This window comes from Bubalus bubalis, chromosome 11, assembly GCF_019923935.1.
Source record: "Bubalus bubalis isolate 160015118507 breed Murrah chromosome 11, NDDB_SH_1, whole genome shotgun sequence".
NCBI classification, from domain to species: Eukaryota; Metazoa; Chordata; class Mammalia; order Artiodactyla; family Bovidae; genus Bubalus; species Bubalus bubalis.
In genome coordinates, this window is record NC_059167.1 from 43,685,749 (window position 1) to 43,757,837 (window position 72,089).

At 37.5% G+C, this 72,089-nt stretch overlaps 1 protein-coding gene across 2 annotated transcripts; it reads right to left on the bottom strand.

Annotated features, from left to right (window-relative positions):
• Positions 1-3,740: 3,740 nt before the first annotated feature.
• On the bottom strand, positions 3,741-55,341 carry SPPL2A (signal peptide peptidase like 2A). 2 transcript variants are annotated; one of them, XM_006077781.3, is made up of 16 exons: positions 55,094-55,341; positions 35,884-35,999; positions 35,312-35,494; positions 34,289-34,378; positions 33,700-33,833; positions 30,814-30,965; positions 26,657-26,753; positions 26,120-26,221; positions 24,159-24,240; positions 23,554-23,628; positions 19,718-19,774; positions 19,469-19,522; positions 18,929-19,031; positions 15,263-15,337; positions 13,667-13,827; positions 3,741-4,049 (listed from the first exon to the last, which is right to left on the bottom strand). In XM_006077781.3, the coding sequence occupies exons 2-16, from the start codon at positions 35,932-35,934 to the stop codon at positions 3,975-3,977; spliced, it is 1,491 nt and encodes a 496-aa protein (XP_006077843.1). In that variant the 5' UTR covers positions 35,935-35,999; positions 55,094-55,341; the 3' UTR covers positions 3,741-3,974. The 2 variants fall into 2 exon arrangements, with proteins under 2 accessions (XP_006077843.1, XP_006077842.1); XM_006077780.3 differs by lacking the exon at positions 19,469-19,522 and having other exon boundaries at positions 35,884-36,003.
• Positions 55,342-72,089: the final 16,748 nt, after the last annotated feature.

Below are 72,089 nucleotides of genomic sequence, written 5' to 3' on the forward strand. Positions count from 1 at the left end.
ATTATGTATCAATATAAATTTCTAGTAAATGATATTTGTGGAATCTAGGTTATGGATAATTTGTCAGAGTTAAAATAACTACACATTTTTGTGATTATTATTATTTTTATCTTATGTGAACATGATCTAGTAGCTTTCAGTTCATTTTCAATTATTTTTCAAATGAAAACAAACTCAAATTTTATTTTAAAATAGAATTTATTGAATACATAGTGAATTCAATACATTAAAAAAACCTTTTCTTGTCAGTATTGGCACATAATGAAGAGATTTAAAGCACTGCCAAATTAACACTTTGAAAATTTTTAAATCATGTTCCATAAAAAAATAAAGCCTAGTAGTGTTATAAAAGTACTAATTTACACTAACATATCAAAGGGTTAAAAGAAAAGAATTCCACACTCAAAACTTCATTTAAGAAGTAAAAATTCAATCATGTATTTTAAAATAGGTTCTCATGTGATAAAAAGACAACAGAAAGTATAAAAGGGGCAAAATCCACCTAATTTATACTGACTTGTCTCACTGGGAAATCCTATAGGCTGACCAGGTAAATTTTAGATATTTAAAAAAAAAATCCATATTCTGAAGGAAAAGCAGTTGTTTATGATACATTTTATGCCTAATCAAAGAAATATATGATGATATTAAATATTCTACATTTTTTCTTTTAGTTGTCCCTTAATTGCCAACAATGTAGGACTATTCTAAAAAACCTAGTTTAAAATTTTTTCCCCCAATGAACATTTTCTTAGATATAAAAGTTGTCCTTAATTATGGAAACATTAAACAAGGAAATTTATAATCTTTACTGTAATATGGCCACTATAATACTCATATGATCAAATCATAAGTACTACATAATTTCTTTCAAATTCCAAAATGTTCAGTGATTTGATTCAGATCTCCTGAATTTACAGAGTATCTTTCTTGCAGGAAGCATAAAATGATTTTTGTTCAAGATTTTGATTTTATTTTCATTACCCTCCCCTATCCCCTTTAGAGTTACCTCTGAGGTAAATAGAGCACTGAAAACATCAACAAATTTTTAAACTACAAAACTGGTTATCTGGCATCATTTTGAATAGATTCAGCATTTCCCCTTGTTAATGGGAAAATACAAAGCCTTCAAACTAGTATAATCCACTAGTTTGAAAAGCAATTTCTATTTTTGAAGTCTCATTAACTGAAATTAGGTTTAAATTTTAGAGACAAATATTAAATAAATTAGTTCAAATATGAAAATAAATTTTGCTTATACCTCAGGTAGAAATTGGGCTTTCCAGGTGGTGCTAGTGGTAAAGAACCTGCCTGCTGATGCAGGATACACAAGAAATGCAGGTTTGATCCCTGGGTCGGGAAGATCCCCTGGAGGAGAGCATGGCAACCCACTCCAGTATTCTTGCCTGGAGAATCTCATGGATAGAGCCTGGTGGGCTATGGCCCATAGGGTCACAAAGAGTCGGACATGACTGAAGTGACTCAGCACGTATGCACAGAAGGCAGAAATTAAGAGAGCAAAAGAAAACTGCAAAGCTCATTTGTATTTACTACAAATGTACCATTTCATCAAAATCTCTATGAACATACAACTAAAATCAGTGAATGCCAACAGAAGGGCTAAAACTCTTCCTTCAAAAGAAAAATAAATTGCTGAGTCTACTAATAAGATACTGCTAATCTAAAAAAATTCTACAAGCTAAAAGAAAACAATGCAGCAGATTATCAAAGTCCTCTCCCACAAAACTCATATTTACCTTTGCGGAACTGAAGTAAAAATCATCTACTTTTACAGTTTAAGAAAGAAATGATAGTCTTCTAAGGGCAAATTTTCATCTTTCCTATCTTCTGTTCATATTTTGATTCCCCAAATAAAATATTTCTGTACTTTACTGTAATTTTTATAAATATTTTCAGTTCAGTTGCTAGAAAGGATTAAGTAATACAAAGTTGATACTGAAGACAGAGAAACTCAAGAAATTTCACTTTTTGTTTTTTCTATTTAATCAGTAAGATTTAAATACCAAACTAGAACAAGATTTTACCTTCTTACTAGTGGTTGGATAAAGTAGAATTTGTATCAAAGAACTAAAATTCCAGATTTCTAGGTATAAAATTTTCTGTAACATTCTTCACAAAATGTGGTCGAAGTTTTTGAATATCCTAAAGCTGGAATAAGAGTGCAGATAACTTTACTTAAAAAAGCTGTATTTTGGCAAACATTTTATTGATATTATAAATGAAAATATAGTTGGGAGCTTTCACCTGGCACTTAATCTGTTCTTCTCTCTATCCGAGTCTGCCAAATAAATTAGATTCTTTGGAAAAAATTCAAACTTGATATTATGGAGGCAAAATCAACATGAACTCTTATTTGCCAGATACTTATTTGTCATTTGCCATAAACCAAGTGACCCATAAGTCTATTAAGTAGAAAGAAGGGCTCTCAAGGGAGCTTCTATATCTGTAAATTACTCAGTAACTTAACAATCTGGGAAGATATCAATGAATCAAAAGCATCTAATTCCTTCAAATGCTAAATTTAGATCAAATATCAAAGGTTTGAAACATTTTTGAAAGGTGTTAGCTTTATCTTTTAATCAGTAAAACTGGCCTTAGAATGAAAAACCGTAGATGTGTTCACATATCTTATACATTATTTACAGAAATACAAAATCTTGCTGTCTTTGCAATCACATTTCACTTGGAGATTTCTTAAGAGAAAAGAAAAGAAAATAGACAGTGTGACCTATGACTCACAGGACAATGTTCAAGTTCACATATGAGATTGAACAAAGAATGGGAAAAATTTTTCAAGTTGGAAGGAACCAGAGCGATTACTTGGCCTAACATACTCATTTTGCAGATGAGAAAACTGAGATACAATTGCATTGAGCTAATAAAATTTACTCAAACTTTGTAATTAAATTGAGACTAACACCAAGTATCCTGTTTTCTGTCTCCAATTCTTTCCTCTGAAGCACAGTCTGTATATTAGTAAACCATGCTTCATCCAAATTTTAAAAAGCTAACAGTGGTCGCCTATGGGGAAAGGAGTAGGAATTAGGGGAGGGAAGGTAGAGGAAGGGATTATTAGAGATGTTAATACTCAAACAATAAGTCATATGTATTAATATATAATTTGCTAAGAAAAATAATTTTTACAAAATATTAAGTCTTAATCTTAACATTAGTAGATCCAAACTTCAGAGATCAGAAATACCACAGTGGAATTATAGGTTAGTTTAGAAATTTAAGCTACATCTTCAAGGAAACAGAAGACCACTGAAAAATGTGGATTTCAATTTTTGTTTCCTTTCAAATGACTAGTTTTATATGTTTCTCTATAAATGGAAAAATATTCTAATATAACACATATGCAATCTGAAGTAATTTAGGTTCTCAAGTTTAAAAAAGGATTGGGATTTTTTAAAACTTATGCTACAAAAATACACTTTTATCTATATTCCCAAATCATATATTTCTAACCTCTGCAGTGATAAAAGGTCCAAAATTCCACTGCTGAACTGCCTTCTTGAATGATCTTAAACAGTTAGTTCTATAGAGCATAAAGTTTGCATAATTCTTTACAGTAAACTCTGCTCAGAAACTCACTTTGACAAATACTTTTATCTATCATTAGAGTTGAAAGAAACAGACTTCAGTAAGACAAGTGCAGGGGTAGGTGAAGAGTTTTTTTTTTCTTATAAAAATATACTATATATAATACATCCTGAAAATTACACAGACCATATGCTTTTATTTAATGTGAAGGCACAACTTTAACATAGTTAAAAGCAATTGTATTTTAATTATTTATCATGTAATTAATTGTCAGTACCAGCTCTTATAGATACATATTTGCAAGCATATCATTGAAGTTTCTTTCAGATTGTCAATTCAAAAGTCAATTTAAAAAGTCAAATTCTATTTGTAGAAAATCAACCGACACATTATTGCACATCCACATGATATTATTGTTGGACAATCTGTTCACCAGCAGTCCCAGGGTTTTCTTCATTTGTTGCATAGTCCAGATGGTCCATCATCTAGGCATAAATAAAAGATGTTAGGAAATGTAAATTTTCAACTTGCCCCCAGTCACTAATTTGGCAAAAGGATTCCGAATTTTTTTAAAAAAAAGACACAGAGTGTTCCATTGAACCAAGCACTCTATTTGGAGCAATGTACTGTTTCCACAGGCACATTCCTCAGGACATGCTCAGGGTGACAACTCCTTCAGAAAGCCTCATCATTGGACTCAGGGCCAATGTGATAAGTGCTTTCTCTGGATCTTCCACTACTTCCATCTCCCAATATGAATATCGCCCTGTGTGGCAGTGGAGACTCCACCACAAGATATTCCTGATGCTTTGGAAACTATTTCAAGCAGTGTCCACTCCTGGAGGTGGAAAACTAAAACTGGTGCCACAAATCACTATGCTGGTTCAGGGACAGTGTAACTTGGTTGATGCTTTGAATATTGACCTTAGGATAATTTAAAAATGACATATGACATTTTTAAAAGACTGTATGAAAAAAATTTCTACTAAGAATAAAGAAATTAAAAGTATTTAAAGGTCAAATGATATCTAAAAACATAATCAAGAATAAAACATTTGCTATAGACTATTTTCAGAGAAGGCAATGGCACCCTACTCCAGTACTCTTGCCTGGAAAATCCCATGGACCGAGCAGCCCGGTAGGCTGCAGTCCATGTGGTGGCTAAGACTCAGACACAACTGAGCGACTTCATTTTCACTTTTCACTTTCACGCATTGGAGAAGGAAATGGCAACCCACTCCAGTGTTCTTGCCTGGGGAATCCCAGGGACGGCGGAGCCTGGTGGGCTGCCGTCTATGGGGTCGCACAGAGTCGGACATGACTGAAGTGACTTAGCAGCATAGACTATTTTAGCAGAATTACCAGTTAAAACTTTTCTCAAATGATCACTTCAATTCTTCTCATATTCTCATAAAAATATTATCATATTTGGGAATAAAGGAAGAAACTGCTTAAATATTTTCAGTGTTTTTACCCTGTTCTTCACATAAAACTACCTAAAAATAGAAAAAAAAAATACTTCATGTCTTTCTGAAGACTGTCAAAGATTTTTAAATTAGTGATTAAATTTAAATACTGGATTTAGAAAAGGCAGAGGAACCGGAGATCAAATTGCCAACATTTGCTGGATCATTGAAAAAGCAAGTGAGTTCCAGAAAAACATCTGCTTTATTGACTATGCCAAAGCCTTTGATTGTGTGGATCACAATAAACTGTGGAAAATTCTGAAAGAGATGGGAATACCAGACCACCTGACCTGCCTCCTGAGAAATCTGTATGCAAGTCAAGAAGCAACAGTTAGAACTGGACATGGAATAAAAGACTGGTTCCAAATCAGGAAAGGAGTATGTCAAGGCTATATACTGTCACCCTGCTTACTTAACCTATATGCAGAGTACATCATGGGAAATGCCAGGCTGGATGAAGCACAAGCTGGAATCAAGATTGCCAGGAGAAATATCAATAACCTCAGATATGCAGATGACACTACCCCTTATGGCAGAAAGCAAAGAAGAACTAAAGAGTCTCTTGATGAAACTGAAAGAGGAGAGTGAAAAAGTTGGCTTAAAACTCAACATTCAGAAAATAAAGATCATGGCATCTGGTCCCAACACTTTATGGCAAATAGATGGGGAAACAATGGAAACAGTGACAGACTTTATTTACTTGGGCTCCAAATCACTGCAGATGGTGACTGCAGCCATATAATTAAAAGACGCTTGCTCCTTGGAAGAAAAGCTATGACCAACCTAGACAGCATATTAAAAAGCAGAGACATTACTTTGTCAACAAAGGTCCATCTAGTCAAGGCTATGTTTTCCAGTAGTCATGTATGGATGTGAGAGTTGGACTATAAAGAAACCTGAGTGCCGAAGAATTGATGTTTTTGAACTGTGGTGGTGGAGAAGACTCTTGAGGGTCCCTTGGACTGCAAGGAGATCCAACCAGTCAATCCTAAAGGAAATCAGCCCTGAATATTCACTGAAAGGACTGATGCTGAAACTGAAACTCCAATACTCTGGCCACCTGATACAAAGAACTCACTCATTGGAAAAGACCCTGATGCTGGGAAAGATTGAAGGCGGGAGGAGAAAGGGGACAACAACGGATGAGATGTTTGGATGGCATCACCGATTCAACGGACATGAGTTTGAGTAAGCTCCGGGAGTTGGTGATGGACAGGGAAGCCTGGCGTGCTGCAGTCCATGGGGTTGCAAAGAGTCGGACACGACTGAGCGACTGAACTGAACTGATGTACTTTTTCCCTTCTCCTTCATCAAGGAGTAGAAGACAAGGAAAATAACTATTCCTATTTTTAAAAACTGAGTCTAAAAGCTTTACTGTTTTTTGGAAGAGGGAGCAGAGAAAAGAATAATTCCAAATGGGGTCTCTGGAACTTGCCAAAGAAGAATACAAACATGAGCTGAAGCTTTCAGTTGATAACTGTCTCAAGTGATGGAGTCAACTTATAAAACCCCAACCTGCTTATATTCTATGAGTCATTTCAAGCCCCTAAACAATCAGTTTTGTGGTCCTCTATTTGCCAAAGATATCCCTAAGATTATTACTATAATCTTGCATATTCATAGCACTTCTGGAGTAAGGGATCAAATCCCAAATCAAGATAGGTAATAGAAAAGATAAAGTTGTTGAAGAGCTGATTTTAGTTACAATTTATATGACAGGGAAAGGAGAAGCATATAAGATATATTTAGGCCCCTTTTTTTCTAGTAGTTTATTTATTTATTTTTTTATTATTTCTAGTAGTTTAGACACTCTGGGTGTAAGAGGCTGGAGCTGTGGGGACACAGAACTGAAGAATGGATGGTGGGGAAACACTCTTTCTTCTCCAAGACCTGCTGATCCTGATAACTGTCACCTAATGAAATAATAGTCTACACACTCTAAGTTATAATATGCTTCTTCTTTCCTAATTCTTTGGTACCTCATTGGCACTGTAATCTAATTCCTAAATAAAGAGATATATTAAAAAAAAACTTGTAAAACCAACTTATTGAGAAGTAGTATCTCTACTCTGCATTTATTTTTCATCAGACTTTTCAATAAAAACAGTATAGAAACAGAGAAGTGCAAACTTGAAACAGGTTTTTAAAAACACAACAAAAATTAATATAGGTAATAAAATTAGCTGGCAAAATTCATGTAAATTGTTTTGTCATAATAAATAATTATTTTTTCATAGTAAATAAGCAAGCTCAAGTTAGAAAGATGTCCTCTGAAATTGGGTCAGCTAACCCAGCATTTACTGATAGCTCTGAACCAATCTCCTGAAACAGTCTAATCAAAGTGCTCATGTTGCTGCAGTAACTGGAGAGCGGCTGATACTACAGCAGAGCTGTTCTAAGTATCTCTGTATTTTGACTTGTCAGTTACAGCTTGTGACTTCTAAAAATAATTAGAAGCACTAGTGACATTTAGCAGAGACTAACCCACTGTTTACTGAATATTAACAAACTGAAAACTTACTTCCCACCCATTGGAGGTTGCTGCATAAATCTAACTCCACTGATTTAGGATTAGAAGCAAAAAAAATTCTCCCCTAAAAATTTTCTATTAATTGTTCTGTGTGCCAGAATAATTATGCCATGGCTTCAAGTTTCTCTCTAGAGAAAGAATACCTTAACTTTCTCTACACTCACTAGAAAATAAATGAAACTGAATACTGTCGCTCTTGAAGCAATCCAGAAAAAAAGTTCATAAAAAATACAGGGTAAGTAGCTTTTAGCTATAGGAAAGAATATAAAATTAAGATTTCCAAAGTAGTATTATATTAGTGAAATCCTATAGGAAAACATTATTTCTCTTGATCAGAGAAACTCATGGAAGGGCTGAAATACTTTAAGTAAAATACTAAAGTATTTCTATGAAGTCTCTAAGTTTCAGCAATGAAAGAGGTATAATTTGTCCTTTGAAAACAACATAAAAAGGTCATCAGGGCTACCCATGAATTAAAAATTTCCAGTGCAAAGTCCTGCTTTCTGCTACTCTTATACTCAACTCTAATATCAAGGATTAGAATGAACCAAACGATAGCAGCATAAACAAATGTGCCATCACCTGAGATTCTGATTTTAATTTATATTACTTGCTTTACATTTGATTCTTTCAAACAGCAGCCAAAACTTTTGGCACTTGCAAAATGGTTATATATAAAGAATATAGAGATATAGAAGTCTAGTATTTAAAAAGTGCCATACTTTTATAATAGTGATTCCCTGGTGGCTCAGACGGTAAAGCGTCTGCCCGCAATGCAGGAGACCTGGGTTCAATCCCTGGGTTGGGAAGATCCCCTGGAGAAGGAAATGGCAACCTACTCCAGTACTCTTGCCTAGAAAATTCCATGGATGGAGGAGCCTGGTGGGCTACAGTCCATGGGGGTCACGAAGAGTCAGACACAACTTCAATAACTAAAATAATAAATAAAATATACTTTTATAATACCTTATAACAATTCTGGTAATTTTTTGAAGGCTGTTAAAATACAATCCAGAAATTTATACACACACACAAAAGTGATTAAAAAGGTCAGTGGATTAAGGACTGAACATTCTAATTGCTTTGCATGAATAATATCAATAAACATAGACTGAGAACTTACAGTATATAAAACAGTGTTATCAGCACTGTGGATTCCTAACACCTAGGAGCTAATTAGTGAGGGTGTGTGTGCTCAGTCATGTCTTACTCTTGTGACCCTATGGACTGTAGCCCACTAGGCTCCTCTGTCCATGGGATTTTCCAGGCAAGAATACTGGAATGGGTTGCCATTTCCTACTCCAGAAATCTTCCCAACCCAGGGATTGAACTCACGTCTCATGTCGTAGTTAGCAGGCGGTTTCTTTACCACTAGTGCTACCTGGGGAGGCGTTCCTTCATTAGTATCTACACTACAAAGCAGATGTTAATAAGTATTTAACATCAAAGTCTAAAGAAAGTATGGGGAAAGGTGAACCTAATTTCAAATGGAGAACTCTTGGGTATATGCTTAGAGATGGCAGATTTTGAGCTGGGAGTTATATAAGAGATATTCTGGAAACAGACAATGGAGGCAGGGGAGAAGAGTCAACTGTTAGCCAAAGAGATGAACCAGTAACTGCCTGAGAGTTGTCTTCAGGTCTGACCCTCAGGTCTCTCCTACACTAAGTTCAGACATAGCCTCCCTTTATTTTACCAGACTTATTGAGGTTCCCTGTTCTACTTCCAAAGCCTCTGCCAGCCTTATCTGATTTCAACATCCACTTGCCTTTCAAAGCCTTGGGCTAATTTGTCTCTTTAGATTAGATTCTCCTACCTGCCTGTAGATCCAACCTCACTTGATGAATGAGGAAATCTTTAGAGATTAACTTGCCAGAACTGATGCCAAAGTCTATAATAATACTGTCTCCCACAAATAACAACATTCAAGCTAAATTAACTTGAACCTTAAAGGTTAGACGAAAGGAATGAGAGATTTTCTTTTTCACATTAACAGAAGGCATTACATTCTATAACTTTTATGAATGCTGTGTGTGTGTGGTGTCTGACTCTTTGTGACTTTGTAGACAGTTGCCCACTAGGTTCCTCTGTCCATGGAATTTTCCAGGCAAGAATACTGGAGTGGGCAGCCATTCTCTTCTTCACATGATCTTCCCGACCCAGGGATAGAACCCAGGTCTCCTGCAATGCAGGCAGATTCTTTACCATCTGAGCCATGAGGGAAGCCCTAGTTGTAGGGAAAAATAGACTGTCTCCTGGCAGCAGTTTATAATATTCTGCAACTAGCTCGCCTAAAAGTTCAGCAAATGTCCATTCTTAATATTTTAAAATTTAGTGCACCATGGGAAAATGACCATTTTAACAAAATCTTTTCTCTGAGGCTTGTGATAGCCTTTCACAAGTTAGTTAAGAAAGCAGATTTAACAAAGATCCAAAGTTTTAATATTCAAAACAGGAAAATGGAAATCAGTTAATGAAGTGAAAGATGATCACCAAAGCAACAAGTTAAACCAAAACAAAAAAACTCAATTCATAAAATAATAATAGCAAATACATTTATAGTGCTAATGATGTGCCAGATACTGTGCTAAGCAGTTTGCATTTGTTACAACCCTGTGAGGTAGGCTGAATCCTATCCCATTGGAGGAAACTGAGGCACTGAGAAGTTAAGTAACTTGCCTAAGGCAATGGCACCCCACTCTAGTACTCTTGCCTGGAAAATCCCATGGACGGAAGAGCCTGGTAGGCTGCAGTCTATGGGGTCGCTCAGAGTTGGACACGACTGAGCGACTTCACTTTCATGCATTGGAGAAGGAAATGGCAACCTACTCCAGTGTTCTTGCCTGGAGAATCCCAGGGATGGGGGAGCCTGGTGGGCTGCCATCTCAGGGGTCGCACAGAGTCGGACACGACTGAAGCAACTTAGCAGTTAATGTCACATTACTAATAATTAACAAAACTTCAAACTTAGGTGGTCTGACACCAGACTCCATGCTGTTACTATGTACTATTTGTATTCTGAGTGTCTTACCTAATGAAATTATGATGTGTGTCAGTGTGTGTGTGTGTTAGTCACTCTGTCGTGTCCAACTCTTTGCAACCTTGTAGACTGTAGCCCACCAGGCTCCTCTGTCCATGGGATTCTCCAGGCAAGAATACTAGAGTGGAATGCTATTTCCTTCTCCAATGAAATTATGATACCACCCTACAAGTGAGAAGTGTATAACCAAAACTGTCCTAACTTTTCAGACTCTTTAAAATGGATTTTCCTACAATCAATTATCCTAGTTAGCTTCTACGTCTTACAGGGAAGGCCTTGGAGTCCACCCTTCCAGGGTGTTTACTATGGCTTTGGGTCTAGCTCCAATGATCTTAAACTTTATAGTAGCTGCTGTGAAGGAGAATCATCATTTCAAAGTCACAATTTTTAAGAGTAAAATTCAGATGGTCCAGGGCAGAGCACTTATTCATAGGGAATATAAATGCAGCCTTTGGTTGAAGTCCAGTCTTACCTAGCATCTCCTTTCTCCTCAGTAAATAGCATAGAAAGAGAAAGGAGGAAAGGTGTTTATAATAAACCACTGCACCCTTAAAGCCGTACTAAAGGAGAAAGAAAACTTTACAAGTAAAAATGAAATACTGGTAGTGAAACTACCAGCAAACATACTTAATTCCATAAGATAGTACCATGTGCTCTCACTAGCTGTCCCAAATTTAAATTCTAACTTAAAAAAAGACTTAATGCCAACCCTAAACAAAGTTTCCCTGTGTTGCTCATCCTCCTTCTCCTGATTTACCTCATGATCAGTTAATAAGATAAGTGCTCCTAAAAGTAGAAATCTCTTGGTCACAGTTCTGTCCTAAGTCTTTTCTTCTCCCTCTACATTCTCACTCACTCACAGAGTATGCTAGTAACACTCCCAAATTTCTGTCTCTAGTTAGGCCTATCTCCTGCATATCAGGAGATGTTTATTCAACTGCTGATTTCTTTTCCTGGTAGTCCCCTAGGTATTTTGAAATTTCCAACACTGAATTCATCATCTTATCTCAAATCTGTTGCCCTTCTTAATCTCAGTGAATGGTATCACTATCCACCCACTCAGTTACACAAGCCAAAAACCTTGGATTCTACTTTCTTCTCTTCTCCCTAACTGAATCTATCACTAGGTCGCATTTATTATGCTTCTAAATTTCTCTTGACTGTGTTCACTTCTCTCAGTCTCAGTACCATGCTAATTCTGGCTACTACAGCTTTTCATTGTAATAGCTGCCTCAAGTTTTGCCTTCTTTCAATCCATTTTCTAGATCTCTTAAAACTCTTAAATGGTCTCCAATGTTCTTAGGAGAGAGTCCAAGCTCTTTAATGTGGCTTATAAGTCCATGCAGCCTCTTTCCCTTGCTTGCTTCTCCAGTCTTCATTTCCTGCACTCCCCTATTCTTATTCAATAGGAATGGCCACTCTGTCATGTGGTTCCTAAATCTCTCAAAGCTCTTCCCTCTGAGCCTTTTATGTCATGGTTCTTTCAACATGGAACACAAGGCTCAGTCTTAAAAGTTTCAACATAAACTTAACATTCTTTTAAGAAGTCTTCCTTGCCCACATCACCTTTGACTGTCTCAAAACCATAAGCACTGGTGTGCCACTTCTAGTCTTCAAGGCACCCAGCCATAACTAATATATTCATCATACTTTATTGTTAGTGACTCTATCTGTATCCTCCAAGAGACTCTAACTTTCAAGAGGCCATGAGAGTAGGCTTGTTTCTAACTTGTTCATCTTTTATCATCAGCACCTAAAATAGTATCTGGCTCATAGAACTGCTCAATAAACATTTGCTAAATGAAGAAACAGATAACTATTTTTAAAAAAATGACGACAAAGAGCACCTCTTAGGATATGACTTTCAAAACTAGTATTCGAGTTTGCGCTGTAGGACATACTTTGAAAAAAATCTATAAAACATTCCATGTGAGTGTCATCTTCATGAAAGTTACAAGCTACCTTATTAGTTGAGTCAAGGACCTTGTGGCCATAAACTAATTCTATGTGTATAAATACAAGTTGAGAAACTGGAATTGGGAGGTAGGAAGGGCAGGTATTCTATCCTAATCTCAAAGAAATTACAAGACTTACCGCAAAGAATTCTAGGTTGGTGCTTTTTTCAATTATGTTAATAGTAGTCTAACTTAATGTGCAAATCACCTCTTGTTAAATAAAGATGACACTAGAACCAGCCACAAGATGGATATGAACTTTGAACTGTTTATCTACTAATGGAATTACAGCTATCTACCCAAAGTATCTTTAGTTTTGTTCATGCGATCACTGAAACAAAAGCATGAGAGTGGATAGTGGAACACAGTTTGCTGTAATAGGGCAAAGCAGAGTTAACTGCCTCATGAAGGAATCAATGCCATGACCCTGACCTCAACAGGTTAGAGTTTCCCAACTCTCTTTAATTTCAATGCAAACAAACAAACTTTACAGGAATACCGGTAACATTTAGGAAAAGAACAAAGGGCTTTAACTTCAATGAAGAAACAACTCAAACATGATAGATTCTACTATCTGGATATTCTCTGCTGTAGGAATTTTACAGAAAAGGCAGTCTTGATCCATTTAAACCTGAAATGAGTGCCCATTTCCATTTGGTTAGGCCCATTTAGATGTTGGAGAGAGTACACTTTTTATCTGCAAAACCTGAGGACTCTTACTATAAATAGCTAAGTGGTGTCAGCATCAAAATTTAGTACTTAAACATGGCTCTTATCTTCCATGAAGTCTACTTTTGTGTGGATTCTGAAAACTCATGTTGAAATGCTGTTTTGATTTTCCCTGACGCCCTCCCATGCTTCTTGGTACTTTTATCTTGAGTCACCAGAATTTTGGCATCAGATTGTAGTGAGGATGAGAAGTGATGATGCAGCAGGTGACAAGTAAGGGGGTAGTGGTGGAAAGAAACTTAGGACTCTCTGATAAATTCAAGGCAACTTTTAGGCATGTAAAAGCTTTGAGAATAAATATATAAAGCTTTGATATATACAAGCAGTTCCCAACCAAAGTTAGGCAATGTTATAACTTGGTAACCAAGATATAAGCACATACCTGATAGCTGCTACCTTTCCAGAACTTTTTCATTTCCTTACGTCTCCAGGCAACAAGTGAGGCAGTAATAAGTGTGCAAGGTACTAAATAGAGGAGAGCAGGTTGACCCTTTTTCATCAGCACCAGAACAACAAATGTAAGAATCATGCCAATGGCATAGGCTGCAAGAATATCAAGTATCAGTCATTTTTATGCTATCAAAGGTGGATTTTAATTCCCTCACTGAAGTACTGGTTTTCAAATATTTCTCAGAATGTTTTTGCCCTATGACTTCTTTTCATAATTTCATTATTTTCCTAGAGATTAGTCAGGAGAGACATTCTACAGAGCTTTTGAAAAATGTGGAAACTGTTTAGTATTTCCACTATAATTAATCATTAATAACATAATTAATTCTTAATCATTGATAAAGATAATGATTCAAGAAAAAGTCTCAGTTATCTGCCACTATTAAGGATATTAAGTTGTTCCACATTTTAGATAACTAAAATCTGTGCCTACAGGTACCAAAGGTTGTTTTAAAAAATCTTTCTAATATTGATTATATACTTCCTGGTCATCATCAACAATTGCATATCAAACTTCATTTGATCTTTTATTAATGACTCTGCATCTCAATATGAACACTGGATCTCAGAAAACTGGAACTAGTAGGGCTTTTATGGACAATGCAGTCCACCTTCTCGTTTTACAGATGATGCAATGGAGGACCAATGAAATGAGTTGCCCAAAGTTACAATGGAGGAATAGTGAAGTAAAGTGAGGCAATGGAGGACCAGTGAAGTGAAGTGAGTTGTCCTAATTTACCGTCTTTTCTGTCTTTTCACTGAATGTTTCTTTATTCTATCACACTGACTAGTGCTGCACGCTAACATGTTAATGCCTTTAGGGAGTATCATACTTAATGGGCTCAGACTGCTTTTATTATTTCTTTATAATTTCCACCCTTTCTTCATCCTTTCACTCATTTAGCTATTCTTTCTTGCTGTCAGAGGAACTACTTCTAGAAAAATCCTTTTCTAACTGCTGATGTATACTTAATTTATAAGATTTAATTCCACTGTGGAATTAAAAACCTTTCTAGAACAGTATCTAAATGGCTCTGGTGCAGGCCATTTACCTAAGAATAAAGAATTTTGGTGTACTGATTTTGAGATATATATTTGATATGTTCAGAAGTAGAAAAGTATTTTCTGGCTTATTGCTTGTTCTTGTCTGTTTTCAAGAAAAGAAGTAAGACAAGTAACAACTACCTCTGCTGTCCCAGGTATTATTGTGCCCATAAGTTTATTTATATTAATATGTAAATATTATACAGTATTTTTTAAAAGCCCAGTATTATACTAGTATCAACTACCTACGTGCCATATGCTCTAGTAAGCTTTTTATGTGTAGAATCTTCTTTCATATATAATTTCCTTTTCAATCCTCAAAAACCTTGTGATACAGGTAGTAAACTATAATTATCTCTTTTGGATGGAAAAAGCATCTTATTAATTAATAGTGAAGAATTAGAATCCAGGACTCCTTACTTTTAAGACCTTTTCCTACGGATGATACAACTCAATATAACAAAAAGAAAAAACAAAAATTTACCAATTGTGGAGGAAACATAGTATATAGAAGAGCCAATCTCAACATCAAATCTTCTACAGTATGCAATCAACAGACCTAAAAAAAATTTCACATTACATTCTTAAAATAACAATAGCAATACAAATTCAGTTGTTAACTATGGTAAAAGTACATGTTGCATTGTATTTAACATTCATTTTTGCATCATTAGAACATTAAAGTACCTCAAATTCCAGATAAAATTTTATATGCTGATTTCTTTAAACTTAATACCACATATTAAACATTTTCCTTTAAGCCATTAAAAACATAATTTTTATTAGCTAGCACATTGTTTTCACCAATTCTATGCTATCTGCTTTTAATAGCACATGGTGTGGGACTGGTAAAAAGAAGGGTAAGTTTAAAGATATTCAAGAACTTTAAGGTTACTTAATAGAAAGCTTTCCCTACTTTATCAATTACGTGAAAGGAGACTCACTGGCCTAAGACAGCTGCTACACTGGACTTTGCCATCCAGCTCACATGGCAACAATATTTGCTTCTCTATCTGGCTTTACTATGTCAATGGCAGGGCTTTTTCAGAAGAGCCAGTACTCTTTACCTAGGCACAGCCCTGTAGTACACAAGGAGACAGTAAGAAAAGTGAAGCAGGACACACTACCACCTGACTGAGAAACATTATCAATTACTTCTATATTAGAATGCAAAAGTAGGAAGTCAAGAAACACCTGGAGTAACAGGCAAATTTGGCCTTGGAGTACGGAATGAAGCAGGGCAAAGGCTAATAGAGTTTTGCCAAGAGAATGCACTGGTCATAGCAAACACCCTCTTCCAACAACACAAGAGAAGACTCTACACATGGACATCACCAGATGGTCGACACCGAAATCAGACTGATTATATTCTTTGCAGGCAAATATGGAGACGCTCTATACAGTCAGCAAAAACAAGACCGGGAGCTGACAATGGCTCAGATCATGAACTCCTTATTGCCCAATTCAGACTGAAATTGAAGAAAGTGGAGAAAACCACTAGACCATTCAGGCATGACCTAAATCAAATCTCTTATGACTATACAGTGGAAGTGAGAAATAGATTTAAGGGACTAGATCTGATAAACAGAGTGCCTGATGAACTATGGACGGAGGTTCGTGACATTGTTCAGTAGACAGGGATTAAGAGCATCCCCAAGAAAAAGAAATGCAAAAAGGCAAAATGGTTGTCTGAGGAGGCCTTACAAGTAGCTGTGAAAAGAAGGGAAGCGAAAAGCAAAGGAGAAAAGGAAAGATATACCCATTTGAATGCAGAGTTCCAAAGGATAGCAAGGAGAGATAAGAAAGTCTTCCTCAGCAATCACTGCAAAGAGATAGAAGAAAACAACAGAATGGGAAAGACAAGAGATCTCTTCAAGAAAATTAGAGATATCAAGGGAACATTTCATGCAAAGATGGGCTCGATAAAGGACAGAAATGGTATGGACCTAACAGAAGCAGAAGATATTAAGAAGAATACACAGAAGAACTGTACAAAAAAGATCTTCACAACCCAGATAATCACGATGGTGGGATCGCTGACCTAGAGCCAGACATTCTGGAATGTGAAGTCAAGTGGGCCTTAGGAAGCATCACTACGAACAAAGCTAGTGGAGGTGATGGAATTCCAGTTGAGCTATTTCAAATCCTGAAAGATGATGCTGTGAAAATGCTGCCCTCAATATGCCAGCAAATTTGGAAAACTCAGCAGTGGCCACAGGACTGGAAAAGGTCAGTTTTCATTCCAATCCCAAAGAAAGGCAATGCCAAAGAATGCTCAAACTACCAAACAACTGCACTCATCTCACACACTAGTAAAGTAATGCTCAAAATTCTCCAAGCCAGGCTTCAGCAATACGTGAACCATGAACTTCCAGATGTTCAAGCTGGTTTTAGAAAAGGCAGAGGAACCAGAGACCAAATTGCCACCATCCGCTGGATCACTGAAAAAGCAAGAGAGTTCTAGAAAAACATCTATTTCTGCTTTATTGCCAAATTATATGCCAAAGCCTATGATTGTGTGGATCACAATAAACTGTGGAAAATCCTGAAAGAGATGGGAATACCAGACCACCTGACCTGCCTCTTGAAAAACCTGTATGGAGGTCAGGAAGCAACAGTTAGAACTGGACATGGAACAACAGACTGGTTCCATATAGGAAAAGGAGTATGTCAAGGCTGTATATTGTCACCCTGCTTATTTAACTTATATGCAGAGTACATCATGAGAAACGCTGGGCTGGAAGAAGCACAAGCTGGAATCAAGATAGCCGGGAGAAGTATCAATAACCTCAGATATGCAGATGACACCACCCTTATGGCAGAAAGTGAAGAACTAAAGAGCTTCTTGAGGAAAGTGAAAGAGGAAAGTGAAAAAGTTGGCTTAAAGCTCAACATTCAGAAAACAAAGATCATGGCATCCGGTTTCATCACTTCATGGCAAATAGACGGGGATACAGTGGACATAGTGGCTGATTTTATTTTTCTGGGCTCAAAAATCACTGCAGATGGTGAGTGCAGCCATGAAATTTTTAATTTGCTCCTTGGAAGGAAGTTACGACCAAACTAGACAGCATATTAAAAAGCAGAGACATTACTTTGCCAATAAAGGCCCATCTAGTCAAGACTATGGTTTTTCCAGTGGTCATGTATGGATGTGAGAGTTGGACTGTAAGAAGGCTGAGCACTGAAGAATCAATGCTTTTAAACTGTGGTGTAGGAGAAGACTCTTGAGAGTCCCTTGGACTGCAAGGAGATCCAACCAGCCCATCCTAAAGGAGATCAGTCTTGGGTGTTCATTGGAGGGACTGATGATGAAGCTGAAACTCCAATACTTTGGCTACCTGATGAGAAGAGTTGACTCATTTGAAAAGACCCTGATGCTGGGAAGGATTTAAGGCAGGAGGAGAATGGGACAACAGAGGATGAGTTGGTTGGATGGCATCACCGACTCGATGGACATGGGTCTGGGTGGACTCTAGGAGTTTGTGATGGACAGGGAAGCCTGTTGTGCTGCGGTTCATGGGGTTGCAAAGAGTTGGACACGACTGAGCGATGAACTGAACTGAATACTATATTATTCCTGGGCTGGGATTAAGTTTATTCTATAGGTAGCCCAGTGAGGAAAATAGGCCAAACTGCAGTAACTGTCAGAACAGACATTCAAGTAGAAGGCAATCAATTCCACCACACACTTTGTTATTTTGGTATTATAGTGCCCTACTAGCTGTTGTTCTATGGTGTTTTCCTCTTTATCACGACCTTGCTTAGTTCAAATAACTTAGTTTAAACAAATAACTATTGTTTTAAAACGTAAGTAACAGAAATTATAATATATTTAGCATTATTAAACTCAACTTTTAAAGGGGATTTATTATATACTTTCTTGGGGAAGAGGTCAAATTGAGCCTAGTTACTTCTTCTAAGGCATTTTTTGAGCCATGGGAGATATACTTTGGTTGTTACTATTTGGGCTTTATCTTCTACCCATCAAAACACTTTTTCTCCATTCCTGTCACTGAATGTCACTCTAGCATTAGCCAGAAATACTTAAGGAGCAGGTAACTTTTAACATCTGATACATGATACTGCACATCTGACAATTTAAATCATCAGTCTATTTTCACTCAAATTGTTACAAACAATTGCTTACCTGGTACAATGATGTCTCCAAAACCCAGTATTGAAACTGGCATGAGACAGACACTCATTACTGAGAAATAGGCCAGTTTTGGTACCCTGATGACTACTGGTAACTGTAATTACAAAAAAAAAAGAGAGAGACCACCAATAAACCTCTTAGGAATCTTTACCCACATCTTCAGAAATGGAAGGACTGATGTTAGAATAACTTAACGTTTTAAAATTAGCATTTTAGAAAATGAGGGGAAAAAAGCTTGAAATCAGGGAACATAAATTAAACATATATAATACTCTGAATGTATAGAAAGCTTGAAAGACATAGATATGTAGTTATGGAAAAACAAAACCCAACACACATGTAAGGTTAAGAGTATTAATCCAGTATCCCCATATCTAACGTTTTTTCTTTCCTTTTTACCAAAAATAGAGGACTCAGGCTTTGAAAGAGATTTTTTTTTGACAATCTAGATTTTTTTTCCCCCAAAGAAGAGTCTTGTCTGAGAGGGTATGATTTAAAGTCCAATGAACATATCTGAAATACAATCCTTACTTTCTCATGGGGAGCTGATGGTTGAGCAGTGGCTTCCACCAAGTTTCCATCATTCTAGGATGAAACCCAAGTCAATAGGTATTTAATAATTTAGAATAACTAACAAAAGGGCTATATTTTGTGAGAAACAAAGCTTTACAATACCTTAACATGCACTACATGACCAATGAATTACACAGGAAGGCAAAATTATTAACTGGACACACACAAATACACTGGCAGCCATTTGTACTGAATTGCCACCCCTACCTTTTCATTATTTCCAAAAGGTCCAGCTGCAAGTTCAACCATGATACTCTCACCATTCTAAAATTAAGAAAAGTAAAAGAAATTGTTCAATCACTAAAAGTGAACAATCTTCCAGTATCCATGACCTAGGGCTTCCCAGGTGGCGCTGGTGGTAAAGAGCCTGACTGCCAATGTAGCAGACTCGAGAGACATGGGTTTGATCCCTGGGTTGGGAAGATCCCCTGGAGAAGGAAATGGCAACCCACTCCAGTATTCTGGCCTGGGAAATCCCATGGACAGTGGAGCCTGGTGGGCCCCAGTCTTTGGCGTCGCAAAGAGTCGGACACACACGTACATTTATGATCTACTGCCACAGCTATGGCCTACCGTAAGCTGATGGAAAGTCATCTGTAGACTGATTTTCCTAAAATGGTCTCTGTAGATAGCAAAAGGAAATGGCAACCCACTCCAGTGTTCTTGCCTGGAGAATCCTAGGGATGGGGGAGCCTGGTGGGCTGTCGTCTATGGGGTCGCACAGAGTCGGACGCGACTGAAGTGACTTAGCAGCAGCAGCAGATAGCAAAAATTGGAGTTACCTAAAACAAATTTCACCTAGCATACTACTCCACTTTATTAGAGCTCAACAAATAAGAGAAACTTACAGATAAACCACACAAAAATTATTCAACTGAAGGTTTGAGCACTGATTTATACTGACAACTAATATCTAGTATTTCTTCTATGGGCTATACATTTTAAGGGCTTTTCCTTATATTATGCCATATACTATGTGTCATTGGTCATTTTTAGCAATAACAATGAACAGGGACAGAAGAAATACTGAAATTTTTTATATACAGATTTGTAATAAATAGATGACTTCATTTAAATATTCATTTAACCTTCTGTCTACTCACCACATTAACAATGAAGCCAAACTTGAAAAGATCAAGCCCTAAAGAACTTGAGAACATTTCTCTATCCTGACTCTTGTCCAATTTCAGCTTTGCCTGCTCTTAATACACCAATTAAAACATTAACCTTAGCAGAATTTTTTCCTTGTGCATGTCTAAGGTCTTTTTATGTGGGCTGTGTGAGAAATTCATTAAAAAGTTCTTTCCTGACAGTAAAGTCTACTGGGGAGAGAGGAAACATTTAGATGTAGCAAGGTAAGACTGCATGAGCACCCATCTTACACTTAAAATAATGCCCCAAACAGGTCGTGGGAAGATAAATAAATGCTGCATTTTTAGGAGAATTTGACTGATTAGCTATACTATTTTCCATGTGGGTGGGGAGCATAGAATAAATTACTTGAGTTTATTTTTAAGAGGATTTCACTGATACCTGAGTTGAGTAGAAAAAAGAATAAATTCCTTGGCAACAGAAATCCTTTCCTCATGTTAAGATTTGGGTTACAGAAGGGTTAAATCACAGGAGTTTATTAAAATAAACTAATATTAAATACAGTTGCTTACAGGAAACTCCCATGATGTGATTCAATTTCCAGATAAAGAGTTTATTTTGGTTCATTTTCAAATTGTTATTTAAAACATTTAACTGAAGACCATTACTGACATCCTCTCATACAATCAAAGATATCTACCTGAGAAACTACTATTTGCAAGACACTATACAAAGTATGGTGGTAGATGAAGAAAAAAAAAAGACAGGCTCTTACTATCTGTACTCCTATGGCTACCTGCCCTGCCAGCTCATTAAAAGTATACTAATACCAGGGTCAAGAAGTTATTTAGAATGTCTAATATTTAATTCTTGAAATTTTCAGTGAAAACCACAAAAATCAGAAATTATGTATCTGATTTTCATTTTGATTTGCCTAACAAACCAGACTGAGAAGACAGTGTTAAGGTAAATCTACAAGAGTGAACTCCAAAGAGCACGTCAATCTTTTCCATTGGATCAGATTACTAGAAGTCACGTTTCTAGTCAGTGGGATCAAAGATGGAAAAAAAGAAGAAAAATTCCCTAAGCACAGAAGAAAGAAGATGCAAAGACATCTTTACTATTACCACATATACCTTTAAAATCCTGACATTTTTATGTGAACAGAATGGACATAGTTTGCTGGCAGACAAGTTTGGCATTTATAAAGTGATACTAGTGTTAAAACATAATGGAAAATTTATTTAGAAGAGTTTAGTTTAGCTTTTATGTTCACCGTGCAATGTAAGTGTCATATGGTATGAAAATGTTAACCACTGAGTCATGTCCAACTCTGCAACCCAAAGAACTGTAACCCATCAGGCTCCTCTTGCCCATGGGATTCTCCAGGCAAGAATACTGGAGTGGGTTGCCATTTCCTTCTCCAAGGGATCTTCCTGACCCAGGAATCAAATCTTGGGCTCCTGCATTGCAGGCAGATTCTTTACCGTGTGAGCCACCAGGGAAGCCTAAAAGGGTGGTCATATGGTATGACTACCCATTAACCTATGGGAACGGTTTTGTAGAGAGGGTGTTTTATTTTCATTATGAGATCTGTGATGGAGTGACTCATAGAAACATTTTAAAATCAAATAAATTGACACAAGCTAGAACAAGTTTAGAACGAACTTCAAAATACGCTTTAGTAAATTAACAGCTTTTGCTATATTCCTAATACTAGTTCTATGCTTTTTTAGGTTACCATTGCAAATTAAGTCAATGAGCCAGATGGTTCACCATTAAAGCATGGAAAGGTACTAGTGTTTTGGGACAGTTAACTACATTTGTTACCTAGTTGCAATTTTAGCTCCCCAATGGGGCATATGTTTGTCTTATGCCATCATAGCCAATATCAGAAATGCAGATATTTCAGAATGCAGAGGTTAAAGAACAAAGAACTACTAGGGGAAAAAGCATTCATTATAAAATACTAAATATATGAAAGTGACAAAGGATAAAAAAATGATATAAAGTTAGAAAATGAGACTCAAAGTGGGAAAAGTAGAAGAATTAAGCAATAATTAGTAATATATTCATGAGATAGGAATAGGGACAAGGTAGAAAAACTGGGCCAATAATGAAGGACTACCACACTTACCCAACACCTCTCTCTTATTCTAAGGACAGCACCATGATTTTATTGACGAGCTAGTGGTATAGTTAGGAATAGATGACCTAGGAGTTTCAAGTTGCTACGATTCTAACTTCATGGAAAAAGCCAGTCTGAGACAATGAAAAGGTGGACAGAAGCAGGAAGGAAGAGTACGTGGCCCTGGGTCTAGTTTCTCCTGAGGACAGGCCCTCCTCTCTGGCCTTTGCACATATTCTGAATAGATGGGACCTCTTTCATATAAAACAGTTAGGCTGGATTTTTGCAGAAGCAACCGAAAGAATTCTACTGATGGAAACAGAGGATAGAATGCTAGCAATACTCCCTCACTCAAATGATAAGGAAACTGAGGGCCAAGTGACTAAGCAGCTCAGGGTTATAAAGTTACAGGTCTACACTTTAGGCCTCTAGACTTCCAGCGTTGAGCTCTTTCTTAGTCAGACACTAGGGTTACAGAAATGAAAGAAGCAATGACATCTTTTCATTCTTTTTTGCAGTCTGTATTATTTACAGCAAATATTTATTGTTTTATAATGGAAGAAAAGTTACTTTAAAATGTGTAGGAAGAAAATTTATAGACATTCTCATGTTTACATCAATCAGGAGGCATTTTTTTTTTTTTTTAGCAAAATGGTGTAAAGCCTTAAAAATATCCTCTATTAAAAGACCAATTTCAATGACAATTCTCTTAAGAGAATTAGAACCCAGTCAATGGTAAACATCTGGAAAATCAATACTCTAAGACCATATTTAAGGTTCTAATCATTTAGTACGTTTCCTATGCATTTAAAAAATATCATACCTTTGTGATGAATGGTGTTATGAAAACAAAAAATACATCATAGAGGAGGAGAAGGCCTAGAAGTATCACACATGACTGTTGAAGAAAGAAACAAATTTAAAGGTCAAACTTCTCATATTTAAATTAAGAGATATTATTTTGCAAATACAAATAAACATGTAACATACATTTAAACACTATTTTTTAAGGCATTTAATGTTTATTTGTAGTTTTAGTCTATAAATCACATTGAAATTTTATCTGCTTCAACTCATTCTTTTAAAAAAGAATCATTGAAGCAAAGAAATGTTCTTCCTTATTTTAGTCTTGTACAGATTATATGAATTTGGCATACTATGTGAATTATTAAAAATATTTTATGTAGAAAATCAGTGGTTTCCTGGGTTGGCAATTAGGACTGATTGATAAAGGGCATGATAAAGCTTTTGATGAGGTAAGAAATATTTTATAATTGATTGGGATAGTGGTTACAAAGTTACATATTTGTAAAGTTTCGATAATCTGTACACTTAAAATAGGTGCATTTAATTATATGTAAATTATACCTTAATAAAGTTGTTTTAAAAAGAAAACAATACTTTAGCTAGCAAAGTAGTCTACTTTACCTTGAAGTTGGGTAACTTCAGTGTTTTAATTAAATTCAGACAGAAAGCAATCCCCAAGATATCCTGTAAAATCCAAGCCCACCTAAAATCAAAAGAAATTACTCTATTGTTTTACTCAGTTATTTTTAAGTGGAACATTTCAAAAGAAAAATATCACTAAAGCAATACTGTTCAATTGCTATGATTTGACTATTCAACTATTAAGTAGCAGTTATAACAACAGAAAAACCTCTTACAGTCTCCATATTTTATTGTTCTAGTAGAATAGTCAAGGCTGTATATTGTCACCCTGCTTTTTTAACTTATATGCAGAGTACATCATAAGAAACACTGGGCTGGAGGAAGCACAAGCTGGGATCAAGATCGCCAGGAGAAATATCAACAACCTCAGATATGCAGATGACACCACCCTCATGGCAGAAAGTGAAGAAGAAATAAAGAGCTTCTTGATGAAAGTGAAAGAGGAGAGTGAAAAAGTTGGCTTAAAGCTCAACATTCAGAAAACTAAGATCATGACATCTGGTACCATCACTTCATGGCAGATAGATGGGGAAACAGTGGAAACAGTAGCTGACTTTATTTTTGTGGGCTCAAAAATCACTGCAGATGGTGACTGCAGCAATGAAATTAAAAGACGTTTGCTCCTTGGAAGAAAAGTTATGACCAGCCTAGACAGCATATTAAAAAGCAGAGACATTACTTTGCCAACAAAGGTCCATCTAGTCAAGGCTATGGTTTTTCCAGTAGTCATGTATGGATGTGAGAGTTGGATTATAAAGAAAGTTGAGCCCCGAAGAATTGATGCTTTTGAACTGTGGTGTTGGAGAAGACTCTTGAGAGTCCCTTGGACTGCAAGGAGATCCAACCAGCCCATCCTAAAGGAGATCAGTCCTGGGTGTTCATTGGAAGGACTGATGCTGAAGCTGAAACTCCAATACTGTGGCCACCTGATGCAAAGAGCTGACTCATTGGAAAAGACCCTGATGCTGGGAAAGATTGAGGGCAGGAGGAGAAGGGGACGACAGAGGATGAGATGGTTGGATGGCATCATCGACTCGATGGACATGGGTTTGGGTGGACTCCAGGAGTTGGTGATGGACAGGGAGGCCTGGTGTGCTGCGGTTCATGGGGTCGCAAGGAGTTGGACATGACTGAGCGACTGAACTGAGAATAATGAAGACTACTGCACTAAGAAAAAGTTGAAAGCCTGCTTCAGGAGAAAGTATATCAGACAAAAGTGCATCTTTATTCTTAATCTTTGAATTTTACATACCTCTTTTTACAAAGGTAGCTCATAACAAAGGATACAATGTTAATATACTTCCAGATAGCTAAAGCATAAAGGAAATGAGAGCTATACATCAAACTCTACCAGAAATTGACAACTAGCATGAATAATTACCAACTGATTATCATACTTGGAGCTGCCTACAATTGTATGAACTCTCCTCCTAAATTTTGGGCCATTAAATCCTTTGGGGTTTTAATAATTTTATTAATGAACTGTTAAAATTATTTTCTGGTTATCCTTCCTGCAAATAGACAGAAACCTATATATTTTCTTATATTTCTTTCTTTCTCACATGAAAGGTAGCATATGCTAGATATTCTTGCATATTTGGTTTTTTTCGGTTAAAAATATATCCTGGAAATCACTGCATATCAATTCACAGAAATCTTCATTCTTGACAGCTGCATTGCACTTCACTGTGTGGCTATACCATAAATAAGTGTATTTTTGGAGCCTATTTCAGTTTAGATGTTTAAATCCTAGTTTATATTTCCCTCTGTAGACAACCTCAAATCCATTAGCACAAGATTTCTTTATTTAAGTATTTGGCATGTTTCAAGACAAGGATGTTCTGGGGGAAAAAAAATCCATAATGAACAATTATCAAGGCAAGATATGACACAACCCCTCCTGAGTCTAACCTAAAAGGAAATACAATGAGTATTCATACCTATCTTCATTTCGAAATACAGCCCAAACAACAGCTACTGCTATGCACAGTCCAGAGAGAAAAATAAGTCTCACTTCAATGCTCTTGCCACGACAGGTAATCCTAAAAGACAGTTTAAAATACATTAATTTACCCTAAAGATGAAATACAATGTTCACTTAATGTAACAAATGAATGTTTGCCACAGTGACAAGACAGTTTTTTGAAACCTCAATTTTAAAGCCTTGACTTTAACTACAATGAATGATACATAATAAAATATTCACCAGTTCAATAGAACTGTGTGGATGAAAATGCTCTGTATCTGTGCTGTCCAATACCACAGCCATTAGCCACACGTGGTTATTAATTAGCACTTGAAACGTGGCTAATGGGACTGGGCAAGTGAATTTTTAATTTTATTTAATTTTAATTATTTTTAATTAAAATAGCAACATGTATATTGGACTTCACAGGTTTACAACACAGGTCCTATTTTTCCTTGTATTGTTTTAAATTACAAAAACCATTATGGGCTTTCTCACAAGAGATACATACGTGCATTGTCCACATGGTATCTTACGAACTAGTGCAGCAAGACAGTTGTACAGACTCATCGCTGATGCTATGCAGAAAATTGCTATCATAACATAAACTAGAAAAAAAGACACCAAATTACATGAGAACAGAGGAAACACAATAAGGAAACATGGTAAGAAAACTTTTATACAATTAATATTAGTTCTTTAGCTTTCTTATTGGATAATAATACTTTCAATGCAGTGACCATATCATAATCTGAATTGGTTACTAAACTGAACATACTTAGATCCTGAGCTTTAAGGGTGGTATTTCACGTGTTGTTTCAGTTCCACTACACACTACTAGGATTTCTTTAAGGGCTGAAGCTGGCTCTGCAATTTTTTTCTCTTTTAAAAAATTTTACTATTACAGTTGATTTACAATACTGGATTAGTTTCAGGTGTACAGCTTCAGATTCTTTTCCAATATAGGCTATTACAAGATACTAAATATAGTTCCCTGTGCTATATAATACTCATTATTTATCTTTATAATAGATAGTGGGGTATATTTGTTAATCCTATACTGCTACTTTATCCCTTCCCTTTCCCCTTTATTTGTAAATTTCTTTTCTATGGCTGTCTTTCTAATTTGTAAATAAGCTGATCTGTATTATTTTTTAGATTCCACATACATGATGTCATATTATTTGTCTTTCTGTTTGAGTTAACTTAGCATAATAATCTTTAGGTTCACCCATGTTACTGCGAATAGCATTATTTCATTGTTTTTTAATGACTGAGTAATATTCTATTATATATATATCTCATACATTCTTTACCCATTCAGCTATTGATGGGCATTTAGGTTGCTTCCATAATTTGGCTATTGTAAATAACGCCACAATGAACACAGAAGTAGAAAGAAAGTATTAGCTGCTCAGTCATGTCCAACTCTTTGTGACCCCGTGGACTGTAGCCTACCAGGCTACTCTGTCCATGGAATTCTCCAGGCAAGAATACTGGAGTGGGTTGCCATTTCCTACTCCAGGGAATTTTCCCAACCCAGGGATTGAACCTGGGTCTCCTGCAACACAGGCAGATTCTTTACTGTCTGAGCCACCAGGGAAGCCCCTAGTGAACATAAGAATGCATATATACGTTCTATTTAGTTTTTTGTTTTCTTGGAATAAATACACACAAGTGGAATTGCTGGATCCTATGTTAGCTCTATTTTTAGTTTTTAAGCAACCTCCATACTGTTTTCCATAGTGGCCACACCAATTTATATTCCCACCAACAGTGATAGGAGCGTTCCCTTTTCTCCACACCCTCTCAAAAATTTTATTATTTGTAGACTTTTTGAAGATGGCCATTCTGACAGGTGTGAGATGAAACCTCACGTAGTTGTGATCTGCATTTCTCTAATAATCAGTGATGCTGAGCATCTTCTCATGTGCCTATAGGCCATTTGTATGTCATCTTTGGAGAAATGTCTATTTAGGTCTTCTGCCCTTTTTCTGATTGGGTTGTTTGTTTTTTTGATATTGAACTGTATGAGCCGTTTGTGTATTTTAGATATTAACCCCTGATGGTTGCATCTTTTGCAAATATTTTCTTCCAGTTCATAGGCTGTCTTTCAGTTTTGTTTATGGTTTCCTTTGCTATGTAAAAGCTTTAAGTTTTATTAGGTCCCATTTGTTTATTTTTGCTTTTATTTCTTTTGCCTTCAGAGACCGACCTAAGAAAACATTGCTAGGATTTATGTTAGTAGCTGTGCATTTTATCATTCAATGATTCAAAGTCACATGTTTGGTAAAGATGTCTATGAAGTGAGTTGTAGACATTTATATTTAAATGGAAGAATAAACCACTTTAAATACTTTTTATTTTTTTTAGTGGAAATGTTTTACTTTAAAAAAAATTTTATTTATTTTAATTGAAGGATAATTATTTCACAATATTGTGGTGGCTTTTGCCATATATCAACATGAATCAGCCATAGGTATACATGTGTCCCTAAAATATTTTTAAAAAGCTTAAAGATGAGAACTTTCACCTACCTTAGACATTAATCATGATGTCTACATATTCCTATGGTGGAATTCATCTCTAATAACTTTTCATGTGGTAAAACCAAATCCACTTAAACAAACCTCATTGTCTAGGTATGATATTAAGGTATTAAAATTCACAAATGTTTTTCTATATTAGCTATACTTGGTTGAAAATTACTTAAAATTAAAAACATTTGATCTTGCTGTTGTTAAAAACAGGAAGAAATTATCATGCTCTAAAAGTATTGCTTTGTGAAATTTCTCGAAATTTTACAATGGAAATACACATTTTAACGGAATTTTGCAAATTCCACTAGATTTCAGAAAACTATAACTTTGTTTTGTATGTGAGAAAAGACAGCAAACTAGAAATAGTAAATAAGGGGCAGTAAATTAATCACTTTCTAATTGGTGATCTTGGACAAATTTCAGAAAACTATAACTTTGTTTTGTATGTGAGAAAAGACAGCAAACTAGAAATAGTAAATAAGGGGCAGTAAATTAATCACTTTCTAATTGGTGATCTTGGACAAATTATTTTTTCATTGGCTTATTATTTGTTATTATTGCACATATATGACAATCTAAGTAGTAAGACTAACAATCAAAGATTGCCAAGTTGAGTTTGTTTAGTCATCCACCAAAGGTCTCCAAACCAAGATTTTAAACTCTAGTGGAAGTCATGCTGTGGAAGCCATACCAGAGTTTTAGTGTCCTACTATACCTAAGAAAATGATTTTGCATGAGAGAGAATTTGGTAAATATAACTATCTTTAGTTATTTTCTTGAGCATGACTTAACATAAAACGGCATGGAGAATCTTAGCAATTTAATACATTGAACATATTAAGAAATGGCATCAATTTTAGCCATAAGGAACCATTTGAAAGTATATTAAATTTCACAATATCACACACCATTGTTAGAGTCCCATTGTTGACCCCATGTCATGGGATAACCAAGAGGTTTAAAATGATCTTCCTCCTCCTACACTGAAAATTACAGTTACAAACAGGGTCAATTTTTAAGTAGTGATGAGTTTAAGGAAATCCCTTACCAAAAACTAAAATGTGCTTTAGGGTAAAGTACAGAAATCTCTTTGTTCTATCAAAGACTACTAAATATATCAACTGAGGGTCAGACACACAATTGAAGGCTGAGAATTTAAAACAGAAAAATTACCTGTGCAATGACGACATAATATAAATACCACACTGGTATCCACTCTCCCAACAACATATTGAATATGAGTGATATTCCAAGAATAATTTTTTTCTAATTGGAAATATATATAAGTATAGTTTCAAAACTGCTACCATAGGAGGGGAGAAATTGAAAACTAAAGTGAAACTAACCTGAGGCCTTAGTTTTCTCCTCTAGAAACTTATACCATTATTCTCTAAATAAACATTTTGTAGCCTGTGGTGGTTTTCACAAAGAGTTTTTGCTAATTCTCATTAGGAACACTCTTCTTCCTTGGGCTCCCTTCTCTTTCTGCTACATGTTGTCCACAAATGGCAAATTGCCGTCTTATCAGAACACTAAGTACAGTGTCAGGGAATGGGCAAGCCATGACCCTTTCCTTCCTAAAGGAAAAAGTATCATTTACTCTCTAAACTACAAGCAAGTACCTGTGTGTTTTTAGATGTAGTATGATCTTAAATGTTCACACAAGTAAAACAAAATTTAAGCAATACATTTTGATTTGCAAACTGAAAAAAAGGACCAATCACACTTTAGGAGTAAGCAGAAGCAATAAATTCATAATCTGAATAATCTTCTATTAGATTTCATTTAACTGTATATAGCTACCAAGAAATCCTTAGTCTGCTGCTTAGATACCTGTCTATTACGCTTTATCTGCAGAGAGGAAAACTTAGGGACCGTAGCAATTCTTTCCGGTTGTCCATGAACAAGTGTTCTTATTTTGAGTCACAGTATACTTTAAATCAGAATTTTTTTTTTAATCCCAGAGTAACAGGGACCTAAACATTTTCGACAGTTTAAAAAGTTAATATATCACTTTTTAATTATTCACTTGTTTTCCAGTTGAATGCCTTAAAGGAAAAGATAAATCTGGCAAAGTAAATGAAAAGATTGTATGCTAAAAAGTAGTAAATATAAAATGATTTCTTACCCAACCATTTGTAGAAGAAATAAAGTAAGACCATCATAATACAGCAGATGACCACAAATATTATAACTGTTAGAGGACTAAAAGTAAAGTATTCTTCCTTCTTTTTCCTCATTTCTCTATCTTCAGTGTTTGTCATTGCCTTCATGTTTTCCCTGCATAAACACACACAGAAACTTCAGCAATCTCTGCCATGTACAGTTATTTTTAAAATCTATCTGTAATACTAACTTAAAGTTGTTTCTGATTACAAAGTTAATATACTTAAAAAATTATACACCATGAAGAAATACTTAATCTAGAAGTAAAAACTCTCTATAATTCTACCCTTCAGAGTTGGTGTGTTATTAACCACTAACTTATGAAACTATTTTTTTTTCTGGAGACAAAACTGTTGAAACAGAAGATATTTATTACATAAAAAAATTAATGTTTTTGGTGATGTTTATATTATTAATTCTGGGTTATGAGGTCCTGTTCTGGTAAACTTTTCCTTCCCTAAGCCATATTCTCTTTTCCCTTCTCTTTCAGTCTAACTCTCTTTACTTGCTAAATAACTGCTCCTGTGTTATTTTTTAAAATTAAGATATAGAAGACATATAACATTAATTTCAGGTGTACTACACAATGATTTGATAATTGTATATATTGCAAAATGATTACCACAATAAGTTTAGTTCCCACTCATCAGCACATAGTTAAAAAGATTTTTTTTTCTTGTGATGAGAACTCTTAAGAACTACTTTATTAGCAACTTTCAAATATGAGGACAGAATCATTCACGATGGCCTTATTTATGTTGGACATCACCAGGCCTTATTTATCTTTTAACTGGAAGTCGTACCCTTTGAGCACCTTCACCCATTTTTCCCACCCTCCACCTCCCCACCTCTGGTAACCACCAATCTGTTCTCTGCACCTATGAGTTCATTTTTTTAAAGATTTCACACATAAATGAGATGTTCTGGTATTTATCTTTGTCTGACTTATTTCACTTAGCATAAGTAATACCCTCAAAATCCAGTCATGCTGTTGTAAACGGTCCTTATGTCAATAATTCTACTTTTTATGAAACTTTTTCCATTTTATCATTGATTAATATTCTTTCTCTATACTGTCACTCCCACCCACAACATACACACTTTGTTTTTTCTATCTTTATCCTACTTTTTGGGCTTCCCTTGTAGCTCAGTTGGTAAAGAATCTGCCTACCATACAGGAGACCTAGGTTCAATTCGTTGGTCGGGAAGATCCCCTGGAGAAGGAAATGGCAACCCATTCCAGTATTCTTGCCAGGAGAATCCTATGGACAGAGGAGCCCGGCAGGCTATAGTCCATGGGGTCACAAGAGTCAGACACGACTTAGCGACTAAACCACCACCACCATATCCTACTTTTAGAACTGGTCACTAAAATTTCAAAATCCTTAACTCTGTAAGTAAAAGATATCTCTTCCCTAACCTAGTTACTGAAGGCAATACATTTTTTGTTTTTGTCCATCATCATGTTTTATGATTACATACAAGTACTGCTCTCCCACCTCCAATTTTCTTGAGGAGGAGCCTGTCCTGACAGGTACATTAAGCTTGCCTTGCTAACTCAAAGTTCATGCACCAGTTTGTTAAAAAATGCAGAATCTCAGCATTCACTCCAAGCCTACTAAATCTGAATTTTTAAAAATTTTAATGGGTTTGGGTGGACTCCGGGAGTTGGTGATGGACAGGGAGGACTGGCATGCTGCGGTTCATGGGGTCGCAAAGAGTCTGACATGACTGAGTGACTGAACTGAACTGAATGAGATCTCAAGACAGTCTGTATTCCCATTACATCTTGAGCCGCACTACTCTAGAAAAGACACAATTTACATAATAATGTAAGTACAGTGAGAATCTATATTAAATGGAAAAACATTTTCAATGAATCAGTAGCTTTTCAGAAATTATAACATTTTAGCATACGATCTAGAAAATGATTCTGGAGATCTTCCATACTAGGCTTTATAAAGTTAATAGTGAAAAATATAATGCTTACTTATGTGAAGACAAGTGACTAACACATGCTAAAATGTGTTTTCCAAGTATGTAAAATATTTTAACCTCAATACTCTAGGAATCTATGCTTGTTAGATTTCTCTTACTGTAAGTCAATCAAATTTTAATATTTTAAGAAATTACAAATAAGCTTATTAGCTTTAGCTGGCGTCAAATAAGCCCCTTTTAGTGGAATCTATAGATCAATTCACAAGGTGAACATATTGTCCTTTATGCACAAAATAATGTGCTCTGAGCACAATTTTTTACTCAGAGTTGTAAAAATGAATTGATTCTTCTAAACTACACTGCCTGCTTTAATCTACAGCAAAAGGTACATAACTGTAAGAACACTGGGTTTAGGTTGTTATTAAATAGACAAATCCAAATTTCATGTACCTTTGAAATTTCTATATTTAAATTAAAATATGGACATGCTTAATTAATACCCAATTCCTAAAACACTGAATAGAATGGTGAGGTCACATTGTAATGATTCAACTCAGGAGGAGCTGAAAAACTTCCCACCCTGTTTATTTTCTTCCAATCTAAGCAAATAGGTACATTAGGATGCTAACTATCTCCACCTTTTCTGGGTGAGGTAATAAAATGTTTTAATTTAAGAGCCTTTGGTGACTTCAATGTTTCCTTGCCAGCAGAAGAACAAGAGGAACCTACAACTCCCTTCCTCTCAGCGAAAAGTTGAAGATCTGTGAGAGGACAAACCTGTGATCTAATGCTGTTAGCACTATATTCTGAGAACAAGTAGAACTTTAAGTGTTGGTACATGATAAAATGATTAAAGACAATAATTTTTTAACCATTTATCTTAAAAACAATGAAGTTTAATTAAGCTTACAATTCAATTAGCCCGCTCCAGTATCCTCCTAATGCCACAGTGAATACAGCAATTACAAAAATAACCACCATAGTATAGTCAAAGTTAGGCCATGATGGAGAATACATTTTCACCATAATGTTATCTCCAAGAGTCTGAAATGCAAAATAACAGTTAATACACTGGAATTCATTTTCTTTTTACTATAGAGTATGGCAGCAATATTCCAATTTCATTCTGGAATGGACAGGATATATAAGACAGTCAAGAATAACAGAATTATTCTCATAATATAGTCTTGTCAAAATTATGAGGCTTTGTTTTATTAAAAGCAAAAGTGTGGTGTTTCACACACTGACATTTTGTTCAAGGATTTAAAATTAAGATAAATGATATGATACAGGGATTTTAAAAAGGTCGAAAGAAAGAAATATCCTCTCAAACATCAAGACTCTGAAACACCTTGTGCTAAATGGGGAGGGGTTGAATAAGACTAGCAAGTTCCATCTTACTAGCAAATGGAACATATATAATAATTTAAATATCAGTGGATTAAAGTACAGAATTGTACTATTTATAAACTGTATCTAACAGATAATTATTAATTTACCTGCTTCATATCTTTAAAGTCTTTGTGGTTTATAAATGCAATCAATATTTTCACATCAAGAAATTCAGATTTGTTCCCTGAGGGAGGAAACTAAAAGAAAAAAAAATTACGAAAACTTATGAACTACTAGTGTATTTACAGAATAAAGCACAAATTATTCATTAAATACAAATATCTTTTTAAAGTTATAAAACAATGTTTCATGTGTTCTTTCTTAATATTATAATATTAAAAAGGATTCAAACTGGAATTTTTTTAGCATAAGTTTAAACTGATATTTTATACACACACACACGTTCCTAACATATCTTGTCTATTTTAGGAGTGGAAAAGAAACAAAATTTTCCAATTAAACATCTATTATAACCAGAATGTTTACGAATATTACCATCAGATTATTCAAAACTCAGCCCTGATAGCACAGGGCTATTAAACCCTACTTAATGTTATGTGGCAGCTTGAATGAGAGGGGAATTTGGGAGAGAATGGATACACGTATATGTATGGCTGAGACCCCAATCAGTCAATCCTAAAGGAATCAGTCCTGAATATTCATTGGAAGGACTGATGCTGAAGCTGAAACTCCAATACTCTGGCCACCTGATGCAACGAACTGACTCACTGGAAAAGACCCTGATGCTGGGAAAGATTGAAGGCAGGAGGAGAAGGGGACAACAGAGGATGAGACGGTTGGATGGCATCACCAACATGATGGATGTGAGTTTGAGTAGGCTCTGGGAGTTGGTGATGGACAGAGAAGGCTGGCGTACTGCTGTCCATGGGGTTGCAAAGAGCCGGACACGACTGAGCGACTGAACTGAACTGAGACCCTTCACTGTTCAGAATCTACCACAACATTGTTTGTTAATCGGCTACATCCCAATAAAAAACAAAAAGTTTAAAACAAAACCCAAAAAACCCCCAAAACACTCAGCACCAAACCACACACAAAGAATATAGCTTAGTTCCTGTAAAATTTGGTATCAAGAACTCAAAAGAAGTTATTATAGTTTAATAACTTACTAGGACACTGTTATTGGCAACCAACAAAGCTTCAGCACCTCCTGTTTGTGCAATTTTGGCTTTTTCAAGAAAATGGCAGGTTCCCCACTGTACCACAACTGCTTTGTTCTTTATTCCATCAGGAGGAATATCAGAAACATTGCAGAGTGGTGTGGTAGTCAGATTCATCAAACTCGTGGAAGTCTGGAATGAAGAAATGTCTTTAATATTATATATATCATATTTCACCCTAAAGGCATTCAAAGAGAGTATCAACATTGGTTTAACACAAAGTTCCTTTAAATTCGAAACACTTGATGACAGTCAGGCTTTGAGGTAGGTATTTTTTAATTTTCTAACTTGTTTTTCTCTTTATGAGAAAAACTAAAAAAAGTAGTAAAAAAAAAAAAAAGTAAAGTTTCAGGGTGTGAAGGGAGTATCAAATACAATGCACCTAAAAAAAAAAAACTAAAGCAAAAGTAGTAAATATTAATCGTAATGTTATAATTAGGTTACACACTGAAACATTATAACCACTCATTCTCACCATTCACTATTTTGTTATAAATAAATAGAAACTGTGATTTACTTACTGCATTTTCTAGGGTACTTGGAAGAGATGTCCAGTGAGGGTTATACAGCATGCAGTAGTCCTTAGATGGTGAAGGCCTGCCATTTCCAGAGGCATGGAGGATTGCTTCGTGAGCAGCTGTCTAGGACACAAACCATAATTTTCACAGTGGCAATGATTCAGCTTGCCAAGAACTAAAGATTTTAATAAAGCTATTTATATACAGGTTTGACCACATTTCCTTAAGGGGTAAGGTCCTCCAATGAACTTCTTCTTTGAGGAAACAGTAAAACTACATGGTTGCTCAGAAAACGTTCTTTAAGGAAGTCACTTTCTTAATGGCCCATGTTATAAGGGCCATATCCCAGGGAAGAATCTTGTTATGATGTTATAACTTTGATACTCCCTTCACACCCTGAAACTTTACTTCTTATGAGTTATTATTTCTTATGAGTTATATTCTTATGAGTTATAAATCTCTTATGAGTTATTATTTCATTACTCGTATTCTATAAAAGATAATGCACCTGAAATCCCTTAACCTATTTTACCTTCCATGTTCTAGTTACTAGGATAAACTATAAAAAAATTTTTTTTTCCTTCTATTTTTGGCTGTGCTAGGTCTTTGTCGCTGGGCAGGCTTTTCTGTAGCTCTGGCAAGCTGGAGGTACTCTCTAGTTGCAGGGTGCAGGCTTCTCATTCGGTGGCTTCTCTTGTGACAGAGCACGGGCCTGAGGGATGCAGGCTTTAGTAGGAGCCACACGTGGGCTCAGTAGTTGTGGCACAGGGGCTTAGTTACTCTGTGGCACATAGGATCTTCCACGTGTCTCCTGCATTGTAGGGTAAACTTCTAAGTGCTATCTTTGGAAATGAACCAGAGAAACTAGAAATCTCAAGTTTTCAAGACCCTGCAAAAAATCTATTCAAAAAGACCAATCTAGAGTTTAAAGTGAAAAAGGAAGATCTAGAAGAATGTTCTTTCCTTATGCCTCATTTCCCACTACCGAGAAAGAAGAGAGACAAGAGGTAATAAGTGACTAAAAAGAAAAACCATAGTACACGGGGCTAGGGCAGTGGGAGTGGAGCCTATGATATGAAGAAACAGCCCAAGATAACTAGAATACTACTCCGCATCACAATTCCCTTTAAACTTGGATCAATCCAGATCCTTCCTCTCTCCTTTGAGAAAATCTTACACTACAACCAAAGGGAGAAAAAAGATTGTTTGGCAGTTAAAGATGGTGTACTACCAAGCCTCTGCCACTAAATTATGCACCGACATTTGACCATTTTTGATCTATTAATTTTGTAAATTTGTAATTTTGGTAATTACATAGAAGTCAATCTAAATATCTAAGAAGTACAGAAATGCTCTAATCCATGCTCTCCTACCTAAAATCTCTTGTGAACATTTGGGTTTGAGGGCTTTCTGGCATACTTGGGACTTCATTAGCTTATGGATCTAAGCAAGTGTAGGGAATTCTTCAAACATGCCATCAGATTAAATAAAATGTTACATAAGGAAATCATTTCTGGAAAAAAGAAATGCAGTTTTCATGCAGCTAAATACTTGGTGGCTATGACTGGATTCTGACAGCAGAGGTGGACTGACCTATTAAATTCTTAATGAATCTATTGTTTGGGATTGTTTGATGTTCAAGTTATGCCCAATTTGGTCAGTTTGCAAATATGGCCTCTTCCAACTTGCTCTTTGTATCCTTTTGACAAGACCCCATTAGTCTTTGAGGACTTCCTTGTTTCTAGGCTGAATTTATCCTTTACCTGTCACAGATAAGAACCAGTAATTCTCCTAAGCTCCTTTTGGAAAGGACTGTATCTAAATCAGGATTTGGTTTTAACCAAAAGCAAATGAAAAAGGAAAAATAAAAGAAGCTAAAGGCAAAGGAGAAAAGGAAAGATACACCCATCTGAATGCAGAGTTCCAAAGAATACCAAGGAGCGATAAGAAAGCCTTCCTCAGTGAACAATGTGAAGAAATAGAGGAAAACAACTGAATGGGAAAGACTAGAGATCTCTTCAAGAAAATCAGACATACGAAGGGAACATTTCATGCAAGTTCAGTTCAATTCAGTTGCTCAGTCGTGTCCGACTCTTTGCAACCCCATGGACTGCAGCAGGCCAGGCTTCCCTGTCCATCACCAACTCCTGGAGCTTATTTAAACTCATGTCCATCGAGTCGGTGATGCCATCCAACCATCTTATCCTCTGTCATCCCCTTCTCCTCCTGCCTTTAATCTTTCCCAGCATCAGGGTCAATAACGGACAGAAATGGTATGGACCTAACAGAAACATAAGATATTAAGAGCAGGTGACAAGAATACACAGAAGAACTATACAAAAAGACCTTCATGACCCAGATAACCACGATGGTGTGATCATTCACCTAAAGCCAGACATCCTGGAATGTGAAGTCAAGTGGGCCTTAGGAAGCATCACTACGAACAAAGCTAGTGGAGGTGATGGAATTTTAGTGGAGCTATTTAAAATCCTGAAGGATGATGCTGTGAAAGTGCTGCACTCAATATGCCAGCAAATTTGGAAAACTCAGCAGTGGCCACAGGACTGGAAAAGGTCAGTTTTCATTCCAATCCCAAAGAAAGGCAATGCCAAAGAATGTTCAAACTACCACACAATTGCACTCATCTCACACGCTGGTAAAATAATGCTCAAAACTCTCCAAGGCAGGCTTCAACAGTACATGAACTGAGAACTTCCAGATGTTCAAGCTAGATTTAGAAAAGGCAGAGGAACCAGAGATCAAATTGCCAACATCTGTTGGATCATCGAAAAAGCAAGAGAGTTCTAGAAAAACATCTACTGCTTATTGACTACGCCAAAGCCCATGACTGTGTGAATCACAACAAACTGGAAAATTCTTAAAGAGATGTGAATGCCAGACCACCTGACCTGCCTCCTGAGAAATCTGTATGAAGGTCAAGAAGCAACAGTTAGAACTGGACATGGAACAATGGACTGGTTCCAAATAAGGAAAGGAGTATGTCAAGGCTGTATATTGTCACTCTGCTTATTTAACTTCTATGCAGAGTACATCATGAGAAACGCTGGGCTGGATAATGCACAAGTAGGAATCAAGATTGCAGAGAGAAACATCAATAACCTCAGATATGCAGATGACGCCAACCTTATGGCAGAAAGTGAAGAGGAACCGAAGAGCCTCTTGATGAAAGTGAAAGAGGAGAGTGAAAAAATTGGCTTAAAACTCAATACTCAAAAAACTAAGATCATGGCATCTGGTCCCATCATTTCATGGCAAATAGATGGGGAAACAATGGAAACCATGACAGGTTTTATTTTCTTGGGCTCCAAAATCACTGCAGATGGTGACTGCAGCCATGAAATTAAAAGACGCTTGCTCCTTGGAAGAAAAGTTATGACCAACCTAGACAGCTTATTAAAAAGCAGGGACATTACTTTGCCGATAAGTCAAAGCTGTTATTTTTCTCAGTAGTCATGTATGTATGTGAGAGTTGGACTATAAAGAAAGCTGAGGGCTGAAGAATTGATGTTTTTGAACTGTGGTGTTGGAGAAGACTCTTGAGAGTCCCTTGGACTGCAAGGAGATCCAACCAGTCAATCCTAAAGGAAATCAGTCCTGAATATTCATTGGAAGGACTGATGCTGAAGCTGAAACTCCAATACTTTGGCCACCTGATGTGAAGAACTGACTCACTAGAAAAGGCCCTGATGCTGGGAAAGACTGAAAGCAGAAGGGGACGACAGAGGATAAAATGGTTGGATGGCATCACCAACTCAATGGCCGTGAGTCTGAGCAAGCTCCAAGAGTTGGTGATGGACAGGGAAGCCTGGCGTGCTGCAGTCCATGGGGTGGCAAAGAGTTGGATATGACTAAGGGACTGAACTGACTGACTTGGTTTTAACTGTGTCTAAGGCTGCTGAAGTGGTATAACCTTTACAACAGACAATTGGCAATATCAATCAAACTTTTTTTATTGGAGTATAGTTACTTTATAATGTTGTTTAGTTTCTGCGTTACAACAAAGTGAATCAGCTACATGTGCATATATATTCCCTCTCTCTTGAGCCTTCCTCCCACCCCCCAATCAAATGTTTTTAATATATATAATTCTCTGATTCATATCCTACAGTTGTATTATTATTACACAATGCACAAGATTGTAGAAAGATAAATACACAGGGATATTCACTGCAATATTATCTGTTATAGCAAAAACAAAAAACAACATCTTCTACAGATAAGGATCCATTACATTATGGTATGTATTATACACAGCTTCAAAAAGAAAGAACTTGATCTACTTGTAGAAATACATATCCATAGTGAGAAAAGCAAATTCCAGGAAGATATTTACAATGTTTCCTATTTTCATAAAAATAAAGGTCCCTATATGTACCTGTACATTTATGTAAACTTAAAGAATGACAGAGAGAGAAACACATCAGCCTGTTTAAAAAACAAAAGAAGAGGAAAACAAAAGCAAAGATGAAGATGTAAAAAGACTAGAAAGAGCAAATTAAAAAAGGAAAACACAATCAAAGAAAACAAAAAGGTATGAAATCCCTCTCTTGCCATCCTGCCCACAGTCACCCCTTAAGGGCTTTTCTTATGTCTTTCCAGATACTATCTATGAATATTTAAGATAGAAAGATAGACAGATCTTAAATACATACATCGTTTGTTTTACACATATAGGATCACACTATATATACTACTGTGCAGATTTTCTAAAATTTATTTTATTGAAGTATAATCGATTTACAACACTGAGTTAATTTCTACTGTACAGTAAAGTGATTCAGTTCTACATATATACATTCTTTTCATTATGATTTATTCAAGGATATTGAATATAGCTCCCTGTGCTATACAAGAAGACTTTGTGGTCTATCCTGTATATAGTAGTTTGCATCTGCTAATTACAAACTCCCAATCCTTTCGTCCTCGACACCCCTTCTGCTAAGCAAATCTATTCTCTATGTCTGTGAGTCTGTTTCTGTGTCATAGACAAATTCATTTTTGTCATATTTTAGATTCCACATGTAAGTGATATTGTATGGTATCTGTCTTTCTCTTTTTGACTTACTTAGTATAATCTCTAGGTCCACCCATGTTAATACAAATGGCATTGTTTCACTCTATCATGGCTGCGTACTGTTCTGTTGTTTATATGTACCACATCTTCTTTATCCATTCATCTGTGAATGAACATTTAGGCTGCTTCCATGTCTTGGCTACTGTAAATAGTGCGGCTATGAATATTGGGTTGCATGTATCTTTTTGAATCATAGTTTTCTCTGGATATATGCCCAGGAGTGGGATTGCAGGATCATATAGCAACTCTATTTTTAGTTTTTTTGAGGAATCTCCATGCTGTTTTCCATAGTGGTTGCACCAATTTACATTCCTAACAACAGTGTAGGAGGGTTCCCCTTTCTCCACATCCCCTCCAGTACTTGCTATTTGTAGACTTTTTAATGATGGACATTCTGACTGGGGTAAAGAGGTACCTCACTGTAGTTCTGATTGGCGGTTCTCTAATAATTAGCAATGTTGAACATCTTTTCATGTGATTGTATGTAGCCCACATGTATTCTTTGGAGAAATGTTTATTTAGCTCTTCTGCCCATTTTTCAATTGGGTTATTTGTTTTGATGTTTCTGAGCTGCATGAGCTATTTGTATATTTTGGAAATTAAACCTCTGCAGGTCATTTCGGTTGCAAATACTTTTCCCCAGTCCATAGGTTCATCTCTTCATTTTGTTCATGGTTTCCTTTGCTGTGCAAAAGCTTGTCAGTTTGTCAGATCCCATTTGTCTATTTTTGCTTTTATTTCTATTGCCCTGGGAGACTGACCAAAGAAAACACTGGTAAAGTTTATGTCAGAGAATGTTTTGTCTATGTGCTCTTCATAAGAGAATTGAAGTATCATGTCTTATATTCAAGTCTTTAAGCCATAAAAATTTAAATTTTATATGTCAGATTTTCCATATTGATACATTCCTTTTATACAAAAGATGGTATTGTATGTATGTATGTAAAAATATGTATGATATTCAGCATTACTTTTATAATTACAAAAGCTAAGGGATTTTTAAAAAAGCTTAAAAGTATAAGAAAATACAAAGATGTCCAACTATGAGTAACATTTATTGCTACAGAGGGACTACAATCTTCCTATGATAGTAGAAAACTACTATTGACATAAGCAAAACTCACTGATAATGGGAATTACTAAGGCAAACACAAATTTTAGTGGAAGATTAGTATAAGCGAGGAAAGGATACCCACACAAAATTGTAGAATAGTTAGTACTGGTTATGGAACATGCAGTAAATTTCTTGAACAAGCTAATATACCCAAATAATTTAAGCATTTCCACTACATTTTAATAGTTTGGTAAAATTTCTCATAGAGATTATACAGCTTTGAAAATTCAGTTTATCAACAATAGACTCCATGTGTTTTTGGAAGTATAGGCCTGGGATAGAATGGAAGTTCACCATTTACTGGCTATGTTACAAGTCATGTAACCTGTTCTGGGCGTCATCATTAGGTTGTTTGCGGGGGGTGGGGGAGTGGTGCATGGCTTGAGGGATCTTAGTTCCCCAACCAGGGACTGAACATGGGTCCTGGCAGTGAAAGCACCAAGTCCTGACCACTGGATGGCCAGGGAATTCCCTCTTCAGCTCTGATATGACAAAAATGTCCACATCTCACAGAGCTGTCACAATGATTAAGTTAGATCGTGCAACTGTTAACACATATTAAGCTCATAATAAACGGTAACAGTTATTATTAATAATATATCTAGCACCTTGCCATGTACTGGTACCATGCAGGAGAAATACAAGATGATTAGCGGTTGCTTAGGGCTTGGTAGAAGGTTGAGAATGGGAGTGATAGCTACAGAATATGAAGTTTCTTTCTTTCTTCCCTTTTTTAAAATGGACTTTATTTTTCAGATCACTTTTAGGGTCACAGCAAAACTGGGCAGAAGTATGGTATTCCTACATCTTTCCTTACCACACAAACTCATAGCTTCCCTCCAACCTCTGTTATTAACATTTGTTACCATCTATGAATCTACACTGACAATTTGTTACCACCCAAAGTCCATAGTTTACAGTCTCCCCTGGTGTTTTATATTCTACTGGTTTTGACAAATATATAATGACAAATATCCAGCATTACAGTATCACATGGAAAAAGACACAGTTTCACTGTCCTAAAAATGCTCTGTGCTCTCTCTACCTTTTTGGTTTCTTTTTGAGGTGATGTCAATGTTTTAATATTGACTGTAGTAATGGTTTTTCATAGTAAAGCTATGGTTTTTCTAAGTAGTCATGTATGGATGTGAGAGTTGGACTATAAAAAGCTTTGCGCTGAAGAATTGATGCTTTTGAACTGTGGTTTTGGAGAAGACTCTTGACAGTCCCTGGGACTGCAAGGAAATCCAACCAGTCCATCCTAAAGGAAATCAGTCCTGAATATGCATTGGAAGGACTAATGCTGAAGCTGAAACTCCAATACTTTGGCCACCTGATGTGAAGAACTGACTCATTGGAAAAGACCCTGATGCTGGGAAAGATTGAAAGTGGGAGGAGAAGGAGACAACATAGGATGAGACGGTTGGATGGCATCACCAACGTGATGGACATGAGTTTGAGTAAGCTCTGGGAGTTGGTGATGGACAGGAAAGCCTGGTGTGCTGCCAAGGAGTTGCAGAGTCGGACATAACTGGGCGACTGAACTGAACTGGTGTTTTATATTCTGTAAGTTTTGACAAATATATAATGACATGCATCCACCATTACAGTATCACATGGAAAAAGAAACAGTTTCACTATCTTAAAAATCCTCTGTGCTCTACCTATTTGGTTTCTTTTGGAGGTGATGTCAATGTTTTAACATTGACTGTAGTAATGGTTCCACCTATCTGTAAATATATTAAAAGCCACTGAATTGCTCACTTTAAGTGGGTGAATTTTATGGTATATAAATTATATCTCAATAAAGCTGCCCCTCCTCCCAAGAAACACTAAGTAAGCAATTATAGTCTTGTTGGGAAGATTAAAAACAAACCTGAAACAGATAATCACAAACAGAATATGATTAAAGACAGAGTCTCTAGTAAAAGCTTTAGTAGTTCTTAGGCTATTGGAAGGGCTTCACTGGTGGCTCAAATGGTAAAGAATCCACCTGTAACGCAGGAGACTTAGTTTCAGCTCCCGGGTTGGGAAGATCTCCTGGGGAAAGGAATGGCTACCCACTCCAGTATTCTTGCCTGGAGAATTTCTATGGACAGAGGAACCTGGTGGGCTATGGCCCATGGTGTTGCAGAGTCAGACATAACCGAGTGACTAACACTTTCACTTTTCACTTCAGGGTGCTAGAAATGCAAATTCTTGGACCTTATTCCAGATCTATTCAATCAGAAACAATGAAAAGTTTACTTTTAATAAGCCCTTATGGAAATTTTGAAGCTTGTTAAAGTTTGAATACCACAGCTGCATGGAGAAGGAAATGGCAACCCATTCCACTATTCTTGCCTGGACAGAGGAGCCTGGTGGGTTACACAGTCCAGAGGGTCACAAAAAGAGTCAAAGATACAACTTAGTGACTAAACAACAACAATTACAAAACCAAAGCTATATGGATGGTGCTTCTCAAGATTTAATGTGCATACAAATTATTTAGTTATCATATTAAAATGCAGATTCTGATTCAGTGGGTCTGGGTGGAATCTGAGATTCTGCATTTCTAACAAGCACCCAGGTGATCCTGCTGCTGCTGCTCTATGGACTCAACCTTGAGCAGCAAAAGCAATAAGGGAACAAGAGCGTAGTCATCCCTCAGTAACTGAGGGAGATTGGTTCCAGGACAGACAACGAAATTCAGGTATGTTCATACCCCACAGATTTGCTTCCACACAAATTCAACCAACTGTAGATCACAAGCATAGTATACATATTGAAAAAAATCCAAGTATAAGCAGACGCACACAGTTCAAAATCACGCAGTTCAAGGGCCAACTGGCAGAAACCACATCACTGTGGACCAAATACGTTGGGAAGCAGAGGCCTGAAACGAAGTGTCCCTTCAAACATTACAAATATCAAATCAGGTGAGATTTGTGGTCCACCCGTGCTAGTACTAGATCACCTGAGAAAGACTATGGTGGAAGGATACCTTCCTTTACATCTTGCCAGTTAAGAGACATGCTTCAAACATCTGAATCTTCCTTTGTAATCACTTGTGGGCTGGTCTTCTGTAACTTCATGCAACTCTTTAAAAAATGTTTATATTTTCAAGCGGTAATGAAAATATCCTCTTAGTAAAAAGCTTAGAATCAAGAGCTTGAAGAGATTTAGGGTAACAAAATCTAGTCCCTTTACTTCATAGCTCAAACAGGTCCAAAATGATCAAAATCAAGTGGTCTTGGGGGCCAGATTAGAACAGAGCTCTCTAAAACCCAGACCAGCCATCTTTCAACTCTGCTGTTCTTCAAGTTCCTTTATGCAGCTAGATCCCCCTCCAGCATTAATACTGGCCACATATATCTCTGCATTAGCTGTTAACTCCCTTTCTGCCATGATACTGGGAATGGGTCTCCTACCACTACTCAAATTTCTCTAATACCCAATTAGTTCCTCCCACACCCTAAATATCCCAAACTCAAACTTATCTTTTCCTTATTGCTGTTGTTCAGTCACCTGGTCATGCATGACTCTTTGTGACCCCCACGGACTGCAGTACATCAGGTCTCCCTGTCCCTTGCCATCTCCCAAAGCTTGCCCAAGTTTATGTCTACTGCATCAATAATACTATACAGCCATCTCATCCTCTGATGCCCTCTTCTCTTTCTGCCCTTAATCTTTCCCAGCATTAGAGTCCTTTCCAATGAGTCAGTTCTTCGCATCAGGTAGCCAAAGTATTGGAGCTTCAGCTTTAGCATCAGTCCTTCCAAAGACTATTCAGGGTTGATCCCTTAGGATTGACTGGTTTCATCTCCTTGCTGTCCAAGGAACTTTCAGGAGTCTTCTCCAGCATCATAGTTTGAAGGTATCAATTCTTTGGTGCTCTGCTTTTTTTTTTACAGTCCAGCTCTCCTTACACTCTTCCAAGAAACCCCACTTCTAGGACTCTAGAGTTTCATGGAATTCCTTTCCCTATGGTAAGTGCTCCTAAATGCTCACCCCAAACCTTCCGTCTTAATGACAGTTCCTACAACCATTAGTAGTGGAGTCAAGTGTTCTTCATGGCCGTTGAATCATCAGTCTCACATCCATGTCTTTATATTCCGCATCTTGCTTGAGTTCACGTGCAAGGGAAGCAAGTTTACTAGACCACAGTGTGAACCAGTAAAGCAGTACTTCCTGTTTTTCTGATTAAAATGTATCTCACATAAAACTTCATGGGATGTCTGTTGTTCATGAACATTGCCAAATTTACTTTATCCAGATCACTTGACTTCAATCATATTCCATACCATCTTCTTTTCAAAACAATGTTTAGTTCTTGATTTTTAATGGGTTGCACTGGGTCTTTGTTGCTGCTTGTGGGTTTTCTCTAGTGAGTGGGGGCTACTCTTCCTTGCAGTGCTCGGGCTTCTCATCGCAGTGGCTTCGCCTGTTGTGGAGCATAGGCTCTAGGGGCGTGGGCTCAGTAGTTATGGCTTGCAGGATTTGCAGCACTGGCCCAGTAGTTGTGGTGCACAGGCTCAGCTGCTCCATGGCATGTGGGATCTTTCTGGACCAGGGATCGAACCCATGTCTCCTGCATTGGCAGGTGGATTCTTAACCACTAGACCACCAGGGAAGACCAAGTCTATCTTAATGTTATAGTTGCCTATTTTGACCATTTTTTTCCTAAATAACTTTTACTATGACAAGTGTCAAATGATTACTGAAAGTCTGCAAAAATAACCCAACTGTAATGGAGTACACTATACTCACATCTTGCAGGTACACGATCTCCCCATTTTCCCAGACCAATCAGACCTTAAACAAAAGGACATATAAAAAGAGCTGTACTTCATCTGTGTTCTTACACTGAGTCGGCCTTGTGCTGACCTTCATGTCCCTGTCTCTTGAGGCTACATCCTTGCTTTATACTCCAATCTCTTGATAGTCCCAAGCACAGGCGTTTGTATTCCTGGCCTCTGTTCACAAGGTCTCCTGATGCTGACTCACCAGCCCAATACTAATCTAGGAAACAGGCTCTTCTATTCCTGTCCAAGCTAACAGCACAGTTCGAGGATTCTTCTTTGACTGCATTTCAGAGTTTGGTTTGCCTTCTATCTTTCTCCTTCAAAAGGTATCTAGCAGCATTGGACATACTTTCCAAATTTAAGTCTTCACACGTTCCTTTCAAAATAACAATTCTCTAGCTAAAAATTTATCTAACATACACACCACCATGAATCCATGCCATCTTGTCGGTTTGCCGATTGGTCCATTTTCACTTGATCAAGATCAAGCTCTGAAAAATACAGTGTTAACTTTTACTCTTGTATATATTTAATTCCCTTAAAAAGCCTATGAACAAAGCTAGTGGAGGTGATGGAAATCCAGCTGAACTATTTCAAATCCTAAAAGATGATGTTAAAAGTGCTGCACTCAACATGCCAGCAAATTTGGAAAACTCAGCAGTGGCCACAGGACTGGAAAAGGTCAGTTTTCATTTCAATCTCAAAGAAGGGCAAGTCACAGAATATTCAAACTACTGCAAAAAGTGCACTCATTTCACATGCTAGCAAGGTAATGCTCAAAATCCTTTAAGCTAGGCTTCAACGGTATGTTAACCGAGAACTTCCAGATGTACAAATTGGATTTAGAAAAGGCAGAGGAACCAGAGATCAAATTTCCAACATCCACTGGATCATAGAAAAAGCAAGGGAATTCCAGAAAAACATCTGCTTCAATGACTATGATAAAGCCTTTGACTCTGTGGATCACAAAAAACTGGAAAATCCTTCAAGAGATGGGAATACCAGACCACTTTATCTGCCTCCTGAGAAACTTGTATGCAGGTTGAAAAGCAACACTTTAGGACCAGGTATGGAACAACGGACTGGTTCCAAATTGGGAAAGGAGTATGTCAAGGCTGTACTCCTTGTCTTGGCCTGCTCCTAAGACCTGCTAGATCAGAATTTGATTTTAATAGAACATTAAATTCAGGAAGCACTGATCTATAATAAATGATAAGAAATTGCTGCCCAGATTAGAGCATAATCTCTAGGCAAAAAGAATCATGCTTGACTAATCTGCTTGTCACCCTGCTTATTTAACTTATATGTAAAATACATCATGTGAAATGCCAGGCTGGATGAAGCACAAGTTGGAATCATTGCTGGAAGAAATATCATCAGATATGCAGATGATACCACTCTAATGGTAGAAACCAAAGAGGAACTAAAGAGCCTCTTGATGAGAGTTAAAGAGCAGAGTGAAAAAGCTGACTTAAAACTCAACATTCAGAAAATGAAGATCATGGCAACCAGTCCCATCACTTCATGGCAAGTAGATGGGGCAAAGGTGGAAACAGTGACAGCTTTTATTTTCTTGGGCTCCAAAATCAATGGGGACAGAGACTGCAGCCAAGAAATTAAAGACACTTGCTCTTTGGAAGAAAAGCTATGACAAACATAGACAACATATTAAAAAGCAAAGATGTCACTTTGCAAAGTTCCATATAGTCAAAGCTATGGTTTTCCAGTAGTCATGTACAGATGTTGAGAGTTGAATCATATGGAAGGCTAAGTGCTAAAGAACTGATGCTTTTGAACTGTGGTGCTGGAGAAGATTCTTGAGAGTCTCTTGGACAGGAAGGAAATCTAAACAGTCAATCCTAAAGGAAATAAACCCTGAATATTCATTGGAAGGACTGATGCTGAAGCTGAAGCTCCAATACTTTGGCCACCTGATGTGAAGAACAGACTCATTAGAAAAGATCCTTTTGCTGGGAAAGATTGAAGGAAAGAGGAGAAGGGGACAACAAAGAATGAGATGGGTGGATGGCACCACTGACACAGTACACATGAATTTGAGCAAACTCTGGAAGATAATGAAGGACAGGGAAGCCTGGCATGTTGCAGTCCATGGGGTCACAAAGTGTTAGACACAATTTAGGGACTGAACAATAACAACATATAGCCTTAACAGATTAGTCAAGCATGATTCTTTTTGCCTAGAGATTATGCTCTAATCTGGGCAGCAATTTCTTATCCTTTATTATAGATCAGTGCTTCCTGAATTTAATGTTCTATTAAAATCAAATTCTGATCCAGCAGGTCTTAGGAGGAGGCCATGACTATGCATTTCTAACAAGCTTCCAAGTGATGCTCTGATGTTGTCTACAGAGTATGTGGTTACAGATCTCATCGTGTACAGCAGTGAAACTTACCAGGTTTCCAGATGTTACTGAGGTCCTCCCAGGAATTTTCTTAAGAGGTCAAAGTCTCACTATAACTGCAGTATGCTGGTAAAGTCAATGCTCATGTTTTGGCCAGCAGTTCCACCATTTCATCCACAAGTTCACTCAAAAATTTTATCCATGTGTATAATTGGGTCCCAACTCCCCCACCCATCTCCACAGTCTGTCAATTAAACCTGTTGCACATTATTTGCATTGCTATCCATTAGACATACTTAATCCTCTGGTTTGAAAGAACAATGTGTGAATGTAACTAACTCTCACATTAACTCCCCCTGCGATCTTTCTTCATAAAATCTACAAATTAAACTATTCCTCTAATTTTAAATACTGCATATGAGGGCTGGAGTTTGGAGCAAGTTTTGCTAACAGAATTTATTTAAAATGAGAACTAGCAATTAAAAAAAAAAACCTTTATTTCTAAACGAAAAGATTAAAAGTTACAATGTAATCATTGAATGTTAAATGCTCAGGAATAATAGTCATCCGCACATTACCCTTATATCAGACCAATGTAGAAGGTATCATTTTCTTAACAAACTTCTTTCTCTTTACACAGATTATGAGTTTCAGGTCAATAGCAATACAGTAAGAGTTGAAATGACCTCTACACGAAAGGCAGAATTGAGGTTATGTGTCTGAATGATAGATGTTCCAAAGTCAGATCTAAGTAATTTTCAAACTCACTATTATGCCTCTTTCCTCCCTAATAAATTCTATCATCAATCTTATATTCTTTCTACTACTTCCAGGATTCAAGGTTTATGGAAATGATGCACTGAAATCGAGTAGACCAAGATCCTCAGAGATGATGTGAAATCTTAATTACTTAATCAGCGGCTCAATGGAAGCTTGGGCACCCAACAGAGATTTACAGAGAATCAGAAGAGTCTCTGTGCCACCATGGGGAAAGCAGATTCCCAGAATCATTCCTTAGACTTGGAGAATCTGGGGATATGTAACAGGCTAAGATATACTAGGGGGCAGGGAAGTAACAAGGTAACCGTTTCATCCATTCAATACTCTGCAGTCTATGAGGTGCTACGGGAGACAGCAGAGGATCAGTCAGGTAAAATTTCTCCTTCATGAGGCTTATATCCTATTTGTTACCTAGATCCAGACTTCTCCTTGGTTTTCCTTAAGTAATCTTACTACTTAACTATTATAGAATTTGTGATTTATACTAGAATTCATAAACTCAAATGCCTAAAAGGCCAGCCATAAATCAAGTTGATTTAAGTCCACAGGACATGGTAATGTTTGGCAATTTCTGGCCTAAAGGTAATCATTTTTTTTTTTTTTTTTTTTTAGTATTTTGGGGTAAGTGTCCATACCGGAAGGCTTTATGGTCTAGATTTCTATATACAGATTGAACTGCAGGTAAATTTTTAATAAAATTTAAATGTAATCATAAAAAATGATTACACACATAATAAACATGACTTCTCCTATCTTTAGACCTTTTTTGTGAAAATAAATTCACAAATTTATCCAATCAGTCCTGTGATCTACTTTTGATAAATAAACAAACAAAACAAAAAACAAATTTTTTAGTAGAAAAATATACAAAGATGTCTAGAAAGTCCGGGTTCTAGTCCTCTTTTTGATGACTTTCTATATGGTCTAGGACAAACTGTAATCTTCCAGAAACTCCTCTCAGGATTATTTTGAGATGCTAAGGAAATGTATGTGTAGGTGCTATATTCTTGAAAGGCAGGGACAGTGAGCTTCCTGGTGTCTTTTCTCATTAAGGGCACCAACTCCATCACAAGAAACCCACACTCTGACCTCACCTAAACCTAATTATCTCCCAAAGGCCCCATCTCCAAATACTATCAACATTGGGTGTTGGTGCTTCAACATATGAATTTTGGGAGGACACAATTCAGTTCACTACAGCAGCTAAGCATGTCTCTGATAGGTTGGATAGGAGAACACAACTACTTTCCTCAGGAAGTTGACAGAGAAGGGATTAAAGAAGATTCTTTGAGTTAGTATAGTATATCAAAGGAAGGAAGATTACAGCAAGAGAGTTTTCTGCTGGAGATCCTGAGGATCACTTCAGGAAGGAGACAGATGGGCCCCGGCTGAATAGTTTCTCCCCTGTGGACAGAAACTCCATAAAATCATGATGACTGAGGAGCAACTACCTAGATAAGAGTTAAAGATCCCATATTCTGCTTTCTTGAAGTCAAGGAGACTTCTGTGACTACACATGTGCAGAAAGGCTCTTTGGAGGTCAAAAAGGGAGGGGCCACTACCTCATTTTAAGTGATGTCAACTACCTATAGGCCTCTTGGCTAGAATCCAGCTTGGCTAAGAGACGCACATGGACACATGGGAGGACCCTGAGATATACCAAATACAGACTCAGAACCAGGAAAAGCAAGATAATTAGCCAAAGGAAACCCAGAAGAAATGCCCCATAAAAGTGCTTCAAACCACCAGGAGGGCCTGACTCTCTGAGCCCGCCCACGTAACTACGTACCCTTTTCCTCCTAGTAAACACTTCACTTGTTTCACCACTTTCCGTTTCTATGTGGAAATTCATCTGTACACAGCTGACAGGACAGGGCCTTGCCACTGGCCACTGGCTCTGGTGGTCTAGTGGTAGGGACTCTCTCTAGTGCTGGTCTAGCAGCAGCACTCTCTGCTGCCCAACCTCCATCTCTGGCCAGGAATGGAGATCCTGCCTCAAGTCACTTCAGGCTGAGACCACCCAAGATCAATACGACACTTCAAATTATTTGAAGTAATGAAAACATGAATAGAACTTTTATAAAACACTATGAGAAAGACTCAGGATTCTTCAGAGAACTTTGAAACAATTTTAGAAAACAGATCCAGGCTACATTTCATTCATTCTCTTTGAAACAGAACTTTGAGACAGTCAGGGCTAGCGGTGGAAGTTGGACTGAGGAAAGATAAATGTACTATGGAATTATGGCAAAGACAAGAGAGAATTAACCACCTGCCAGGCACTCTTCGTGTCTAGACTCAAATGTTTAACGGGTTTAGAAGTCGTTAAAACAGCCAGACGTGCTATAGCTTGAGCAAGACACACAGTAAGGTCATTCAGATGTTAAAGGGCCTTTCCAGTACTAAACCCTCTGCCTCTTCTACAAAGATATGACACTTTCTGGAGATTAAGTGCTGCTTCTAGAAGAGGATGATGACCCTGTTCTAACATGACCAAGAGAAAAGAGGCCCCATTGGGCCAGCTTCAAAAGCCCAGAAAGAAGAAATGAAATGATTAAGTTGGCATCATTCATTCAATGAACTCAAGAGAGGCCAACAGAGCTGTAAAAGTAGGGAAGAGGAGTAAACAAAGGCGTCAGGGAGAAAATGGTTAAAATAACAACAGCAACCATAAAAGTTAAAGTAGAGAAGAAAAGGAACTAGGTATCCAGCAAACAGAGACAGCTCCCTGCTGAGAAAAAGGATGTGAGATTTATTTGAGTTCCTCAGAAAAGGAAAGGAACAAGAGATCATTTCAGGAAATTAAAGGAAGAAAGAGTGAAGAAGAAAACAAATCCACTGAGAAATCAATAAGAAACAGAAAATCAATACTATTAGTTGCAGATCTAAAACAGATCTTTTCAACTTAAAAACGTATTGTCAAGTTTCTTACAGTTACCAGCACAGCTCCTTGCATATAAGAGGTGTACGCTATTTGTGGAGTGAAAGAATGTTATGAGGTCCCCATAACAACCCTGCAACCAGGGAGTACTGAACTCAAAGATTAATATACTGAAATATGACAAAATACATACATGTAATATGAAAAGAATAACATCTAGAATATGGGAGAGACAGACTAGCTACAATTTAGAACTGGGACAAACTTTTAGACTTGTGAAGCACTTGAAATTAAATGAAAAGTTTGTTTACATTTTTCCTGTGAGAGGCATTCGAGCTTTTAATAAGAATTTCTATGTGAGTTCAGTAAGAATTTTAGGGAGGGGGTTTCAGGATGGGGGCAACACCTGTATACCTGTGGCTGGTTCATGTTGATGTATGGCAAAAACCATCACAATATTGTAAAGTAATTATTTTACTAAAATAAATTAATTAAAAAAGAATTTCAGTGTGAGTTTATGAGCAACTGATGTACTTATTATTATTCATTTGCATTCAGAAAGGATAGGTGGGAATTTATACACAGGTATATATTCTTACAATTAGCTTAAGAAGTTCGAATAAAAATGAGTGCAAAACCACTAAAAAATTTCATACCTACGTTATAGTTTTATGTGTATATACATACTATTTGAATTAATCTGGACACGTCTAATTACAAAGTAAACAACATCTCAAAGATTCAGACCAACACTACTACTTTGTTATTCTCTTTATATCCTGCTCCTCACATGCCATCCCTAACAATTTTTAGATACATTCCCTCATTCATGTTCCTAATACCGTCTGCTGCTGCTGCTGCTAAGTCACTTCAGTCGTGTCCGACTCTGTGCGACCCCATAGACGGCAGCCCACCAGGCTCCCCCGTCCCTGGGATTCTCCAGGCAAGAACACTGGAGTGGGTTGCCATTTCCTTCTCCAATGCATGAAAGTGAAAAGTGAAAGTGAAGCCGCTCAGTCGTGTCCAACCCTTAGCGACCCCATGGACTGCAGCCTACCAGGCTCCTCTGTCCATAGGATTTTCCAGGCAGGAGTACTGGAGTGGGGGTGCCATTGCCTTCTCCAGTTATGAAAACACCAAGGACACTTCGGGCTCTAATCTGGCTTTTCACTTTCACACTGAATACGTTCACTAGTAGTAATTCTTTAAACTGGAGAGTAAGCAAAATATACTATTTCAGAAAAGTTACATATTCTAATGGAAAGAACTAGACAGACATACACCACAGCAATTCTATATAAAGCTCATAAAAGCTTCCAACTTAAAACTCCCTGCGGGAAGTCTACAAGAAACAATAACTGAAACAGACAACACCGGTGCCCTGCCCAACCACTTACTGAAGCTCCAACTACTTGGTGTTTAATTTTAAGAGATTATTACGTTTCTCTAATTATGAAAACAAACTTGAGGACACATATTTGTTATTATGACTTAACTGGCTCTCCTTGCCTTTAAACTAGGCAGAGAACTGAAAACCACTAAAAGAATTACTCCGGTGTGTTCCTTAAAAAAATTATTTTGAATTATTATATTACCAAAAAACCCCAGAATGAAATCAAATGAACCCTAAGAAGAAGCAGAAACACAGAAGGGGGGGCGGGGGAATCTGTTTAAGAGCAACTAAACTAAAGCGCAGTCTTTGAACCGCTAAACATCCAGGGATCAGGTACACTATTTTTCCTTCTTTCAGAGTTAGGGCTTGAGGCGGAGCGGGGTCGGGGGCGGGGGGTGGCGGTGTGTAAAGGTTAAACAGCTGTAAGAAAGGCTGGACAATAAAATCAGAGGTCAATTAAAAATAGCCTGGAACGGTGAAAACCTATAGAGAAGCATCAAGGTCAAAATAGTATTAGGGGTTGGGCAGATGGCTTTCTCTGGGATAGGTACTGGGAGCTCTCAAACGACGCGAATGGGGGCTGGAAGGAGAGGGAGTAGCGAGTAAGTCAGGGGAAGAAAAAGAAACCCGCGGCAGGCCACGTAAGAGACGGAGAAGGGAGGCCGACCCGGAGCAGGGACCGGGTTGAGGGAGGTTTGGAGGAGGAGGAGGAAGAAGAGGAGGGCGAGGGGGAAGGGGAGGGGGAGAGGGAGGGGGCCCGGCCCCGCCCCGGGGAGGCCCGAAAACCCTCCCGCCCCCCTTACCAGAGGGAGCAGGAAACACCAGAGCAGGGCGGCCACAGCGGGGGGCAGCGGCGACTGCCGACCCATCGAACTGACGGGTAGGCGCCGGGCGGCGCGTCGAGGCTCAGCGGGGCAGGCTCCGGATCCCGTCGCGGCGCTGCCTCGGTGGCCGGGCGGGACAGGGTAGGACCGCGGACCTTGAGTGGGGCCGCCGCGGCTGCTGGAGCCGCCGCTGCAGCGCCGACTTCCTCTTCCGGCCCCGCCCGGAGGACGCGGAAACCCCCACGGGCCATGTGGAGTTCGGGGCGGCGCGCGCCTCCAGCCAGGCTCTCGGAGCTTCCCGACGCTGGCGGGCACAAGCGGAGTGTCTGGGCGTGTCTCTATCCAGCTGCCTGACCTGAACTGTCCCCAAGTCCGGGCAGGCGAAGGGACTTTTTCAAGGCCTTCTTCCTTGAAGCTGCGGAGCGTCTGTTCTGTTCCCCAGTAACTACCCAGGTGTTCGAGCCAGAATCCTACATGTTCTGAGTCTTAATTTATCAGCTCTTCAGCAGTCCTAGGCACTCTTATGCTGTGTCCCAAATCGGGTCAGTTCAGTTCAGTTCAGTCGCTCAGTCGTGTCCGACTCTTTGCGACCCCGTGAATCACAGCACGCCAGGCCTCCCTGTCCATCACCAACTCCCGAGTTCACTCAAACTCAAGTCCATCGAGTCGGTGATGCCATCCAGCCATCTCATCCTCTGTCGTCCCCTTCTCCTCCTGCCCCCAATCCCTCCTAGCATCACAGTCTTTTCCAGTGAGTCAACTCTTCACATGAGGTGGCCAAAGTATTGGAGTTTCAGCTTCAGCATCAGTCCTTCCAATGAACACCCAGGACTGATCTCCTTTAGGACGGACTTGTTGGATCCCCTTGCAGTCCAAGGGACTCTCAAGAGTCTTCTCCAATACCACAGTTCAAAAGCATCAATTCTTTGGCGCTCAGCTTTCTTCACAGTCCAACTCTCACATCCATACATGACCACTGGAAAAACCATAGCCTTGACTAGACGGACCTTTGTTGGCAAAGTAATGTCTCTGCTTTTGAATATGCTATCTAGGTTGGTCATAACTTTTCTTCCAAGGAGTAAGCGTCTTTTAATTTCATGGCTGCAATAAAATCAGGTCACCTTCTCCCAAATCGCTGTGATCTAGGCCACTGATGTTTCTCTCCTCCAAACTGTTTTCAGTTTGCAGTCTCCACAGACCATTATCCACCCAGCTGTCCTGGAGAGATCTTTTTGAAAATGTAAATCAGATCATGTCACTCCTAACCACACTTGGAACAAAATAAAAACTCTACTCTGGACGACGTTTATGTAACATCATCCCTGCCTTCTTCTGTGACCCCATCTTCATGATTTTTCCCATGCTTGCTTTAAGCCACGTGGGCCCCCTTTATTTCTTCTGGTCTTTGTACTGGTAGTTCTCCCAGCTGGAATGCTCTTCTCTCTGAATACTCAGCACTCTGGCATTCACTTAGCAGCTTAAATGTCATTTTCTCAGAGGGAACTTCTTGACATAATCTAAAGTAACCACCCAGTCACTGTCATATCGCATGAATTATTTAAATTCTCTGCATAGCATTTTTCACTCTTGCATTCTCTTATTTACCTCTTTACTTATTTATGATACTGATTCCCATTTGACAGAAAGGAGTATCTTTGTTTTGTTCACTCCTCTATCCCTTACAACATTTGGCATAAAGTTGGTCCTCAGATATTTGTTGGATGAATATTCAATACCAAACACTGAATACAATCCTGTCCCTGCCATCCCACAGCTCAGGGTTTAGGGAAGGACAGAGATGTGTGAGCAAATAGTCCAAGGTGACTAATGACTCTTTTGTTTGCAGAAGATGCTATGGGAGTATCAAAGGAACACTTAAAGGGGTGCCAGGAAAAATTTCAACTTAAGCTGAGTCTAGAAGGCTGAGTTAATTTTAGCCAGGCAATGGGTAGGGGAAGGGGGAGACTTCCAGGAAGAGTGAACCATTAGTGTCAAAGCCAAAGGTGACATTGGAGGAACTGCAAAACTCAGGCTTGGCTGAAGTTATGGGTGATGATAGATGAAGTGAGAGAAGAGGGCAGAGGCCAAATCACAACTAGATGGGAGAATCCTGCTTGGAATTTTAGGCTTCAGCTAGTTGGTGGTGAAAAGTGCAGTGATGGACTATTTCTGTTTAAAAGCTCACTGTGGTGGCAGGCAGAGTGGCAGATGGATTGAAACAGGGCAATAGTAGAAGCCAGGAGAACTGTTAGACAACAGAGGAGCCTGGCAGGCTACAGTGCATGGGGTCATAAGAGTCGGACACAACTTAGCAACTAAACCACCACCACCACCACCACCACCACCACCAGTAACCTAACCCAGGCAGGGGTAGTGAGGGCCTGAACTGAGACAGAAGTGGCAGAAGAAATGAAAAGGAGAGGGAGGTGGTGGATCCAAAGACTCAAGGCAGGATTTGGTGTAACTGAGGGGACATGGGAGATGAGGAGAGGGATGGTTCTCAGGACCCTGCCCTGGGTCTTTTATTGAGATGATCATCACAAGAGATGGAAGAGACTGGGGATGGGAGAGGAGGAAGAAATAATTTTGAACTTGAGTTTGAAATGTTTGTAGGACATTCTATTGCAAATATCTGTAGGTTAATGGCTAAGTCTGAGACTTAGTGGCACAATGAGGCCAGAACTCAGGTCTCCTGTCTGTCAGAGTCTCTTCACATTTTCTAGCTGCCTAGGGCAAGTCAGATTTCCCTTTTGCAAAATGACTGTGATTAGATGACTTCATCTCTAAATATTCCATTCTGCCTATAATGGCCCTTTGCCTGTGAATCTCCAGGATGGCTCCTGAGGCTCTCTGAAAATCTCTGGTTTTCCTGCCTGGAAACTCCTGTCCTGGAGTTACGCCGTTTTTCTTTCCTCTCAGTTGGGGAAAATGTTGTACCTGCATTCAAAGAACCTGTGGTATAGGCTAGTGCTTGTGCAGTCTCTCTTTACCTGCTTTAGATGTTTTCAGCTGAAAGATATGGACGGTAAAACCTGTTCTGACTGTCTCATATGAGGATTGTAAAAATTATAGGATTTGTCATTTGAGTGTAATTACTCCATTTTTTTAAAACAAAAAAGTAGGGAGAGGAGGAGAAAAAAATAGGAGGCTGTGCTATTGCAGTGTTAGCACTGCTTGTCATAATTCTTCTGCCAGAATTTTTTCTCATTGGTCAAAGCCCCTGTGCATGATGAAGGAAAATGGAAGGGTTAATGGAAATTTAAAAAGAGTTTAATAACTTTACTATTGGAATGACTGTTAAAGGATTTGCAGTATACCTCTGTTACACAGTTAACTACCTTGGAAGTGTCAGGTAGGATTAAAGTTATGTTGGTTAACTTTTAGTCAATATTTTTCTTCTCTAGATAAACTATGTATAAAAACTCATTATGGAAAACAAATATCATTAATTAAAGATTGTTTTAATTTCTAAATATATTGAATTAATGAAATTTTTTTCCCAATGATAAAAGACAGAATGCTATTGGTCGTCAGAATCTTTCTGTGTTCTAGGAAATGGACAGGAACTATAGGCCCCCTTTTACAAATGTGCTAGGTGAAGCAAAGGAGGAGGAGCTAACACTGTCTCCTACCCTAGTTCACTAGAGATCATTCATACAACCTGTAATTTCCTGGTACTGCCACAGTGTTTCTTACTCAGAGGACATCGATGAAATTTTGGTCATGAGCCCCAAAGACTTCCTTGGGCAATCTAGATCATTGCTATAGTATAGAGCAATGATTCTCAGGGCTTCCCTGTGGCTCAGATGGTAAAGAATCTCCCTGTAATGCAGGAGACCCGGGTTGGATCTCTGAGTCAGGAAGATCCCCTGGAGAAGGAAATGGCAATTCACTCCAGTATTCTTGCCTGGAGATTTCCATGGGGCCGCAAACAGTCTGACACAACTGAGCGACTAACACACACACAGTGATTCTCAATCTTGATTATTTTTATCAGAATTACACAGGAGAGCTTTAAAGGATACTGATGTCTGAGTCCCATGACTCCCCTTACCCCATGCAGATCTTATATTTAATTGGTCTGGATGTAGTCTGTGTATCATAATTTTTAAAACTCCTCAGGTGGTTCTAATATGAATATAAGGTTGAGAAGCTTTGGCTTATTCAGTGATTTTAAAACATGGCCTCTTGAACACTTGAGGCAGTATCAACTTGAACACAGTATCAACACTACCTGGGAACTGTGAAAAATGCAAATTCATCCAGACCTGCAGAATCAGAAACTCAGAGAAGTGCCCAGCAATGCGTGTTTTAATAAGCACCCTAAGCGATTCTGCTGCATGTTGAAGTTTGAGAACTATTGGTTATAGAGCAACACCCCTTACAGCTGCCTGCATATTAGAATCAGATGTAAAATAAAAAAGCAAACCCTGTTCTCCAATACTAATCAAACTGAAAGAAAGAAATAGACACATCCACGATTATTGTTAAAGATTTCAACTCTTCTCTCTCAATAAATGAAAGAACGAGTAGGCAGAAAATCAGTAAATACAGAAGACTTGGTCAACATTAACAACCAACTTGACCTAACTGGCATTTATAGAACACTACACCCAACATATTCTTAATACATATGATTTTCAAGTCTACATAGGACCATTTGGTCATAAAACAAATCTCAATAAAGTTCCAAATAATCCAAATGTGTTCTTTGCCTACACAGAATTAGATTAGAAATTAATAACAGAAAGATACCATGAAGATTATCAAATAATTAGAAAACAACCAGACTTCTCTAAATTACCCGTGAGCCAAAGGAGAAATCACAAGGAATTAAGAAAATATTTTGAACTAAAGGAAAATGTAAACATGACATGTCAAAAGTTGTGGGGTGCTTAAAAGAAATTTGTAGCACTTAGAATAGTATAAACATTTAAAATCAATAACCTAAACTTCTATTTTAATAAACTAGAAAAGAAGAGCAAATTAAATCCAAGGTGAGCAGAAGAAAGGAAATAAAGATACCTTAGCAGAAATCAACAAAATAGTAAACAAAGAAACAGACAAACAAAAAATGGGAGAATTAATGAAGCCAAAAGACCAGCTTTTTGAGAAAACTGATGAATTGAAAAAACTAAAATACGAAAGATCCAAATTATCAGGAATGATAAAAGGAATATTACTAATGATCTTAAAGACATTAAAAGGATAACATGAATATTATGAACAACTTTATACCAATAAGTTTGACCACCTAAGTGAAATGGGGAAACTCTTTGAAAAACAAACTACTCAAAAAGAAATAGATCTTTTTAAGAATTTGAATTTGTCATCAAAAGCCCTCCCACAAAGAAAACTTCAGGCTTATGTGGCTTCAAGAGTGAACTTTACCAAACATTTGAGGAAGAAATAATATCAATTCTATGCAAACACTTTAAAAAACTTGAAGACAGGGTAATATTTCCCAATTTATATTTTGAATCCAGCATACCCTAATACCAAAACACAAGCACATACATCAGTGAGAGGGAATAGAGAGTCCATAATTAGACCTACACATAAATGGCCAATTGATTTTTTACAAAGGTGCTAAGGCACTTCTGTGGGGGTAGGGATAATCTTTTCAACAAATAACTGGTGTTAGAAAAATTTAGTATCCATGCCTCCTAAAACAAAACTCCCCCCAAAATGAAGCTCAGTTTTTAACTCATGACATATTCTAAATTTAAATTGAAATACATCATAGACCTAAATGCAAAAGACTAAACCAAAAAATTTCCAAGAGAAAATCTGTTTCTCCTTTTTCTCTGGTACCTTTTGTTAGGCAAATATTTTTTAAATAAAACACAAAACCTAGAAACTATAAAAGATAAAAAATTGATAAATTAGACTTTATCAGAATGAATATTTTCTTCTCTTTGAAAGATAATTTTAAGAGAATTTAAGGCTAGCCACAGACTAGGGGAAAATATTTGTAAAACATATCCAACAAAGGACATATCCAGGATATATAAGAAGCTCTCATATCTCAATAATTAGAACTCAAAAAGCCCAACTGAAAAATGAAGAAAATATTTGAATGGTTTACCAAAGAGAGAAAAATATGCTTGTATAAGCAAATAAGAACATGAAAAGATGCTCAACATCATTAGTTATTAAAGACATACAAATTTTAAAAAGTAAATACCTACTAGAATGGCAAAAATTTAAAAATTGACCATACGAGGTATTGGCAGTGATATGGAGAAAACAGAACTCTCATTCACCACTGATGAGAATGTAATATGGTACAGTGACTATGGAAAACTGACAGTTTCTTACAAAGTTAAACATACACCTACTGTACGATCCAGCCATTTCATTCCTAGATGTTTACCCAAGAAAGCATTCAGTTCAGTTCAGTTGCTCAGTCGTGTCTGACTCTTTGTGACTCCATGAATCACAGCACACCAGGCCTCTCTGTCCATCACCAACTCCCGGAGTCCACTCAAACTCACGTCCATCTAGTTGGTGATGCCATCCAGCCATCTCATCTTCTGTCGTCCCCTTCTCCTCCTGCCCCCAATCCCTCCCAGCATCAGAGTCTTTTCCAATGAGTCAACTCTTTGCATGAGGTGGCCAAAGTATTAGAGTTTCAGCTTTAGCATCAGTCCTTCCAACGAACACCCAGGACTGAGCTCCTTTAGGACGGACTGGTTGGATCTCCTTGTAGTCCAAGGGACTCTCAAGAGTCTTCTCCAACACCACAGTTCAAAAGCATGAATTCTTCAGTGCTCAGCTTTCTTTACAGTCCAACTCTCACATCCATACATGACCACTGGAAAAACCATAGCCTTGACTAGATGGACCTTTGTTGGCAAAGTAACGTCTCTGCTTTAGAATATGCTATCTAGGTTGGTCATAACTTTCCTTCCAAGGAGTAAGCGTCTTTTCATTTCATGACTGCAGTCACCATCTGCAGTGATTTTGGAGCCCCCAAAAATAAAGTCTGACACTGTTTCCACTGTTTCCCCATCTATTTCCCATGCAGTAATGGGACCAGATGCCATGATCTTAGTTTTCTGAACGTTGAGCTTAAAGCTCAAAGCTTAAAGCCAACTTTTTCACTCTCCTCTTTCACTTTCATCAAGAGGCTTTTAGTTCTTCTTCACTTTCTGCCATAAGGGTGGTGTCATCTGCATATCTGAGGTTATTGATATTTCTCCGGGCAATCTTGATTCCAGCTTGTGCTTCTTCCACTAACAGTGTGCAACTCTTCCAATTTCTCCACACTTGTTAGTTTTTGGGTTTTTTTGATAATGTCCATCCTAACAGATATAAAAGGTGGTACATCATTGTGGTTTTGATTTGTATCTCCCTGATGGCCAATGATATTGAGCATCTTGTCATACACTGGTTGCGCACTTGTATGTCCTCTTTGGAGAAATGTCTGTTCAAGTTCTTCACCCATTTTAACTATATAGAGTTTTAAAAGTCCTTTATACATTTTGGAGATTAATGCTTTATCAGATACATAGTTTGCAAATATTTTCTCCCATCCCATAAGTTTCTTTTCACCTTGTTGTTTGTTTCCTTTGCTGTACAGACATTTTTTAGTTTGATATAGTCCCACTTGTTTGTTTTTATTCCTTGTGCTTTTGATGTCATATCCATAAAATCATTACCAGGCCCACTCTTGTGAAGCTTTCCCCGATTGTTTTCTTCTAAGAGTTTTAGTTTCAGATCTTATTCTTGTCTTTAACCCATTTTGAATTTACTTTTGTGCTTATCAGTCTTTTGATAGGAGTAATCAAGTTACCACTTCACCTCAATAATGATCTCATCCATAGATTTTAAAACTGCTCAGTTTCCTGGTATTGTTTTTCTGTAGTGACTACATGGCTTTGGTTGAACAGTTTGCTCTTCTAATACCTGTTTATGAGGTATTTATCCTTGAGCAGAACATGTGATTTGAATGCTTCCTGGGTCACAGGAGGTGACTAGGAGCAGAGACACAAGCTGTCAGCTATGGTTTCATCATTAGATCTTCTGTTTACCTATTCAACATGTACTTATTACTCTTCTTGACAGAGCTGCCTCCCAGATGGAATTTTGTTAGTAAGTGAAACATGGTAGACACTTCCTACTGTGAGGTAAATTTACATATTAATTTGAATCTTGGGGCATGAGAAGAGAAGTAGTTAACAGATGGAAATATTCTAAGAATTCATGAAGCTCACAATTTTGAGGGAGCATGTGAACAACGTGATAAACTAAAATTCAGGCTCTGGTCACCTTCTCTTAGGAAATCTTTGTAAGCTGTCAGCAAGGGAACTTTGTGGGTTTTTTTTCCCCCTGCCACACCACTTAGCATGTGGGATCTCAGTTCTCTGACCAGGGATGGAACCCACACCGCTGCACTGGAAGTGCAGAGTCTTAACCACTGCACTGCTCAGGAAGTCCCAGCAAGGGAACTTCTTGAATGTAATATCATGTAAAGTTTAATAATAATCTCTTATAAAAACTATTTTTAATTATCTTTTTAAAGCTCATATTTACCTCTGTGTTAGGTACTTTGTATATATTATCTCATTTAATTCATATGAAGCAACTTTATGAGGTAAATTATTGTTCCCATTTTGCAGATGAGGAAATTTAGACATCAAATTATGCATATGAGATCTTCCAGCAAGATATGGAACAAAAATTTAAACCCAGTCAGATAGGATTCTGGGAAGAGGGCAGAATAGGAAGCACCAGGAATCTGTCAGTTGGATTCCCATGTATATTATCATAGGTTCTCAATAAATGTTTCCTAAATTAATAAAATTTGAGAATAAATAACAGCCTGTATTGTGGTTTTGAATATTTTTTGGTTCAACTAAATTACTTCCTTAGCATCATCTAAATCTTAAAGAAATCTAGTCTTTTAAGAAATAGCTGGATCTAATTTTTCAAACAAAATCAGTTCTTCGGATTCTGAATTGCCTGGGAAAATCTGAAAGTCTCCTCACTGCTGGGACCAAGGAGGAAGAAACTTAAATCACAGACTCAATATTAAGACAAATCATTTTATTGATTAAGACTTATTAAATCTCAGAAATGTCTTTTCAATTGTACAACTTTCTGAACAGTTTAAATTTACAAGTGAGTCCCTGATAATAGTTTGATTTCTTTTTCCTTCCAGAACATATTTCTACACTAAAAATGAAAAGGTAACCTGATACACATATAAGATATCCTTAAAGGTATCTATCTATCTATCTATCTATCTTTAAGATTATAAAATTGTATATAATATATTATTATTATATATAATTTATTCATATAAAAGAATTGTTTTGTAAACTAGGGTTTTATTGTTCTTGGCGTTGAGGCGTAACAAGGGGTGCTATGGTCTGTATAAATCAGTGTGACTGAGAGGAGTGGTGATTGATTTTAGATGTTTCTGGGAAAGGTAAAGACCAGCTCATTTCCAAGCTTCCCAGGCAGAGCAGATTGACTCACATATTGCTAAAATCCCTCTCTGGCTCCACATGAATTAATTGATATGGTATTCTTGCTTGGAAACTACACTATTATCTGTTGACATGTTGAGACTACTCTGGGCCCTTAAAACCAAAGACTTTTATTTACAGGAGCCTCCAGATTAAGAACCTATCCCCCTCAGATGTTCTTTGATGCACAAGGATACTATCAAGCCTCTAAGTATCATACATTATACAACAGAATACTTTCCACATGACCTTTCCGGCTCCATTTTGCTGGGATTCTATGAACTATTACCTGCTCAGAAGAAACCAGACTCAGGACTTCTTGGCTAATAGTGCAATTCAACAGCAAAACTGTAATGAGCCTCTATTATGTGCAAGATGAATAAGGGACACTTTTGGTCATAAACCAGTGTCCTCCCCACTGCCAGATAAAAGATGATACAAATTCACACACAAAAAATTAACATCTTAAATCAATGTTTTATCATTTGTCTGAGTTAGCAGGACACTAGCAGGAATCCCAATGTGTAGGCTGACCTACATAAGTTATATGCTTAAAATGCAAGGTATATAATTATATTTTCTCATTAACAAGCCTTGACAGTATTGAGCTTTTCCCGCATCTTTTCTTGTTTTTCATTAACCTATACCTGGCATACTGTGTCAGGTGTGCGTGCCAGAGATTGTGATGATAAGGCTGTGTGATATCCACAGCCCAGCATAGGCATTACTGTGCAACCCCTCAGCAATTGCAGCCGGTCATTTCCAGCCACTTGGATCAGCTGAGATGAGAACATCAATTTAAATGAAAGTGTATTTAGGGTGGTGACCCATTGTCATGAGACACAAATTTAAGGCCGGGAGTTTAAAATTCAATAATGAAAAGGTGGAGCACAGGAATAGGAAAGAGCGAGAGAAGCATTTTACAACTTATGAAGACAAAGAGCTCTCTACATCTATAAATTAACTTTTTCTTCAAGTATAGTATACAGATAGGAAAGTGTACATATTGCAAGCATGCATCTAGGACCTACACATCTGTATATCTAGCACCTAATCAAGAAACCGAGCATTACTAACGCCTCAAAAATCCCTGTTGTATTTGCTTCTCGCTAGCAGCAGCAGCAGCAGCAGTATTCACTCCTAAGAGTAGCTGCTTTCTGACTTCTTTATTTCCACAGTGTTATTGAGATAACAATTGACAAAGCGTTGTTTACCTTTAAGGTGAAAAATATGACGGCTTGATATTTTTACATACTGTGAAATAATTGCCACAATAAGTTTAATGGGTTTTTTTTTGCTTTTTGCTGTTTTGGTGGTGAGAACATTTAAGATCGTCTGTCTTAGCAACTTTCAAGTGTACAATACAATATTGTTGACTATAGTTACTATGCTGAATATTAGAACCACAGAACTAATTCATTTTGTAACTGGAAAGTGTGAACCTTTTGACCAATATCTTCCTATTTCTGCCACCCTACAGCCTCTGGCAACCACCAATCTACCGGTTCTTTGAGTTCAACTTTCTTAGATTCCACATGTAAATTAGGTCATACAATATTTGCCTTTCTCTGCTTGAATTATTTCACTTAACATAATGTCCTCAAGATTCATCCATGTTATCACAAATGGCAAGATTTCCTTCTTAAGGCCAGGAGTTTAAAATTCAATAATGAAAAGGTGGAGCACAGGAAATAGGAAAGAGTGAGAGAAGCATTTTACAACTTATGAAGATAAAGAGCTCTCTACATCTATAAATTAACTTTTTCTTCAAGTATAGTACAGTTCTTCTGTGTATTCTTGCCACCCCTTCTTAATATCTTCTGCTTCTGTTAGGTTCATACAATTTCTGTCCTTTATCGAGCCCATCTTTGCATGAAATATTCCCTCCTCTGGCCTTAGGTCTTATCATATCCCTGATCATACTGAACTTTGTTTTCTTTATCTCTTGGCCTTTGAACATTCTGTTCTCTTTTCCCAGAATACCTGTTTCCAACCACCTATGCCTTAACCTGGAAAACACCCACTCCTCTGTCTCAGTTTGGAAGATTCCTCCTCTAGAAAACAACCACCTCCTTCTAAACTACTAATTAGTTTATTCTTCTGCATTGCCAGTTTACTCAAATGCGTCCCCAGGAGAGTGCCAGACAGAGGCTGTCTTATTCTCTGTGAATTCTATCTCTGGTGCTTACTACAGAGTGGGCACAGGTTTCACTGAATATATTATCTTTTATAATCTAATAGATAATTTAATCCAGTAATAGACACTAACCATTTTAAGACCTAGTAAACTTTCATAAAAACAGGATATGATCTGGTTATTTTGTGACTTCTCCTCAGTTGTAGTGAATACAGAAATTGAATGTGCACATTTTCAAAAGGAAAATATGTTTCTTTTCAAACATCACTCTTGAACACAAAATTCTATAAGCCCTGCCGTTACAGTGGTATTTTATACTTGCTGGTTAGAGAACTGGAACTATTGTCAGTCTAGATTCAAAACATGTCTGCAGTACTCTCATGCCTCCATGTCCCGTGGTAAAAGAGGTATGTTGAAGGGCTGTCAGTTTTCCCACTGAGTCTCTGTACTTTTTTTTGGATGACGGGCTGGTATCACCAAATCCTCTGGCACAGGGCTGGTCTTCAGCTTTGGAGGGAATAACCCGAGTGGAAGGTGGATGTGAATTGGGCTTCCTTGATGATAAGAAGCACTCAGGCTATTTGTTAAAAATATAAATTCACAATGTAAATTTGTGCAATCACTATGGAAAACAGTATGAAGTTTCCTTAAAAAACTAAAAATAGAGCTACTATATGATCCACTCGTGGGCATATATTCAGAAGAAAATGAAAACACTATTTTGAAAAGATACATGTACCCCAATGTTCATGGCAACACTGTTTATGATAGCTAAGATATGGAAGCAACCCAAATGCTCATCAACAGATGACTGGATTAAAACATACACATTATTTATCTATCTATAACGGAATATTGGGAAAAGGCAATGGCACCCCACTCCAGTACTCTTGCCTGGAAAATCCCATGGATGGAGGAGCCTGGTGGGCTGCAGTCCATGGGGTCGCGACTGAGCGACTTCCCTTTCACTTTTCACTTTCATGCATTGGAGAAGGAAATGGCAACCCACTCCAGTGTTCTTGCCTGGAGAATCCCAGGGATGGCGGAGCCTGGTGGGCTGCAGTCTATGGGGTCGCACAGAGTCGGACACGACTGAAGTGACTTAGCAGACTTAGCAGCAACGGAATATTATGCTTAGTGAAATAAGTCAGAGAAAGACAAATACTATATGATATCATTCACATGTGAAATCTGAAAATAAAAACAAATGAATGCATATGCAAACCAGAAACAGATTCATGGACACAGGAAAAAAACATGTAATTATCAAAGGGGAGAGGGAAGAGGGGGAAGAGACAAATTAGGAGTATAGGATGAACAGAGACAAACAATTACATATAAAATAAACAACAAAGATATGTTGTTATAGCACAGGGAATTAGACCCATTATCTTATAGTAAACTATAGTGGAGTATAATCTGCAAAAATACTGAATCACTATGCTATCTATACATCTGAAACTAACATAACTATGCTTCAATTTAAAAAAATTAAATTCCCAGTTCCCATCCAGAGCCTCTTAATCAAAATCTCCAGGGGAGGGGATTGCCTTGGTTTTAGTCTGGTTTTAAGAGCGCCAGGTGATCAAGAGCAAAGTGTAGGAAATGCTGTTTGAGAAATTCTAAGTGTTTTAAAACAGGGGTATAATTTAGTGATATGTTGGGGCTGGCTTGAACTGTAGGCTGATTGACCATATCTCTTCCTGGATTCATGTTGGGTAACCAACTCTTCTTGGTAAATTGAAATTGGTCATCAGTTCAGTTCAGTTTAGTTGCTCAGTCATGTCCGACTCTTTGCGACCCCATGAATCACAGCACGCCAGGCCTCCCTGTCCATCACCGTCTCCCGGAGTTCACTCAAACTCATGTCCATTGAGTCGGTGATGCCATCCAGCCATCTCATCCTCTGTCGTCCCCTTCTCCTCCTGCCCCCAATCCCTCCCAGCATCAGAGTCTTTTCCAATGAGTCAACTCTTTGCATGAGGTGGCCAAAGTATTGGAGTTTCAGCTTTAGCATCATTCCTTCCAAAGAACACCCAGGGCTGATCTCCTTTAGAATGGACTGGTTGGATCTCCTTGCAGTCCAAGGGACTCTCAAGAGTCTTCTGCAACACCATAGTTCAAAAGCATCAATTCTTTGGCGCTCAGCTTTCTTCACAGTCCAATTCTCATATCCATACATGACCACAGGAAAAACCATAGCCTTGACTAGACAGATCTTTGTTGGCAAAGTAATGTCTCTGCTTTTCAATATGCTCTCTAGGTTGGTCATAATAGTAGATGTATTTATAATACAGAAATTGACAAATGCTACAAATCAGGGCATTTCCCCCTGGAAAGAGCCAGTTGCAAATATTTATGAGCATACCATGGACTACAGAAGTGAACAAAAATATGAAAATCCTTGTCCTCATGGAACTCATATTCTAACCGGGGAGACAGACAAAATAAGTAAGTGAATTATGTTACAAATATATTAGGAGATAAACACTAAAGAGACAAAGTTGCAGAAAGAGATAAGGAGTCCGGGTGGTGGTGGGCATTGTGATTTTGAATAAAGTGATCAAGAAGGTCCTCACTGAGAACATAATATTTTAGCATTAATTTGAAGGGTGGGAGGGAGTAAGCCACACATATAGCTAAGAAAAGAGTGGTCTAGACAGAAAGAAGTATCAGTGGAAAGGCCCTGAAACAGCAGTGCTGCAAGGAGCCACTAGGGCTAGAGCTAAGGAAGGAAGGAGTAGAATCCTAGGAGCTGAGATCCTAGAAGAATGGATGGAGAAGCAGGGGAGGGGAGAAGGCTAGACCAAGAAGGGTCTAGAAGGCCATGTCAAGACTGGAGAGAAATTAATAGAAGCAACTGCAATTTTTTACAGGGTTAAAATATGGTTTATCAAATGTTAACTTGTTAGATTCCCTGCTGAATTCAAAGGTGACTTCCAAATTGCTTTCATTCAGCTGCTTTAACCTCTAGACTTTCCTTGGTAGCTGCTAGTTAGAGATGGCTATTTAAATTAATTTAGACATAAATCATTAATTTAAAGCTATTAAGTTAAATAAAATTAATTTAAATTATTTAAAATAAAATAAACTAATAATTTACTTCCTTAGTTGCAGTGGCCAAATTTCAAGTGTGTCACAGGCACAAATGGCTAACAGTTATCATGTAGGACAACAGAGATGTAGAAGATGACCATCATTGCAGAAGTTTCTGTTGGATGGAGCTGCTCTAGGCAGTGACCAAAGTGGGGTTAACTATAGGCTGGGTCCTGGTTCTTAGCCTTTTCATGGATGGTGCATTTTTTAACACTAGAAATATAATTGACATACAATGTTATGTTAGTTTCAGGTGTACTACATAATGATTTGACATTTGTATATATTAGGAAATGATTACCATGTAATCTAGTAACTATCTGCCCCCATATAAAGTTATTATAATATTGGCCACATCCCTTATGTTGTATATTACATTTGTTATGTAACTGGAGGTTTGCACTTAATCTCTCACCTGTTTTGCCCAGTATTCACCTGCTTCTGCTGGAAATCCCCCATTTGTTCTCTGTATCTATAAATCTGTTTTCATTTTATTTTGTTTGTTTGCTATCCTCTAGATCCATCCATGTTGTTGTAAATAACAAAATTTCTTCTTTCTTATGACTGAGTAGTATTTCTGTGTGTGTGTGTATGTATGTACATACATACATACCACAATTTCTTTGTCCATTCATCTGTTGATAGACACTTAGGTTGCTTCTGTATTCTGGCTACTGTAAATAATATTGCAGTGAACATTAGAATGCATGTATCTCTTTCGAATTAGTGTTTCTGGGTAAATACTCAGAAATGAAATTTCTGAATCATATGGCGGTTCTATTTAAAATTTTTGAGGAACCTCCCAAAAGGAGGTTTTCCAGTTGTACCAATTTATAATCCTACCAACAGAAGGTTCTCTTTTGTCTACATTCTCACAAGCACTTGTTATTTCTTGTCTTTTTGATGATAGTCATTCTACCAGGTATGAGGTGATATCACATTGTGGTTTTGATTTGTGTTTCCCTAATGATTAGTGGTGTCAAGCATTTTTCCCATGTCTGTTGGCCATCTCTAAGTCTTCTTTGGAAAACATTTATTAATGTCCTCTGCCCATTTTTAATTTTTTAATTAATTATTAATTTTTTGGACCTTGATGCATGACTTGTGAAATCGTCATTCCCTGACAGAGATAGAACCCAGTCCCTTGGCAGTGAAAGTGCAGAGTCCTAACCATTGGATCATCAGGGAATTCTCTCTGCTCAGTTTGAGAGTTGTTTGTTGTTTTGATGTTGAATTGTATGAGTTTTTTGTGTATTTTGGATATTAACCACTCATCAGATATATTATTTGTAAATATCTTTTCCCATTCAGTAGGCTGCCTATCTGTTTTATTGATAATTTCCTTCATTGTGCAATAGCTTTTTTAGTTCGATGTGGTTCCACTTGTTTTCACTTTTGTTTCCCTTGACTGAGAAGACATATCCAAAAACATATTGCTAAGACTGATGTCAAAGAGCGTACTGCCTATGTTTTCTTCCTTTGTCATAGATTAATTTACCATATGTGTGTGGGTTTATTTCTCAACTCTTCTGTTTCACTGATCAATGTGTTTATTTTTGTGTCAGTGTCAGATTGTATTGATTACTGTAGCTTTGTACTATGGGCTTTCCTGATGACTCAGGGGTAAAGAATCTGCCTGCCAATGCTGGAGATGCGAGTTTGATTCCTGGGTCGAGAAGATCTCCAGGAGGAGGAAATGGCAACCCACTCCAGTATTCTTGCCTGAAAAATCCCACGGACAGAGGAGCCTGGTGGTCTACAGTCCAAAGGGTTGCAAAGAGTCAGACACGACAGCACGCACGAGCACCTGCAGCTTTGTACTGTAGTTTGAAATCAAGGTACATGATACCTCTTGCTTTGTTCTTCTTTCTCAAGATTGTTTTGACTGTTCACGGTCTTTTGTGTTACAAATTTTACAATTACTTGTTTTAGTTCTGCAAAAAATGCCAGTGGCATTTTGATAGGAATTGCATTGAATCTGTATATTGCCTTAGTTGGTTTAGTTATTTTACAAATATTAACTCTTCTAATCCATGAGCATAGTATATTTTTCCATTTGTTTGTACTGTCTTCAGTTTATTTCCTCAGTGTCTTATAGTTTCCCAAGTACATGTCTTATATCTTCTTGGTTAGCTTTACTCCCAGGTATTTTATCCTTTTTGATGCAACTGTAGATGTGATTGTTTTCTTAATTTCTCCTTTTGATAGTTTGTTATTATTGTATAGAAAAGCAGCAGATTTTTGTATATTAATTTTTCATCCTTCA

Excerpts from the sequence above, each read along its gene's own strand:
- SPPL2A (XM_006077780.3), bottom strand. The coding sequence starts at position 55,159 with ATGGGTCGGCAGTCGCCGCTGCCCCCCGCTGTGGCCGCCCTGCTCTGG. Across the intron at positions 30,966-33,699 it reads TGGAGCGGGCTAATTGAATT|GGAAAACATGAAGGCAATGA; the intron begins GTAAGCTTAATT and ends GTGTTTATGCAG. Across the intron at positions 13,828-15,262 it reads CTATGTTTCCTCCACAATTG|CCTATGCCATTGGCATGATT; the intron begins GTAAATTTTTGT and ends ATATTCTTGCAG.